This window comes from Lygodium microphyllum, chromosome 3 (genome assembly GCF_053477565.2).
Source record: "Lygodium microphyllum isolate KBCC chromosome 3, Lygodium_microphyllum_v1.1.10, whole genome shotgun sequence".
Lineage (NCBI taxonomy): Eukaryota > Viridiplantae > Streptophyta > Polypodiopsida > Schizaeales > Lygodiaceae > Lygodium > Lygodium microphyllum.
In genome coordinates, this window is record NC_141137.1 from 98,223,675 (window position 1) to 98,295,763 (window position 72,089).

The following is a 72,089-nucleotide window of genomic DNA, read 5'->3' on the forward strand; positions in this document are numbered from 1 at the left end:
AACGACAATGATTGGCACCTGCCACCTGCACCTGCACCGTATAGGTAAATGGGTATCACCTATAGTGTATAGGTGTGTGAGGGACTAGTGTAGTAGCACATGAGTGGCATAGTTCTCATCTTGTGCCTTTTCTTTTACCTCATCCATGAGAGATCTTTATGTCAATTTAGACTTCAAGTTTGTCTTCTTGACATAGAGATACACCATGTATGTTGTAAAAATCCTTGTGAATTCAATATGTTTCACCTTTTTTCTTTTTAATTACAATCAAGTATCAATCTCTCTTTCATTCTCTCTCTCTCTCTCTCTCTCTCTCTCTCTCTCTCTCTCTCTCTCTCTCTCTCTCTCTCTCTCTCTCTCTCTCTCTCTCTCTCTCTCTCTCTCTCTCAATGAATCTCTCTAATGTTCTTACAAGATGGTTAATCACACTAGACTATGTTTGGAAAATCACATTATGAATCACACAATGTAAATCTTATTTTAATTGCTAGAAATAAATGTTAACTATTCGTACATGTTTTAGAGTTACACTTATATACCTCTCCTAATCCCCAATATGAAGTATATAAGCAACTTCATGGGTAACATGTCCTGGTCTTGGCACAACAAAACCAAAATGTTGTGCTATGTGAGCCCAATATTGGAATTGTTGGATACACCCTTATTGGTTTAAGGGTTTTGATACATGAAGCATGAATGTATCTCTCACCTAGCCTACTCACACAAATGTAAATGACTCAATGCAATATAATAAATACACTTATTAACACTCACCATATTGTAGTCTTTCACATCAGCAAGCAATACTCAATTATATATGCACATCCTCACTCCCTTATCTTCTTGCTTCTAATGTTATCCACCCACTTGAGAGGAGTTGATGCCACAAACAAGAGGAGAGATTCATGTTGCACTTCTCTCACTCCCTCACAAACTGAGCACCACATACTCTAGCTCATGCAGACCTTGGCATTACTGATATGGTCCCTACATTGTATTCAGATTTCATGAGTGCTATTTAGTTGGCCAAGAATCCAGTCTTCCATGCAAAGATGAAGCACATTGAGATGTGTTACCACTTTATTCGTGAGAGGTCGTGAAGGACAAGCCCATTGAGCTTGTCAAGATATCAACTGAACAAAATAATGTAGATTTGCTTACTAAAAGCCTCTGAGCAGAGCGCTTTGCCTTCCTTAGGAAGTCGATGGGCGTTTAATGAGATGACATCTTTTCTCACCCTGTTGTACTTATGTACGTTTGTACTTTGTCACTTTTTTCTTATTCTCTCCTCACTAGGGGAACATTTGCCTTTAAGTGGGAGGTTGTTGTGGGTGAAGGCACCTATGCCTAGCCACCCATGTATTAGTTACATTGGCAGTACTTGTATACCCGCACACATGTACACTACAAGTGGCAGGCACCCATCATTGTCGCTTCATTCTTTATTCTTTCAGTGACATTTGAATAAGGGAAGGCCAGTCACACATTATGATAATTGGAGTTCCTACATCTTGTGTCTCTCTCTCTCTTGCTCTTGCTCCTTCCACCATAGCTCTTGCTCCTGCTTCCTTGCTTCCACTTCAAGGCGGCTCAACGGCTCACCCCCCTTCATATGACACATGAAGCATACAAGTATCTCTCATGTAGCCTACTCACATGCTCACACGAATATAAACAACTCGATGCAATATAATGAACACATTTAGTAGCACTCACCATATTGTAGTCATTCACATCAGCAAGCTATGCTCAATGATGTATGCACATACTCACTCTGTTATCTCCTTGCTTCTATTGTCATCCATTTGCTTGAGAGGGGTTGATGCCACAAACAAGAGGAGATGAAGAGATGGAGAAGAGCTTCATGCTACACTTCTCTCGCTCCCTCACAAACTCAACACCACATACTCTAGCTCATGCAATTAGCTCACCACAAAGAGATGAAGATGAAGAGGAAAGAAGAGAATGAACAAAGCTTCACTATCCACAAGTCCCTCACTCCACATACACTCACCTTCACTCTCACACACTTGGATAATAGAGGAGCAAGAGATATAAGAGCGTGCACTATTAGTTCTCATCCCTTTTATGCATGATGTTTAAGATTAAGGTTTTCTTGGGCATTTAGCCCTCTTTATGACCACATGACCAGTCATCCCTTATTACATGCTCCTTCTAAGGTGAAATAGAATAGAACTTCCTTATTTTTTCCCTAGGATTCTACTACTCAAAATGCAAATAGAATGGAATCAAAGCCCCCATCATTGAATCTACAAAACCAATAATGCAAGTAATACAACCAGTTTCTGATTTAAAAAACAATGGTGTTACTAATTTTTGCCCATTGCTAATCATGATCCTTGGATTGTCGTGGTGCAATGGCAAAACTATAATCCATTTCTAGTGTGCTTTTGCATGATTTAGCAACAATTGCTTTTGTGTGTTGCTTCTTGCAATTAATAGAGACTACCATTGAAGCAAGTTCCTTAAGTTGTGTTGGGAGGTGGATGTCTATGTGATAGGTGCAACACCCTTGACTATGTGGTGTGCAATTTGTGGTGGACGAGCTACCTTGATTGGCATTCCATCAACACCTCATAAATTCACACTAGCTTTGTACAACACATCTTGATTCCTCCAAATGTAGTATAACTAGCAATGTCGGGGAGCAAAGGAGATGGGGGGAAGAAGAGAGTGGAGAAAGTGAGGCCTAATAGGACAAGAAGGGGAAACAGAGGAAGAAGACAATAGAAGAGATGAGAGGAGATGCTCGAAAAGACACCCAAATATAATGAGAGATAGAGAGATTGTGTGTGTATGTGCACATAAGTTGAATGACCATGTGACAACACCCAAATATAATGAGAGAAAGTGAATGTGTGTGTATGTGCATGTGCGTGTGCGCATGTACGTGTGTGTGGGTTAAACGACCATTTGACGATGACATAGGTCGCCTTGTCAAGACCACAAGTGAAGTTCCACATGTCAGGCTTATAAGTGATCCTCTAGCTATGTGTGAGATTGTACAACTACAAGTGCTCAATGAGAGAAGGAAGAGGCTGAAGTGTGGCATAGAAGAAGGATAAGGATGAGAAGAAAAAAAAAAGGAGTAAAGAAGATAGTCAAGAAGAAAGGGAAGGTTGTACATTGGGGGTGCACTAAGGAGGAAGAAGGAGAGGTGACACGTTTAAAAAAAAATAAAGAGCACCCACCTCCTTGGACCCTCCTATAAAAAATAAAGAGCGCCCATCTCCCCATCAAAACACGTCAATTATAGAAAAATCAATAATGATAACATATATTATGTAAATTTGTATTTTAACTAGTTATTATATAATTAATTTATCATTCAAGTTAGTTATACCTACATTAATTTGTAATCCAAACTAGTTATAATTAATTAATTTATTGGTTTGGTTTACTTCATAGAGCAATCGCCATTTGTATTTTGAGTCAATGTAATTTCCACATTTCATCCATTGTCATGACCACAAGCTTGACTATAGTAAAGGTCATTGCAATTTTCATAAGGGCAATCTTTGCTAAGGTTAGAATATTATTTTAAACCTAGTTTTTTAACTACAACCTATGTTTGCAATATTTAACATAGTATGTCACATGCTTTTCTTTACAACCTATGTTTTTTAACTTCGACATCATTAGGGCCAAAAACGTTTCAAAAGCGGCACTTGTAAGAAAATGATTAAGTTACTAATTAGTTGAGGTTTTCAAATAATGAACCCTCCAAATTTCGCCATTCAGACATGATTAATGCGAGAATTTATTATTCATTTAAGAGGCCAGCCATTAAATGCCTAAGGACGTTAGCTCATGTCAGAGGTCACTTTTCGGCCATTATTCTTTCTTTTTGAAGATTCTACTATCACGTTTCCCACCAAAATCACGCTTCTTTTTTCGTCTGCATTCATTTGAATCATCGTTATCTCCTCTTCACTTTGTTTCTTAGTTCTTAAAGCAAATTTTACTCTGTCGTAAAATTTATCACGTATGGTTCTTACTAGAAGTCTGCATTGGTCTCCCTTTGTCTCCTTTCACAAAATCTTGAGAAGGTGATCAACAATCAAAAGAGTCTCTACACAGAGGAACAATACCACTTACTTGCCGATTAAGCTATAGAGATATAGTCCTCCATGGATCTGAGACGAGATCATCTCGTTAGTTTTTTAGCAGACCCAACTAGGTTGGGACATCCAAGCCGCATCTTTACTTCGACCCCTAAGACATCCATTCTGTAAGATTTTGTTTCAACTAAATCCAAGCTTTTTCTTCAATCTCTTCAATTTGATTAATAAGAAAATGGGTAAAAGAGTCCCATGGTATTGATACAAATTGGTAGGGATAGATATACTAAGGATAATCCTCAAGCTAATAGAATAGAAAGTGAAAATTTTCACCTTGATCTTGGCACTTGAAAATAGAGTATCTTCATTATACAGTGTTGTAATATCAACTTTTTAGCAAGCACTAATGGATAAGACAAGGATAATATATTATAATTAGAAGAAAGGAAGTACTTTGATTTCTGGGAGACAAAAATATTTACCTAGTAATAGATTAAAAATGTTTATTATTCAATTTTTAGTCTCTTAAAATATTAAACAAGTAATAGATAGAAGTATTAGTGATATTGTGTATCATATTAATTTTAGGACTAAGACGATTTTATGTGTGCAAGATGCTTCGAAGAATATGAAGGATACAACTTCTTACTTGATATTAGCTCTTGGGAGTCTTTTTCTCATCATACCCTCAACTATGATTAGCACTATGGGGTTTCAAGTTTCAATATCCTCAATTGCGATTCTTATTAGCACTATCAGATTTCAATACCTAAATGGTGGCTTGATGTCATGGGATGATACTACTCATGCTATCATATCCTAGCAAATCTCTTAAGATCTCTTCCCTTGATTTGTAAGAAGAAATAGAAAGGACTTGACTCTATTTCTTTCTCTTAGAACTCTGATTCTAATGCACATGCTATCATATCCTAGCAAATCTCTTGAGATCTCTTCCCTTGATTTGTAAGAAGAAATAGAAAAAATCTTTAAAAATTTTTGAATTTTTTTCAGAGCCTAATAACCTTATGGAATTTTTTTAAACTTTTTTTATAGGTCTAAGGTCTCACAAAAAATAAGTTATTACAGGGGGGTTGTACTTTGCACGTGCATGTTTACTCCTCCACGATACACAGTGAGGACTCCTTCTACGGAGATTTCGTTATGCCACTCTCCCGCCATATCAGGTCATCCACAATACAGAGCGAGAAGTATAGTACCAAACATTATGCTTTACCACGCTCGTGCCGTATCAGTTGCTCCACGATACGGTACGAATAGGACCCTGTGAAGATTTGGCTTTGCTACTCTCGCATCGTATCAACTTAGCCTCTCCATGTCGTATTGACCATACCAGCGAATAGTTTTTTATTACTCTTCCTGTCATTTTCTCAGGCAGTAGTAATTGACAAGGACAAAGCAGACAACTGCCAAGGTTCGAATCTCCCCTAGAGTACTTGATCAGCCAACAAATCAAGGATATTTCTAATAGCTTTTCAAGAATGTTGACTAAAACTGGCCTGCAAAAGAAATGGTAGCTTGCCTATAGAAGAAATGGTAGCTTGCAGCGATTCTTTCTCTTTAGGAGGTAGTTAAAGACTTTGTTATTGACTTTATGAATTATGCTTACATTGTTGCTGCTCATGCTCATAAGATCACCCTAATGAACAAAGATTTTAATATGATTAGCAAAATAAGGTACCGAGGATGATGTTTGCAAGAGAAAAATTGATGTACTTGGCCCTGTTAATTATAAGAGAATGGGTGAGGTGTATGGGCAAATGGTTATAAATGTTTCTTGCACTTCTGAGGAAGATGACTATCTTAGCATATCTCATGAGGACAAGTCCATGCTAGTTGTAAAAATGATATTTAATTGTTAAATTCCGTAGTTTTTTGTTAAAGACATTTTGACTCTCAAAAATTTTAGTATATAGAATGATTGTGCTATTGATTGCAAATAACACGCCTTTATTTTTGCTATTAGCTTTAGGGCATTGATTGCATCTCTTAGCCAATAAGTCTCTAAAATTATGTGTATTGTTGATCCACTGTTATCAATGGAATTGTTTTCGAGATTTGGTTCAAATATAGCAATGTCTTTCAAAGCTTTCGATTCCATCACAAACTACTATATTTTTTTTCATTACATCAAATACACTCACCAGAGAATTTATCCTCGTGAACTCTCTAAGTGGTATCCATGGGCAAGGAAGAATGTGGGTTGAATGGAATACTGCTTGCTTTTTGGCTAATTATTTATTTTATTTTATTATCTATTTTAGTTACATGTTTCCATTTGCAGTGCTGGCAGGCTCGTGACTACCTTCTTGGACACCACATATGAGGATATTGTTGATCCTAAAAAACCATATAACTCTCTCTAACAAGAAGTACCATCGCAAAATGATACATATACTTGTGGAAAGAGAGTGCTTTTCAAATGTTTGCAAGACAATAGATTCAAAGATACTCAAGATAGATGGAGTGAATGTAAGTCTCTTTCATATTGTTGGTTTTTTTAGGGACCCTTTTTTATGAATTTGGAGTAGATGGCTTCTAGGCTTAGGCTTAACTACTTTAGATTAAAGAACTCATTCATCTTCTGGGGGACTTGATATGTGAGTGGAAGATATCTCCCACGTACCGCATCCTTAATTGTGTCCCAAGTGATAGTGCCTTCGGGTGTTCTTTGGTCCTTGCACCATTGTTTCCACCAAAGACGGGCATTTCCTGTGAGTTTTAGTTTGGCGATCATGGCTTGATTTGATGGTGCAGTTCATGCAACAATGAAATAGTCTTCCATAGATTCTATCCATGTTTTTGCTTCAGTTGGAATGTCCCTTCCTTTACCATCAAACTCTGGTGGCTTGTATTGCTTGAGAATAAATTTCTTCTCTTTCGGCTTCCATAGTATTGAGATTCGGGGTGATGTTTTGAGAATTATACAAATTTATGATCAATTTTCGTTCCAACCATATTCAGAAAAAAAAAAAGATGTTTACTTGTTTACTCTACCTCAATAATTTAGAAAGGAAATTACGTACTACTTGTCTTTCCAATAATAATCAGGGTTTATACTTCAAAAGAGAGTTTTAATTTTTAATCAAGAAAAAACTCTATCTACTATTTTTTATTTATCAAGGAGACAAACGAATGGACAAAAATAATTCTTTATATCAATAGAAAGGGAATACATTATTTCAGTAGTTCGAAAGCTCATATTATTCTTGGAAAAGATTTTTCTACCACAATCTAGGTATGGCATTGCGATATATCAATTTCATAGTAATTAGGATTCTAAGAATAAATACCCAAAAATGTATATGTCAGAGGAAGATCAGGTAACCCATCTTTCTTGTAGTTGTGGCAAAATTGGAGCATCCTACATTTTTTCTCATAGTGCTAAGATTACCCTACCTCATATATGCGGTTGATAAGGGAGCAATGTATTGAGTTGATTTTGGATAGGGTAATCACACTAGTTGATTCTGACTCCCCTCCCCCACAAAGCCACGAAACATGCATAATAAAAGAACCCACAATTTGATCAACATAGATAATGTCTATGAACACCTTATGAATCGCATGGAAGGTTCCACTTAAGCTTTCCATAGGTTGCCATTCAGTATTTGTTGACAGAAATATATCTACAACCAAGAATTCATTATTAGTACTTGCTTAAATGAAAAAAAATTACATACGTTATCAACTTAAGTCTTACAATGTGTTTGCTGCGAAACACGCTCGTTTGGAGGCAAGTGCATATCCTTCGCCATGTAAACATGTTGCAGCTTGATAAACCACCCTTCATGCATAATTTTGAAAGAAATAATACGTCCCTTCCAATGATGTTTATTATCCTCTCATTTTTTTCTTTTCACCTTGTGAGAGTCCTTACAAGAGGGCAGCATGGCAACCTAATCGTTTATACTAAAGATCTTTGGCTCCCAATTTTCATCAACTCTGTGGCTATAGACAGTGCAAGAGTTTACTAAACAAGAAGAGTGCCTTTTGGATGCCATACTTAAATTAAATTCGCAGAGAAAGAAGCTCATCGAGAAAGATGAATGAACTAAAAAGTAGAAAAAGAAGCTCACCGAGAAAGGTGAATGAACTAAAAATGAATATTAAGAAGACTAATGAAAATATATTGGGCGCCAAAAAGTTCTCGACTTTCAAAAAAATCATCATTAACTTCACAACAACTTTATTATATCATTTGTCGGATTTTACAAGTAAATAAGGACTTCGAGGCTACCAAAACATGTCAAACTTTGGAGATTTTAGCTAAAAAGGAGGAGAGAATCACGAAGTGGACTACTATCTCCAAAAAAGAGGAGACAAGAATACCATATTCTTGCACACGTGGCACTCTCTTTGACCCTTTTTTTAATCCCGTGATTAACAAAAGTGCATTTTTTGAAGCGTTTTTAGCTCTAATGGCACGGCTTGTGGAGCATGTTCATATGCAGTTTTGTTTTATTACTTTGCTTTCTTAAGATTATAAGTTAGTTTTGAACCAAAAAATAGTGAAATGGCAAAGCCCTTACATCTTAGACTTCAACCAAGCAACTTCCTAGGTTTAGGGTTTATATTTTACAATGTGCTTATCATCAAGACAGCACATTAAGCTTTATGACAAGTTGTCAACCAAATTTGATATGCTTCAAAAACTTGCTAGACTTCTTGTTTATTTCATGTGTAATGTAAACTTGGACATGTATTGATTTTGTCTAGACATGCTTAAAAGCACAGTCAACTCAAGCAAGATTAATGTGAATCCATTTCCCAAACTTTAGGAAGGCATTTGAGAAAGAAATTGTATACATATAAAACCCATTTACTAGAGCTAACTGCATGTGTCTAACCAGTTTTGTAACGTGGTCACGTACATGGCATGGCGTATGAGATAGGCATTGCTCGCATAATACCAAGAACACCCCGCGAAGAGCTTCTGAGCAGTGACTCTGTAAGCGTTGAATGCGCACGTTGATGGCCATTGCATTAGGAGGCACCCAACAAATGGGGTGACCCACTCGTTCGTACTAGTTGCAAGTGAGGCCCCGCCCGATTTCTAATGAACCTCGTCATGGCCTTTGTAGAAAACCATCATCTCTAAAGTCTTGATAGATCACTAATCAACCGACATGTAACCTTTGCCCAATGTCCTAACTGCTTTGGGGTGGAACATCTTGGAATAACAAAAAAAATAAACAAAAAACGCCTAATTCTTATAACTCAGTTTTGGGCCTAAGAGAAGGTGTTGAGCTTTAAAAACATTTTTAGCTCAACAAAGTAGCCCAACTCTATCTAGAGCTCCACTATGACTATAAAACCTTGAGAATGAGGATGAAGACAGTCTAAACTTGAAGTTAGTGCAACAAAGAAAGCCTTCACCTCCTATTCATCAATAAGACCTAGTAAGGATAGCCTCCCAAGAAGTGAACATGGTGGTCTATTTGTGTCAATGAGTTTGAAGGCATACAACTGCATTGTACAGTATATCAATGTTTACTTTCAACTGACTTAAAAGCTTTCAAATTTTCAATTGAAAATATTGAGAAAGACAAGACTCCACAATTTTTTATTTAGTTGTAGCTTAGACTTCAAGAACGTGTGACACACTTCGAAACATAGAGCTGGATAGATAAGCCCATTCTTTTACACAATACAATAATAAGACTTGCATGAAGCAATATAAAGGACCAAGCTCGAAGCAAGCTAGCTAGACATCCCAACCTAAAATAGCAACAGAATTTGCAAAATAACAATTAAACCTTTGGTCTACATTTCCTCAAAGTCATCTTAATCACATGAACATGCTCAACAACTAATGTGTGGAAAATGGTTCGCCACAAACAAATCAAATAAATTCCCTGATGAAGGTAGCAAAACAACTACATGCATTTGAGAAAAAATAGCACTTCTGAACCAATAGTATAGCTAGTGTCCCATTCTTTTACACAATACAATAATAAGACTTGCATGAAGCAATATAAAAGACCAAGCTCGAAGCAAGCTAGCTAGACATCCCAACCTAAATAGCAACAGAATTTGCAAAATAACGATTATTAAACCTTCAGTCTACATTTCCTCCAAGTCATCTTAATCACATGCACATGCTCAACAACGAATGTGTGGAAAATGGTTCTCCACAAAGACAAATCAAATAAATTCCCTGATGAAGGTGGAAGCATTTCATGGCAAAACAACTAGATGCATTTGAGAAAAAATAGCTCTTCTGAACCAATAATATAGCTAGTGTTCTGCAACCATAATTAGAAAATCTACTGTCCCACAACCCCATATAGATAAAAGTAGGCAAATACCAGAATATAACAAGCTCCGCATACTGCTGGAATTGCAAGCCATGTGGAGTAGTATATACAAAGAAAGGTCGATTGAATTCAGACTTATCATTGACATAAAAGGTAGATTTAGGCCACAGCAACTGTCTGCATTGCCAACCATACTTCCCACATAGCAACTGCTTACCGGCTTCTCAACTCTGCTAGCCTTCTGCTCAGATCATCTTCTGAAACAGATGCCGTCTCTTCAGCAACAGCATGGCTGGCTGGCTGTGGGAGTCCCACAGAAACCTCCAAACCATAGTCATCTGCAACCTGTTGCATCAAAGAGTTGACATCATCTTCCGGTGTGGAAAGAGATGTGCTGCCTGCCATTGCAGACTCCACAAACTCAGACTGGACTTCCATGTTCACAAATGTCTTTTCAAATTGATCCATTGTCTGAGATATTTTCTGCATGTTCCCAAGAGCTAAAGCATTGTCTAGAGCTTTCACTATACTCGACATGGATTTATTGATGGTTTGCATGTTGCTTTGGGTGCTAAGACGAGCAACAACTGCATCGAGTCGTGATGCAAGTCGCAGATAATTAAGTTGCTCATTATGCTTCCGAATAGCATTCTCTGCATATATCCGCGCACCATCCATGTTTCCTTTCTCAATTGCTTTCTTCACTTTCAATTTCTCAGCTTTTTCATCCTTCTCACATTTCTTTGCCTGCCGGACTAAGCTCTTGGAGGTGAATTTCAGCTGAAAAATCTGATCAAGGAGCTTTTCCTGGCCATTTCTGCGCATCGTGGCAGGCTATGTTTCCTGCTGCCAAAAGTCTGTACTGCAGCTGTACAGACGAACTTTGTCCCGAAGATTTTCAGATTCTGCAAGAAAATAAATAAATCAGAAATTGTAGCACTTTATGATACAAGAGCACACATACATGCCTCTTGATGCGACACCAAAGGGCCATCGGGAAATAAATCCATAACAGAGTTGAAAAGTATTTTCCCACTGTATGTACATCCAAGCCAGCCTAGAAATCACTACAAGTGCATGATCCCCACGCAAGATGGTGCAGTAAACCATACAACAAAGCCAAAACAAAAGATAACCGAAACACATTTAACTATAGCTTGGAAATCTAGATCGTCTTTCCTTTGCAGCTACCCTTACATAAAATTATAGCGGACTGCCAGAGCTAAGCAAGAGAAGCTGTTCATCATTACTGCCAGATCTATTGCAATGCATAGGCCATGACTGTGGAAATCAGGTTGGGAATGTCTGTTTTTAACATGTTGAACCTTGACTGGCTGAATATTCCTACAGGATCGGTCTGAGACCCTAGAAAACTGTCAGAAACATGAGTTCCAGAGATTGGCTGGCTCAAATCTTCCTACACGATCAGTCTCAAACCCTAGAAAACTGACAGAAACGTGAGTTTGAAATGTGCTGGCTGATTCAAAACCATGAACCGATTGTAAGAATCTCTTACAAATATTCAGCTTGAGTTTACGAACAGAGACGGACGCGCGTGCGCGAGAGAGAGAGGGAACAGCACCTGCACCAGCCTGTGGTTGAACGATTTCTTCTTCAGCAGAGCAGACGAAGAAGAGAGCGGAGAGAAAAACACGCGCATACGCTGCCTTCGAACCGGGTCTTCGATGTGACCGGACCCTCAACAATCTGTCCGGAAGTCATGAGGGGAATTTTAACCCTCGCAACTTGGTTGGCAAGGATCTACCATTACAACTAGGGTGACACGTGCAGCTCAATAAAAGAGTTTAACATTCTATGTGCAGCTCTTGCATGTTTGTTATGTAGCAGTTTTACCGATGGTGTTTAGAGATACGTCGTGTTTCGAAGCGAAATACGTTTGTACATAAGTTTTTGTATTGTTTAAATACATGGAGGATGTCAAAAGGAGAATATGTATGCATATGTAGTTCGAGTCACTGATCGTGATTTTGAACATTCACATTTCTTTTGATCGTAGGTGCCATAGTCAAGTAAGAATAGAAACAGGCAACATAGCCAAGTGAGAATAAAAACAGAAACACTGCATTTTTCAAGGTGATATCTAGGTAGGGTGAGGTTCTTGCAGGCAAGTCGTCCGTCCTAAACGTCGTTGTTCTTTTAACAAGACGGTTATTATTCCATAATATGATGCATGTGAACTTGTGCTAATCGGCTTTTTGAAATGCTTATCATCAGCTTGGCTTGATTACATTTTTGAGCAAATTGTAACATCTTTCATTCTCGTGATCTGCTTGGAGCATTGGTCGAATGGAGAGCTTTCATGATGGAGCTCTATAATCCTTTCGATGGATTGCCTGTTGAGGATGCAAAGTCCTGTCCTTGGATGTGGATGTTCTGTTATAGCCATGTACTTTTGGATCAATGGATTATGTAGGATGTTGAAACCAAACACATATGCAATATCAGATGTAGTCAAGTCAATTCTAGTAGATGGCTGCGAAAGTGATCCATCATTCCAAGAGGCTAGAGAGCTATCAAGAATAGATCAACGGTCCAAGGTTTCGTTCGCAATCGCTCTTGTCATTTTGCAAACCGAGATGGATGCATCAATGATGCTCAATAGTTGAAGCTATAATGGCTTTGCATTGAGAATTCGTTTTGAGCAGTCTGGTAAGAGTGACACCACGTATTTGTTTCTCTCTTTCTTCGCAAGACATGGTCGACATTTAGTTATCATCATGTTGACCCTGTGTTGTTGGCTTGCAAGGATGAGAATAGTGCTTGACAAAGGGGTTGTAACTTGTATTTTTTCTGTAGATGGATCATTCTTTTGTGAGTTAACAGCATGATGTTGCATTATGACTATACCACAGGATGTGCACATTGTTAGTCTTCCAATGATGCTTTCACATTCTGTCGCTCAAGATGATTCGAATTTTTCTATGTCACACCAAGTTGCAGCAAACAATTTTAGTCATGTTTTTCTAAAGGCCATATTTTTCATTTTTCTAGAAGTCCTGAAGGATACCTTGTGACTTTGTTTCTTTGTAGCTTCCATTGATACTGATGAGAACAATATGTTTTTATAATAAAACTGCATTATACTTGTTCACGAAATAACATACTATACTTTATTTTTTTAAAAAATAAAGATAGTTAATTTTTTTGACGTGCAAGGATAATGATTTTTTAAATAGTAATTCTAATAAAATAAATAAATAAAATCAATAAACAATAAAAATACTTCAAAAACTTTAAAAAAACTAAATAAAATGAGAAAACATGCTATATAGCATGCCGAAGAGTTGGCACGAATCTCTTCACAATTAAATAATTATGAGAGAATGTACCATTTCTCTATGCATTCAAAATATCCGATTTGTTGAAGTTTTACGTTTTCATTTTTTTCAGTACGTTTGAAAGTTCATTACGCTTTCGTTTTTGCTACACATTCAAAATATCATTTTCTTTCATTTTTATTTCACTACTATTTACTAATCCTAAAAAGAACAAACGACGAAGATTTGAATCTAACCTTAATAAACTAAAAAGACGAAAGATAAAATAACCTTTTAGCTTGCAAACACGATGACAGAGGAACTGACGTATGCGTCTCCACACACTTATGTATGACCTTCCTCTCTCCTCAAATAAAAGAGAATTTTGTGATGAAGAGAATTGTACATACTACTTAACTCTTCCCCCTTTATATAGGCTTGAGACTTCCCAATGTTCAAATCTTTCCTTTAAGCTTTTTAAAGCTTTTGTAGTTTACAAACTTGAAAAGCCTAAAAGCTTTCAAACATTTAATCTTTTCTTGAAAAGCTTTTCTTCAATTTTGGGTGCATGCTTATGTTTTCCTTCCTTAACCCAAGGATCAGGTCTTATGAGGGGACTTCAATTCTTTGCCCCGATGCATAATTAGTTAAGGTTTTTGAGGCATTAGGGTGAGCAGGCCAGTATAGTGACATCTAGCTTGCTCGCTGTTGGAAAATTTATGTCAATGAAATCTGGGAAAATACTTTTGGCACATAGGGAAGAGCAGGCGAGGTGAGGAAATAGTTTTGGCACTATACTCCGCTTCTCTTGAAGAGATCAAGCTAACTTTGAAGTCTTGAAAAAAATCCCACCCACAAAATAGTTGCACACCTTCCCCAATTTAAGAACATGCTTCGTGGCAGTAGGTTATGGCTCAGCGTCCTCTATCTTCTAATCACATCCTTTGGTTTCTACAACTGCATTGGCTCTGAAGTGTCTCTTGAAAGGGGGGTTATGGTGTTAATGTACAAGGGGCCATTCTTTTACTGGCCAGCTTACCTTATGGGGTGTATGTGGCAAAGAAATTTGTTCATTTACCATTGCACATATGAGGCAAGGAGTTATCCTAGACTGTTAATGAGCGCATAACTAAACTTTTTTAAAATATGTGAAGGTATTTTGAACACAAGATAGTCTATTTTTGTAGAAGTTGGATTTGAATGCATGCATCCTTGCAATTGGTTAACATAAGAAGAATTGAACTTTTGCCTAAGTATCTAAACAAACTTGAACCTAGCCAATGGAGGCCTCTCCTAATGTTGAATGTAAGTTACAAATTCATTGACAAGGCCATGGCAATGAGAATCAAGCATATTTGCCCAAATTTCTTCATAATTTCCAATATGAATTCTTATATGGAAGGAGAATCCATAATATCGTGTTGAACTTGATGGTATCAATGGAATACTCTCCAAAAAATGGGGCCCAATTTCTCCTTCACAACATGGATCCGGAGTAAGCATATGACAAATCAAGGTGGGATTTTTTATCAGAAGTAATGGCAATGTTGGAATTTGGTATACAATTTTGTAGCATGGTCAAAGCATTGTTTGCCAATGCAAGTGCAAAAGTTAGAGTCAATGCTTGCACCTCCCATCCCTTCCAAGTTAATAGATCAATGTGTCTAAGTTGCCCCTTGGCCCCATTCCTTTTTGCCATTGTTGTTGATCCACTCCAAAAAATGATTGACTAGAGGCTGCAAAGATAATCAATTCATGGAGTTCTCTTATGAGATGGCTCCTAGATGTGTACATAGCTATTTGATTACAATAATTCAACATGCTAAAACCAAAATCCTATATATAAGCTTGGACGATCCACCTAATTGGATCTCACTATTTCGATTAAAGTGTTGCCTATGGGAGAGGTATTCAAATACCTTGGATTTCCACCATTGGGTCTAGGTATCTTAGTGAAACAAAAATCCCAATGCCTCCTAGAAAAATTTGAAAACAACAATAAGTCATTGCCATTGAGCATGGTTGGAAGAATTGTGTCCATAGATAAGATCCTATCTCCAATTACTATGAATGTCAAGGTAACTACTTCTTTTAGTAAAACTTGATCAACTAGATAGGAAAGAAGTGTTAAGAAAATTCCTAGGGAGGAATGGAGACATCACCCAATGGCACTCAATTGTTTGGAAAATCATAACATACATCAAAAGAATGGAGGACTGTGGCAATAGGGGCTAGAACTCAAAGTCCTAACACTTGATATTTAAGCTTCTTGTGAGGGTAAAATCTAGTGAATATTGGACCATCATCACAAAAACATGCCTATGCAAATATAAACTCCAAGGAAAGAGCTAGCAAAGTCAAATTTGGAAAGATGATTTGGTGGCTACTTCAGTAAAGTTCAAATTGAAGGGCAATATGCCTATCTAAGGACTAGTGAATGCTTAGTGAATTATCCTAAAAAGCTCCATTGGAAAGTCAATCCCAACTAAAATTTGATTAGGCTCTTTCTCTAAGAAATATGGATTTATATGTGTGTTTATAAGAATGGATTTTGCCTTGTAAAGGTCAAGCCCAAGCTTTCAAAGGCTATCTCAAACAAAAGTATTACACCAAATGAGATGGGCTATTGTCTTTGGGATCCACAAGCTTGGAAGGCTATCCATAGCCATGATGATATTTTCCATGAGAAAAATATGTATATGAGACCAAAGCACATGATTGAGATATACAAAGTGATTTTTCAAAAGAAGCATCATATAGCCAGAGCCAATGAGACAACCTACTACAATTGTTGATGATGTAGTGGCCTAGGATGCACATACTATGCAAGATCCTAATATTAGACAAAGAGGACAGGCCATTTAGGGCTAAAGCTTCACATCCTCTTGATTGCTATGCACCCTCTATGGATCATTTCATGGTGATAAACTCTATTTGAGCCACTTACCTATGAGGAGACTATGTGTAGAGGTGATTCTCATTCTTAGGAGAGGGCTATGTAGTCTGAGTTTGATTCATTGTAGAAAAACATTACATGGGACTTAGTTTCCTTCCCTAATGGAAAGTGTGCATTACCATGCAAGTGGGTGTATAAGTTGAAGAGTATCCTTGGTCGCCCTAAGCCAATATATAAGGCAGATTGGTTGCTAAGGGCTTTAAGCAAGAAAGGGAAGTTGATTTTGATAAGATATTCTCTCCTATGGTGAAGATGACGACTCTCCACATGGTCTTGGCATTGGTTGCTCAGTTGGATCTAGATCTTTATCAAATGAATGTTAAGACAGCTTTCTTACATGGGAAACTACATGTGGACATTTATACACAGCAACCTAAAGGCTTTTTGGAAAGAGGTAGGGAAGGTCTAGTATGCAAATTGAAGAAGAGTCTTTATAGAGTTAAGTAGGCACCTAGGGAGTGGTACCATAAGTTTGATACTTTCATGCATTCGCAGGGGTATTCTTATAATGATATGGATCAATGGTTATACATGAAGAAGGCCCATGATGATAGCCTTATTACTTGGTGTTTTATGTTGATGATATGCTTATAGTAGCTAGGAGTGCTCAAGCTAAGTTAGATGCTTTAAAGACTTAGCTACACAAAGTACTTGAGTGATTCCGTATGTAGGATGGTAAGTATATTGGCTATCCTCTACCTTCTAATGTGAAGGTTAGTCCTGTCTATCTTTTATCCACAGTCAGATGATGAGAGGGCCAAGATGGCCAAGGTTACGTTTGCATCCACAATGGGCACTTTGATGTATACCATGAAAGCCGCTCATCTGGACATAGCATTTGCAATGGGAGTTGTGGCACATTATATGGCTACACATGGCATGCAACATTAGGATGCTACAAAAGGTATCATGAGATACCTTAAAGGCATTATGGATATGTGCATTTGCTATGGTAGCCAAGATACATGAGTCATGGGCTACATTGATGCAGATTATGTACGGCACATAGACAGAAGAAAGTAGAAGGTATGTCTTTATCTATGCTGGAGGTGCTATCTCTTGGATGTCCAAGGTGCAAAAATGCATTGCCTTATCTACTACTAAGGCTTAGTACATTGCAGCTAGTGAGGCTTGCAAAGGAGGCTCTATGGTTAGGTTTTCTAGTTTTTGTAGATCTTGGTATGACAAATATACTGCATCCGAATTTGATAAGTGCCATTCCATTGGCCCGTAGTCTCATCTTTTATGCAAAGACAAAGCACATTGAGATGCACTATCACTTCATTAGAGATATGGTAGAGGATAAGTCCATTAAGCTTGTCAAGATCCCTATGGATACGACTCATGTAGATGGGCATAGAATGAGATGATGTCTTTCCTCATCCTGTTGTACTCTATATACATGTACTTTTCTCTTCTTCTTTTTTCTTTCACTCCTTACTAAGGCACATTCGCCTTTAAGTGGGAGGTTGTTGGGGGTTAAAGGTCACTTGTGCCTAGTTGCCTACATTTACTGTATACATACATGCAAACTTGTACATTGTAGGTGGTGGGCACCCATCACTGTCACTTTACTCTTTAATCTTTTAGTGACAAATAGAATAGGGAAATTAGGCCACACATTGTGACTATTAAAGTTTTGCTCCCCTTTCATAATTAACAATATAATAAGGGTCCTTCACCCTTATATGATCATTTCCAACCACTTATGATAAAAATGAGAAAGCTCTCAAAGCATAGGTTTTAAAAACTGAGTGGGAAAAACAAAACCCTGTTAAAGAGGTCTAGTCCTCTCCTTACAAATCCTTAGAATCCTATATATGAATCATATCAAAAGGGTAAGGGCAAAGCCCCAACATACATCTTTGTCCAACATCCAAAATAGATGTGTGATATATCCACTTCTCAATGCTAATCTCCTGATCTTGAACTTGGAGCAACAAACCCTAGTACAAGGTCAACAAAGGATAAAATTTTAACTTGTGACTCTAATGAATCCAAAAAATGAGAGCCTTAAGTCAATAACCCTACAAAAAAAATTAGAAGGCATCCTCTAATGATATTATAGAAGAACTACATGCCAAGGTCTCAATGGAGACAAAAACTACAATTGTATGATTCCATGACTTGCGATGGCATATCGACAAACATTGCAAGCTAGATTCCACTTCTAGATCCTAAAGGATGAAGTCAGCTTACCTAAGGCTACATTGATATTGCATAAGACGATAGAATCAAAAGAAAAAAAAGGTGCAAATGCACATATTGAGAAAAGTTTTCAACCCTAAGCTTAGAGATGATGATTTTTTTGCTTGCATAGGAATCACCCTTAAACATGTGATGGACTTTCAATCCCTTGTGTTGACTGATGAAGAATCAAAATGCAACCTTGTCGACATTACAATATGGAGACTTATGAAACCTTGCCTCTAACAACATCAATGCAAGATAGTGGTAATGCTCCTCATCACAAGTAAAATAAGAGATGTTGATAGTAAAAATTTGGAAGTTGTTAGTTCATGAAGCTCATCAACTCATGTGCTTAACTTTATCATTTTAGGAAAAAATGGGAAATTTCTTGACAATTGACATTATCGGCTTACTCATCCCATGTTGCTTGTGTCATGGCAAAGTCGATGTCCAACTAGTAAAAAAGTACATGGAAGACCAATCATTACAAGTGTGGTTTGTAGTTGGTCAGAAAACAAAAAATCTTAACTCCAAAACCCAAGGCATTTCATGCTTAGAGAAGGCATCAAATACTCACCCCAAATACTCAAAGCCTCAAACGTTAAAGACAACTCATAACAATAGATAGTATCATAGTCACGTGGGAACATGCAAGCACCAATGCAAGTCAACTTATCATAGGGTCAATTCAATGTGGTGGCCTAAAATCCTACTTGAGGCTAAATGATACTCAAGCCCAACTCTCTGAAGGAAACACACTTATGTATGTACTCTAAAAAGAGATCCTTACAACTATGAGACAATGCCTCTAAAAGTTCCACAACTAGAGGACCTAGATTATCATGGGGATATCCTCTTTCAAGAACTTATCAATTCCTTGTATTACCCACATTGGATAAATCACCACCTTAAAACTATCTTGGAGAGGAAACCATGCCTTAGTTGAAAAATGAAAGACAAGATCCTAGGCATCTGTCTATCCCACCTTAAAGAACAACAAGTACTTCGAGATATTTTCTAGATGAAGCCACAAAGCTTAGTAAGATCACTCCCAAGCTTTGCTATTGATAAAAGAGTGTTGTCCCCCATTCTAGTCCTAGTGGTCTCTACACTTAGGTTGAAAGATGCTAAGAAGGAAACAATAACACCTACATGGGTGTGACACATCCTATTGGTGCAAATCCTAGAGAGTTAAAGAAAATATTAAGCCCTAAAAGACCCATGTTATTGGGAGTTTAATACATTAATGGACTAGGTTGAGAATCAAAGAAGCTACAAATAGAATTTGAATCTTGTTTAGAACAACATAAACTAGGGCAAATTGTAAAGACAAGAATAATGTGTAGGAAAAAACAACAAAAAAGGAAAGTAGTGAAAGAATATAAATGAATATCAATGCAAAGAGTAGTGAATTAGAATGATATGCCTCTCAATAACCCTTTCATCAAGCTTTGACCACTCATTGTCCAAAATGTTCCTTCATTACCTTCATCCATGTTTCACTCACTATTTTCCTTATAACATCATTAAAGTAGAAATATTTAGGACATTTCATCCCCAAAATTTCATTCTATTCCAACAACTAATATTCCACCCCAGTCGACCTTCATGAGAGTGCCAAGGACCAACACTCAAACAATAAGAGGGGAAATTTTAAGTTTTAGAAAGGTAACATGAAGGCATTAACAGAGATCTACAAATAAGAGCATCACAAGTCATTTGAACATCATGCCCACCATCCAACTATGGTGAGTGGAGTGGATCAAGTTACCTTTAGGTCCTTCTATGTCTATCCTTTATATTTTATAAATAAAACAAACATATGTAAGTGGCCAAAAGCCTTAATTCTACTTTATTTATTGTCACATGGGACCATTGTACAAAGTTTAGAAGAAAGGGCACAAACAACTATGCATGTGAGGCTTTAGAGGTGTGCTTATAAATACATAAATTTCATTGTATAATGGACTTTTTGCCACTATGTGTAATGCATCTTCTCTTCTTCTTTCCTCTTGTAAGCTAGAGCTTCTCTTTCCCTTGTCTCCACAATTCATTTTCTTGAATAGTCAACATTGATGTCTTCCTCTTTCCTCACACACTTAGCATCTCAATCCAATCCTTTAGTATAGTTGACTCATGCTCCCCCCATCCCCCCACCCCCCCAAACAATGAACCCAACTATGGATTATAGATGAATGAACACGAGTAGAGCTCAAAGCATAACCAATTGAAATCCCTAAGATGAAGGCCCTTAGAAAGGAGGGAAAATGGGCAATTTATCAAGTTGGCAAAGTCATCATAGAGAAGTTTAGAAAGCCTAAGTACTAGTTACTTTTGGGTCATGATGTATTTAGTATCTTTTATAGCTTTAGTAGTTGATTTTCTTTTTGTGCTAATAATGACATGGTGACGGGTTTCTTTTTGTGCTAGTTACTTATGGTCATGATGAATTTAGTAAGTTTCATAGCTCTAACAATTCAATTACTTTTTGTGCTAATGGCACCCAATGAATTTAGTAACTTTTATAGCTTTAGCAATTGTTTTACTTTGTATCCCAATGGCACCCCAAATTCTGATAATCAAGATGTGTGTCTCTTTGTCTTATACGCCTTTGAGACATCTAAAAGCATGTTAATTCTCTCACTCACTCACTCACTCACACACACACACACACACTCTCTCTCTCTCTCTCTCTCTCTCTCTCTCTCTCTCTCTCTCTATCTATATATATATATATATATATATATATATATATATATATATATATATATATATATATATATATATATATATGCTCACAAGTCATTCAACAATCCACCTCTTAGCTCACACTACCTCTCAACTTGCAGTTATTCGAATCGTGTTAGCCAGTCCAAGACAATTCGAATAACTAGCACAACCTTCTCACTTCACAATCACAGCTCATCCCCTTTATAGCACTAGTGAGTTTCTCAAAACACAGCTCAATCTCACAAAGTTCCCTCTCTTTTTTTTCGCAATCATGTTGCTCCCTAGTAGTAAGTCACTTGCTTTATTAACCGACTCACCTAGATTCAAATCTTCCTTTTTATATTCCTATATGAAACGACTACACAAATGTAGAAATTGAACTCCATACCATATGGTCACCACGCGTTCAACTTAACCAACTGAGCTATATATATTTCTTCAAGTCTCTCTCTCTCTCTCTCTCTCTCTCTCTCTCTCTCTCTCTCTCTCTCTCTCTCTCTCTCTCTCTCTCTCTCTCTCTCTCTCTCTCTCTCTCTCTCTCTCTCTCTCTCTCTCTCTCTCTACACAACACAACATAAGAGTTTGCTCACGTGCATACTCAAGGAGATCTTTTAATCATTTCATCACCTCCCCCTACGATGCAAGGGTAGCACCTCAAGGAGGGACAAACTTGGATTCTTACCATAACTGTAGGACGCACCCAAAGACTTTCTCTGCTATCCTAGCCACACCACCCAAGAGCCAAGAGCCAAGCCCATGGGACCTACGTCAACGAGTTTATAACTTCGAAGCAAAAAATGTGGCTTTGAAGGATTCACTTTCCAAGGTGTGTACACCCTTAGATCAATTAGAGGAGAAGTTGGCGATGGAGGTTACCCTAACTAATAAGAAGATTGAAGCTTAAGTCAAGGACATGACAATAAGAGTGCAAGAGGAGGTATAGAAGGAAATTAAAACAAATGGAAGAAGATAGACAAGCTATGATAGACACCATTTTTTATATAGTTAATGAAGCCACATTGTAAAAACAATGAGAATCTCATGCACAACTAGAAGGCCTTCCTCGTCGATGGCACAATGTAGCATAAGAGGAACTAGAGGATGAAGATAGCAAGAATGTTTGGAGTCATAGAAGTTAGAAACCAAACTAAAGCTAACATTGGAAAATCAAGGGTTCAAGTGGGTGACACCATGGTGCATCACCAAACAAGGGAATAACGGAGCAACTTTGGAGTTTAAAGACACACAAGATAAAGTTGAGGGACTAAAGCAATTAAAATGTTTCAAGAGAACTAAAATGTGAATTACAGATAAGCTCATACAAAAAAAACTCAAAGAACGACTAGGTGAGATCACTAAGATCAAAGCGACTAAAAAAGAGGAAAATGGGCAATCTATCGAGGTGGCAAAGCCATCATAGAAGAGTTCAAAAAGCCTAAGTATTAGGCTACTTTAAGGTCATTAACTTATCTACTACTTCTTGCAACCTTAGTCGTTCATCTTCATTCATACGAAATGACAACTCCAAGTGGACTATATCTAAAATCTTGAGTTATGTCATTTTGTTAGATGCATCTTTGAGGTGTCTCAGATGACATTAATCTCACACACACTCTCTCAAATAGTCAGAGGCTTGGTGAGGGCAAGGCGAGTACTACTTACCTATGTGTTATTCAATTGCCCCTCGAGAATGCTGCCCCTCCCCTCCCCCAAAAAATAAAATAAAATAAAAATCCAACAACACATGGAAGGGCATATGTTGGTGATAGACCCTCCGAGAAATCCCCAATGGTACCACAAATTTGATGTATCCATGCAATCATAGGGCTACAGCCTAGTACTACGGATCTGTGCTTGTATACAAAGAAAGCCCGTGATGATTCCTTATTACTGATTTTGCCACTCTATGTGGATGGCACGCTTTTAGCAAGGAAAGCTCATGATGAGCTAGATGCTCTTAAGACTCAACAAAAGAACAACTTTGAGATGAAAGATCTAGGACTTGCCTCTCATATACTTGGTATGCGCATTACGCATGACAAGTCTCAGGGACTACCCTTTCTACTATAGAGGCCGAGTATATTGCCACCACTGAGGTTGCAAGGAGGCCATTTGGTCGGGTTATTTGGTTGATAACCTTGGTATTGTAGATGTTATCCCTACATTGCATTTGGATTCTATGAGTATTATCTAGTTAGCTAAGAATCTCATCTTCCATGCAAAGACGAAATACTGACTATCAAACTTTACAGTAGCCTTCACTACCCTGTGAAAGTCATATGGGATCTAATGATCCAATTGCTTTCAAAATAAGAGAATGCCCAATTCAAGCAACAAACATAGAAAGTTACCACTTAGCAATCATAAAACAAACTAGCCACAAATGGAATAATTGTCAAGAATGCAATCAAGGCATTGGAATAGTAAATTTAGAAAGAAGCATCTTCTTTGGTGACACCAAATTCCATGATGCAATTCATTGAGAAACATGAGCTTAAAAAACAAATGGAGTTGCATGTCCAAGTTGGAGACCTTCCTAAAGAATGGTATAAAGAAACTCAAGAGAAGCTTGAAAATACAAAGCACAAAGAGGAATACATTGAAACTTCTCACCTCAACACCAAGGCAAACAATGTTTTTGAAAAGTATAGCTTCTAGTGCATCCCAAAGCCATGGAACAACCATTACGATCGAAGCATCAAGCTACCCTTGGTTTTGGTGGGCTCAATATTTTTGGGACAAGATAATACAATCAAGGGCACAAAGTTGTGGGTTGCAGATGAGCTCACAACAAATGAGCTCGAGAAGTCAAAAAGATCTCCAAGACTAAGGCAACCCAAAAAGAAGGAAAGTAGGCACTATTTCATGTACTCATTTGTGAGTTTCAAGGACTCCTCAAGAGTAGTATCACTTATGCTAGGGTATGATTGTTTAATAGTAATACTTTTTCATTCATTCTATGCTTTTAGCACTCTTCAATGTGGATTATATCTAGATATATCGTGTTGGTCTCATGCATACAAGGCATCTTAAACGATATTTATAAAGTTTTCTTTCTTCTTTCTTTCTATTCAATGGCTTTACTTGCTCAACTTGGAAGCAAGGAGGCTATCCAAAAGGGGAAAGCGAGATTAAACTCTAAACATGTCATGAGCTGAGCGAAAGGCCCTTTTACTAGCTCTTTGTCAAGATATAAGAGGGATACTTTTCAAGTAATTAGATCAAAGGACCTCCAAAAGCTTAAGGTTTCAAGCTCACAATTTCATAATGGGAGGCTTAAGCAGAGTACCAAGGGGCAACAACCCAAGGGATGCCATGTCTAACATGCCTGCTAGAGGGGATGCCAAAATGGCGGATGTCCCCTATCCCATTCTCAAGATTGCACCTCCTACCTTTGTGAGGGACAGCTAACAATGGATTATGTTTATTTTAGGTTGTTAAAACTTTAACATCTTTCTTCAACATGTCTCATGTCAATATCTTTCTTTCTTTTCCTTTTCTAACATTTAAAAAATTGGCAAACTCTCATACCAAAATCATCCCACATTATCCACACATCCTTTTGTATGTGCACGGATGTACACACATGTTCTACCCACCACATCACATGTTTACATCCAGTGAATATGAAATTTAAAATGTTAATTATGTGTGTCATACCACCCACATCCCCCTAACATACTTTTGGTCGCCCCCATCCAATTCCCCTTCCCTGTTCCGATTCCCCATCCCATGTTATCATGGACTTAGAATCAGTAGTAGCCCCACAAGGTGGCACACTTAAGTTTAGCAATAAGCAATAAGCAAATACTAACCGAGTCCCAAGGGAGGGTGCATGGTGATTGAGACTGCAGGCTGCACAGAGGATACAATTTTGCCAAACAGGCTCTTAGACTTTTAACAGCTTTCTTTTGTCTTATCAAGAATAGAGCACTTAAAGAACCTCTCATAGATCAAAGAACATTCACAGTTCTACACATCTCACAGAAATACATTTGGATTGTAGCGCATATGAGTAATCATGCTTGTAGTCATCAAGTACAATTTGGCTATGATCAGAAATCCTGCTCAGAGTTTCTCCTTCACCAACCAATCTTATCATCTTCCAATGACTAATCATGCACTAAAAGAAACATGCTCAAGTAAAACATATCAAAGTCACTGAGCAAAAGGCACTGTCAGTATATCACTATGTTGTTGACATATATGTACATGAAGGTTCATTTCCTACAAAAGCTTTTGTTTCATGTGAGCAAGTAACAAAATCTTTTCTGTAATTAAACCTAAAGAATCAATGGCTTGCTTGGATGAAAGAATGATCTTCAGGAAGAATCGATGGCTTGCATTGATGCAGTAGGATCTTCAACAGTGCTATTATTTTCATCAGAAGTAAAACATCCAGTGGCAGTTTCATTGATACCAAAAAATCCCACTAAAACAGCTACTCCTCCGACATACTCCCACATACTAAGCTTGATCCCTCTAACAGAATCAACAACAGCAGCAATTGGAACTTGTATAGTGAGTCCTGCAGTTGCTGCCGTAGTTGAAGTCAGCAGTACAGCTTTGGCCCATAGATAATCGCTCAAAACATTATCGAGTAGTCCTGTATAAAAGCAAGCAGACACAGCATTCCATAATGCTGAATATTACCTACTACTATCTGAAAATTTTCTATTGAAAAATGAGAGAATAAATATTTGCATGCAAAAGCACAGACAGATATTTACATCAAAATTTTGCAGTGTCATGGCCTTAATAACATACTGTTTCTCCCTAAAATTCAGAAGAGAGATGAAGTCAAAGACATTAGTGACAGTAGTGAGTCTGAGCTCCTGTACTTCATACTCACTACTCCTTCAATCCAGCGTTAGCGCTTTGTTTCTGCCTTCCAGATTAACAATAGCTATATTCGCAGTAATGTTCTTCCTCAGGGCAGCAGATCAGATAAAAAATTTCTTGCAACAGAGAGAGGTTGAAAATTATGACGACCAGAATGGGACTCGATTGCATGGAGTCATGATGAGTTAAAAAATCCAACCAAAGCACCAAGCTACCAAATTCACCATCATTCTACCAAAGCAGATTACTGCCCATCGACAACAACAGCAATCAGTGTAGAGGACCCTCCACATGTGACTAACATGATCAGAGGACACACCTACCAAGATTGCTACCAGCACATGGTTGATGAAGCAAGGGGGGTCCTACCATGTGTTGGCAGTTATTGTTTGGGCATATCATATGTGGTCATTTATGTTCCACTTGTCTGCTACTTTATGGTAGTGTACCTCACTATACTGTGCAGTGGAGGTTGGGGTATGGGAACATGGCACAGTTCATTGTACGACCTCTTTACCTATGAGGGAGAGGAAATTGTTGAACATAATTCATATCTTACCATGAATCAGTTGTACCTCATTGATCATTGTTAGTGGATTCCTTACCTTGGTTCATTCCATCTCTTTGTGTTCTTGCTTTTGACTATTTTAAAATGTACATTAAGAAAATTTTAACTAAAAAATGGGCCCTTAAAAATAATATAGGTTAAGATGTGGGCCTTTTGGATTATTTTACTTACTCCGTGAGGTGGAGTCAGTTTGAGGTCGCATTTGCAGCAGTTTGTGATTAGTTCTCAGATCAGAAAATTATCAGTTTATGATTACATTATGCTCAATTTTCAATGGTTTACACTGGTCCCATGGATAGCAACATATTAGTAAATGCCATTGACAATTTCAGCCATGGTTTATTCTAAGAATATGCTTTATTAGGGTTGTAAAGTCAGAACAGCTGAGAAGCATAAGTTATGGATGCATCCAATGGGTTTCTAGCAATAGTTCTGGACTTTTTCTCTATATTATTTGATATTTATGTAGCCTGGAAATTTTCAATATGCTTTGAGACATATAGCATGGTTAGACAACAAAGGCCAATGTTGTGACTATGATGCCTTATGGAAATTCCAGTGCAGTATGCTTATCTTTTGGAACAATGTGGTGCAATCAAGGACGATTACATGGATTTCACAGGGGAGATCTATCACACGGACATGACATTTTAAGATGCTTTGATCTTGCGGAAAATATTTGATTAAGTTATTAATCAAATGTGCAAGGTTGTTTAGCACATATGATGCACATGGCATTTATTTCATGATAACACGCCAAGAACCCCGAGGATGCAATGGGTGTCAAAGGCAAAAGTTGTGATAAGTTATGCTAGTTGGGCTTTGGGGGTCAGTTGGTGTCAATTTTGACCCTAGGATAATTATTTAGCCAATAAGTATCAGTGGTGACACTAGGGACTAGCATTGTATAATTAATTAATGCCAGTCTAAGGGTCAATAGAGATTGGGGACCACTCCAAGTTGCAAATGGCCTAGTTAATTTAATTATAAATGGGCACATTTAATTTTGGGGACGATCAAAAGAGCCGAAATTAATTTTCAATGTTATTTAATTTTAAAAATCAATTAAATAGCTGGATAATGCTAATTAATAGGTTTAGAAGGCTGCCACTTGGCCAAAATACCCATGCAAACTCAGAAAACGTTTTTGGGAACTAGGTCTCAATCATTCAATTAGTTTACAGCTTGGAAGAGGGAGAGAGGGAGCTACTAGTCCATTTTCTAATCAAAGAACAGCAATTTGCTCCAAAAGACAGCCATCTGAGGACCTCAACAGGCAGGGGACAACACGGAGACACCTTCTAAGGGCTGGCAATAGCATTGTTGATCAGGTGACAGCATTTTGGAGGTGCCTAGCAGTAGGTGACACCCTTTTGGAGGTGCCTAGTAGTAGGTGATTGCATTTAGTGCAGGCTAGAGCATGCAATAGGCAAATTTTAGGGTTTTCTTGCGAAGAGAATCTGATTTCTCTCTCATCTTGGCTTTCTCTCACCTTCTCCAATAATTTCTCAAAAGATCTCAGCCATTTGGAACAGATCTCAGCCATATTTGATAGACAAGAAGAGAATTTCTACTGTAAGCCCTAAATTTCTGCAAAAATTAGGGTTTGATAGCCACCTATAGACCCGTGCCAATAGGAGAAGGCATCGTACACTGATTTCAGCACTTGAAATTTATGTAATTGTTAGGGAATTCAGATGCCAGACTGTTCATTGTAAATTGGGGCAGCATTCGGCCAGTTTGTGATTCCAATAGTGCAAGTCTTGGGTGAAAAGTCAAGGGGAAAATGGTCTAAATTACTTTTAGATTGTTATTACAAAAAGGGGCTTTTGAAACAGCAAATGAGATTGTGGAATCTCAGCTTGTACTCATTCCATTAGCAATCAAAGTTAAAGAAATACCAAACGGGGGGCCAATTTTGGGGCCAACAAGGTGTCCAATGTTTAAGATTGTTAAGGTAAATTGTGCATTTCAATTTATGTTTATTTGTTGATTGTTGTAATTAAGTGCTTAATTAGGAAATTACCACCCTCTCCAAGAAGGAAGGCTGGTTTCACCATACTATCCCAATGTACAAATGCATCAACCAAAGGGGCAAAAGTCCAAGAGTCGTGATCACACAATGAATGTGCACAATAGGACCTTCAGTCCTATAAATAAGACTTGGCTCCTAACCCCAAAGTGTCCTTAGTGCATTCACACTAAGTCACTTCATAGCCATCGTGACCAATGCTACTAATATCCATCCAGATGTCCGAAGATGTAGCACTTCCCCCCTTATGAATGATTACTATCCTCAACAATATCCTGAGGGACGAAGTGAGGAAAACGACTCTTCAATGAATGTATCATCTCCCAAGTAGCCTCCACCTCTAGGCGGTTTTTCAACTTGACCAAATACTCACTTCCTCAATCGGAACGATCAGTTCACCTTGTCCCAATCATTCTTTCAAACAACTCACATGGAACATAGGGTGAACTCCAATGTTTGAGGGTAAATCTAGCTCATAGGATATGCTACTTATCTTCTTGGTAAGTTGGAAAGCACCACAATGCAATCAAAAGTGGTGCAACAATGAAAGCATGGACAAGTACTGAAATAAACTCTTGAACACAAGACAGAAGAGAGAAAACAAAAGAACACTGCAAAGACGAAAACTCAAAAGAATGCTTGGGAAATGGAATCCATATACTAAACACGAGACAATCACGTACAACAGTGAGTCATTGGTTGTGTGGGCATTGGCATCAGCTCCTCTCTCCAACAGGAAATCCACCTAAAGAATGATGATAACTATATATCTAAGGAGGAGGAGGAGAAGCCCAATAAATAGGCCATAACCAACAGCTAGTCTACTAGCCAACTAGCACAAAATGCCAAAAGCCATATGAAATAAACACTATAAAATGCCTAAAAACCATACAAATGTGCCCGACATATCAGGCATGCACAAACTCATACATGAGCTGACAATCTTACTAACACCCTCTCTTAGATCATGGGTGATCTGATACAATATAATGATACAATGATAATCTCATATCATAGTCTATACAACATAGAACCATGGATACCCAAGTAGTAAGTAATCAAGCCACCATTGAGGTGCCTTGGAGAGAACTCGATGTCAATGTCGATCGTACTAGCTCCTAAAAATACAAAAGAGCCATAACATGTTTCTATGTCCATCATCAATGTCTCACAATAGCATACAAGACCATCCTATCAAAAATACCTTTAAACATATGTGGCCATGGATTCTAATTTCTCTGCCTTTGGCTAGACTACCAAAGTGTCCCCTCATGTGAGTACAAGACTAGGAGCCAATCCTGGTCTCTATCAAAGAACAGCCCATCATGAACCTAGATGTCAATCCCAACTCCAGGGTTTGAACATGCCAAACTTACATTCAATGCGTCAAGGACGTCCCTCTCTAGAACCCTTGCACTTGTATACCTATATAGATGAGGCTCAATTTTCCCATCTCACCACCCTCTCACACTCCCTCTTAGGCACTAGAGAGTCGTGAGGGATGACCGCATCACCTGGACTAGAAAGCATGAGAGAAAGGGGCAATCAAGCCCTTCCCTCGATCTAAAGAAGTGGATCCCTACTACGCCTTGGACTTCTCCTTGGTCGGAGAATCGGGGTCAAAGTCTAAGGATGAGGATGACATGTCAGAAGAGTCCACATCCCACTTCTTCCTCTTCTTCTTCTCCTCCCATGAGGACGCTCCTTGCAGTCCTTCTACAAGTGGCCCTTCTTACCACAGTGATAACACTGGACCTTCGACTACTTCTCCTATCACCCCTCTCTAGAGCTATAAAGTCCTCGTTGGAACCTCCATAATGAGATGGAAACCTCCCTTGTAAACGAAAAGATACCTCATGCTTACGTAGCATCAAGGATATATGTGTAAAGCTCACAAGTGTAGATTATGTTTGTACCCTCAAAGCATTCGCTGCTCCATTAAACCTTAGGGGAAGCTTGTAGAGTACCGTTCCCACGAGATATGCCTTTGGAAGGGCAAACTGCATCAAACTTCATCAGTTGTCCATGGAGAGTCATAGTACGCATAGTGGACGGTGCATCGTACAACACCTAAAGCTTCAACCATACTTCGAGAGATGTCCTACAAGAGGTAACTACCAGTAGAACTTCTTTAGAAATACATTGAAGAAGAGTAGAATAGGTACGCACATCATTTGAATCCCATGTAAGCACAACTTCCCCATGGTTGTCCTCATTAAAATCTTTGAGAAGAGCAAAGGACGTTGAGGACAGGGAATAGCTCCACAAACAAAACTACCAAATCTACTTCTGCACAAACCATGCTTTCATCACATCACTCCATGTAAGAGAGTCAGGCCCATGTAACTTATCATCTATAGAAGTACAAAGAGGAGCCATCTGGAGAGGATAATAAAAGAATATGAAAGATAGACAAAGAGAGAAGACAGCCAACCAAACAGAACACACTGTACAACAAAAAAGTTTACACGTAGTATTCACAAGCTGATCACAAATAATCAATTGCAAAAATTTGAAAACAACCAACAAATACTGTCAGTTAAGAGCAAATGTTGTCGCCTATTGGCCCAAGCATGCAGCAATTGTGCAATTAATTTAATGAAAAAAGAATGAGAATAAAAGAATTAATCAATGCAAAACAATACTCGACCAGGAATGAGAAAGTGTATTAATGAGTAAGAAAGTGTACAACACTCAACGCGATCACACTAATAATGCCACACTTATGCAAATGAGGCACAAAGTGTCTTTAAATAAAATCAATATCAAACAATCTGCTACCATCATCAGAAGTGAATCTCAAACCAGGCTCCAAGGGAGTAGACACGGGCTTGCAATCCTCAAATTGAAAAAGCTGTCCAATATACGTGGATTGTGTCATAATGATGCCACCTCAATGGTGGCAAATTAGATACCCAAATAATAGTGAAGTAGACCAAGATCTATCATGGCCAGTGTAAATCAGCTTTAAATGCTACAATTTGACCAGCACTCGTGTCCCAACGATAAGCATGTCATCAACATAAAGCACAAGAATAATAAAATCAGATCCTTGATGTTGAATGTAAAAAGTAGCCTCGATAAGGCTATTCTGAAATCCAAGATGCAATAGATAAAAGTGTATGTGAGCATACCAAGTCCATGGAGCTTGCTTTAAACCATACAAAGCCTTCTTGAGGCGACAAACTTTGTGCTCAAAGCCTTTGACTACAAATCCTAAAGGCTAAGAAACATATATCTCTTTAGTGAGATATCCATGGAGAAATGCTGTATTGATGTCTAGTTGATGCACCTCCCAATGAAAGTGGGCAGCAAGGGCAACAATACTCCTGATGGTAGTAATGCGAGAGGCAGGGCCAAAAGTCTCCTCCAAGTCAATTCTTTGATGTTGGGCATAGCCCTTGGCAACAAGGCGGGATTTGTACCTGTCAATAGAACCATCTGATTTTCTTTTAATTTTATAAACCCATTTGATACTTATTGCACACTTGCCGTGAGGCAAGTCACATAGCTCCCAAGTGTCATTCTGATGGATGGAATCTATCTCTACCTTCATTACTTCCACCCAACGATCATCCGAAAAAGCATCTTTATAACATAAAGATTATTCATTGCATGATGTAGCCACCAATGCACATACAAGAAAATTACCTTGATCCTTACGAGCAAAGGCTTGTGTGCGGGCAGCCAAAGGAAGAGAAGGTTTGCTATCCCTAAGAGTGTCTTGAAACCAGCCTTCCTTCTTGGAATGGGTGGTGATAACCTGATTTAAGTTGGCCCCAAAATTGGCGCCCCTTGCGGTATTTCTTTAGCTTTCATTCAATTGGAAGGAGTACAACTTGAGATTCTTCAATCTCCTCCTGCTAACCAATTGCTCTTGTTGTCATAAATGACCAGCAAGCCTTTTGGGTCATTTGCCCCTTGATTCACCCAAGACTTCTTCTCCAATTTGACCCTTGCTGGCCAAGTGCTGCCCCAAATCAATTTGGGATGGGTTGGCTCCTGAAATCCCTTGATAATCTTCAATTATCAGCTGCCGATTTCAGTCCCTTGAGCCTTCAATCTCTGGCACGGATCCCAAGGTGGCTGCTAAACCCTAATTTCTACCGTAAATTAGGGTTTACTGCAGAAATTACAGATCAGCCTACCAAAAATGGCTGAGATCTCCTCCGAATGGCTGAAAATTGCTGAGAATGGCTGAGCATAGGCTGAAGGAGATGAGAGAATGCTGTAAAGAGAGAAAATTCTGAGATTTGTCGCGAAGAACTGATCAAAATAAGCTGCTGCCCTGCTGTACCAGCCCCAAACGGATGCACCAACAACAATAGGAGCATCAGAAACTGTGATCTTCAGGAGAAAGTGCATCAGCAGCAATTGACATCTTCCCAAGGTCAAGAATATGCAATCTCCATCACCAAAATGGTCTCCAATGGCTGGGAAATGGCCCCAAAAGCTGGCAGCAACAGTCCAACACCTCTTCCCAACAGCTCCAAAATGAAAAAACGAGATTTCCCTCTCCCTTCAGCCCTATTGAACTTTTCCCCCACTTGCATGGGAAAGTTTTGCCAAGTGGCAACTTTCTTGATCCATTTTCGGCAATTTCCAGCCATTTAATTAATTTTCAGAATAAATTAATTCTGAAAATTAATTCAGCCCTTAATCCATGCCCAGAAAATTGACCTTGCCCATCCAAAAATTAATTGGCTAGGCCATTTGCAACCCAAAGTGGTCCCATGCATTAACTGACCCTTGGACAAGCATTGATCCATTAATTAATGCCTAGTCCCTAGTGTCACCACTGACACTTAATGGCCAATTAATGGTACTAGGGGTAAATTGACACCAAAATTCACCTAGAATCTAACTAGTGTAACTTGTTGTAACAACTTTTGCCTTTGACACCCATCTTTTTCACAGGGTCCTTCGGCCTTCAACTGTAAAAAAGTAGCTTGCACCTCACATGTGCAACACATGTGCATCTTTTAATTGCACATTTGATTAATCCTTTAATCAAAAGTCAATTAAACATAAGCAAAGCATCAAATTTTCACGTTTGTGTGACAGTCTAGCAGCCAACAAGAGACTCTTTAAAGCTGCTGAATTTCAGCACTTGTATGCTCTAATTGATCAAAAATAGGAGACTTCTCTTCAAACAATTAGGATGCTATTGTAGCTATAAATCAGGCTGAATAGACTGTTGTGATGTATCTATAGATTGGTGGAAATGAAGGCTAAGAAGAAGGATCTGTCATGGAACCATTATGGAAAAGCGCTAGTAGGCTATCAAAGATGTCTGGAGTATCAATGTTTGAAGCATTAACACTAGGCTGTTTTTGAAAGCATTTTCAGCAAAGGTAACATCTCTACTAACAATAAACCATATCCAATATATTGCAGTGAATAGCCTTATCATCTAGCTTATGCCTTTTCTAAGAAGGCACATGAGCATATGCCAATGATCTGAAAATCCTCATATAAGAGAGAGAGCCAATCCATGCCTCATAAGGAGTGATGGTGTGTAAAGCTCTTGTGGAACACCTATTCAAAACATAAGCGGCACATACAATAGCATCAAACCAAAAAGAATTAGATAAAGTCTTACTCTTCAACATGCATCTTGCCATCTCTATAAGTGGCCTATTCTTCTATTCCACTGCTCCATTTTGTTGTGGGGAGTAAGGAACGGTACATTGATGATGAATACCTCGAGATGCAAGATACTTTGAAAACTGTTTGGAAAGATATCCACCCCCCTTGTCGGTGCAAAGGGTCCAAATGCAAAAGCCACTTTGGTTTCTGCCATGGCAATAAAAGTCTTGAAGCAAGAAAAGACTTCAAACTTAGATTCAAGCATGTATACCTAAGTGAATTGGAATATGTCATTAATGAATGTGACAAAATATAGAAATCCGCCAATGGATTTGGTCTGCATAGGACCACAAACATCACTGTGAAGGAGATGCAAAATAGATGGCAAACGAACATGAGAATCCTTAGGAAAGGAAAATTGATGCATCTTACCAAGTAAATAACCTTCACAAATGTGATTTGATAGCAAGTGAATTTTTGGAAGTTCTTTGACCATATCCTCTAACTGGAGCTTCATCAATACTCCATAGTTAATGTGACCAAGCCTCTAATGCCATAAATGTGTATCATGAAAAGATTCCTTTGTTAATAAGGCATTATCAATAGGATTTTCAGCAAGTTGTTGATAAAAAGTGTCAAGACAATAGAAACCTTTAGTGAGGGTGCCTATCAAGACAATGGAAGAAGAAACTTGATCATTGTATACTGCACATCAAGAGCCATTAAAAATGACATGAAACCCTAAAGTTGCAATGGCTGAAATGAAAACAAGATTCTTCTTGATGCCAAGCACATAGAGAACATTATGCAATGTCAAAGGAGTGCACAAGATGGAGACAACCTACACATGTCCAATGCCTTTGACTGTATAAGACCTATTGTTAGCACACATAACTATATCCCCCTTAGGTACATCAGAGAGAAGCAAATAATGCTCGACAAGAGGTGATGTGCTTAGATACACCACTGTCAAAATACCAAGTAGAAGCCGCATTAGTAATAGAAAAACAAGCATCATGAATAGAAGGATTATACTGACACTAAATGAAAAAGTATATCCTTGAATTGAGAACAGTTCGCAATCTCATATGTGAGAGCAAGACAGAACTTCTTCTTCTTTGCTGATGCAATGCGCTTACGACATTCAATGATGTCGTACCTTGTCTTTTGGTAATAATTACACCTCTTGGGTTTGGTAGATATACCCTTGGAAGGATTGGGAGAGGATGGGACCAGCATGGAAGGGTATCTTCGATGTAGAAGGGGTAGAAGAAAAAGAAGGACGACCAACATGAAAGTGTGTTGATTTTTTACTAGTAGCCTTGTTTTTTACCTTCGGTTCAGGTTTTCCACAATGGTGGGTGGAAAAGGAATGTTTGGTCGCCATGGTAGCGCCGGCTTTGTGGTTCTTGCAACAAAAGAGACACAAGCTAGTCAAAATTGTAACTTGGCTACCCATAGTTACCAACTGCAAGGTGGTAGCAAAACCTTGATATGACTCTAGTAGACCATTAAGAGTGATGGAAACAAGCTAATTATCAAGAATTTCTTCATCAATATTTAATAATTACTCAATAAGATCTTTGATGCCAGTGAGATAGGCATCCATATCACCTCCTTCCATAAAAACGTCTTCCAATTGCTGCGTAGGTAAGCAACACCAGCTTCATTGCACACTTGATATAATGATGCAAGCTTATCCCATACTTCCTTGGATGTCTTGCATGATTGGATGTATGGAATAATGGCTCTATTCACGAATAAAGCAATTAGGGCATGAGCTTGGGCATCATGGCCATCCCATCAAATCTGATCTTGAGTGGGAGGCATTGTTGAAGAAGAAGATGATTCGCTATCATGAGAGCCACCTCGCGATGTGGAGATGGAAGGTAGTGCCGGTGTTGGAGAGGCCGATCTTTGCTCAGTGCCGTTCGCAATATACCATAGATTCTTCGCGATAAAAACATGTCACATCATGTAAGCCCACATTGGGTAATTGGTGCCATTGAGCTTGTCGTTGGCGCCTAGAATACCCAATAAATCATTATTGTTGCCGGTCATAAGTGATGATCAGCAATAAAATAACAATTTCCAAGTGAAAAGAGAGAATAAATCAGACTAATAGAAGAGATGCTGCCCGCCTCAATGAAATTGAACAATATGAAGAATAATAATTTTTTTCTTGCTGTTTTCTTGCTGAGGAGAGAGAAAAATATGCAAAAAATCATTATTTTCAAGAGTACTCATAAACATGCCAAGATCCTTTGCGAGTCTGCTCAACCATATAGCTTCCTTAGAAGCTTCAATAGCTGATATGTATTTAGCTTCAGTAGTACTCAGTGCCATAATGTTCTGCAACTTGGAGCACCAAGAAACGGCCCCACCAGCAAACTGTAAAGACATACCCACTAGTGAACCTGCGAGTGTCCAAGCCACTTACCATATCTGCATCACAATAACCTTGCAGACTAAGTGCACCCTACCCATAGCAAATACTTCTTTGTGTACCCTTTAGATATCGAAGAATACACTTCACAACCTCCCAATGTGGTTTGCCACGATTTGACACAAACCTGCTGACAACTCCCACTGCATGAGTAATGTCTAGACGAGTAGTGACCATAGCATAAGCGGCTCCCTTCATACCATTGGCTTCCATGTCATCTTTTGAGCTGTTGGCTTTACTAAGCTTAAGATATGGAGGTAAAGGCACCCCAAGAGGCTTAGCTTCAGCCATGTTAAATCTATCCAATACCTTTTCAATGTACTTCTCTGGAGATAAGAACAGCAATTTCTGCATTCTATCCCTGCGAATCCTCATGCCCAATATATGCTTTACATTTCCCAAATCTTTCATGGAGAAAGTTGATTTCAGCTAATCTTTGAGAGCATCCAAACTAGTCTTTCTTTTCCCAGCTAGCACCATATCATCCATATACAAAACAAGTATGATGGGGTTGTCGTCTGTATCCTTTTTCATGTACAAACAATGATCTACATGGTTGTGTGTAAACCCATGAGAGAGCATAAAAGTGTCAAACTTTTTATACCACTATTGTGGTGCTTGCTTCAGCTCTTACAAGCTGCGTTTTAGTTTACACACTAACTACTCTTTTCCAAGAACTACAAAGCCCTCAAGCTGTTTCATGTAGATTTCCTCATCAATGCCACCATGCAAAAAAGTTGTTTTCACATCCATTTGGTATAGCTCTAAATCCAATACAGCACTGAGAGCAAAAAACACACATAGATGGTCATCTTCATAACAGGTGAAAAGACCTCTTGCAAGTCAATCCCTTCCTTTTGTGCATACCCTTTGGCAACCAATCTTGCCTTGTACTTGGATTTCCCGTCAACTGTCTTTACTTTGTAAACCCATTTGTTTGGAAGAGGCTTTCTTCCTTTGGGCAACAACACAAGATCCCAAGTATCATTAGTATACAAAGATTTAATATCTTCCTACATAGCTAGCTCCCACTTACTGCTGAATTTGCATGACTTTCTCTTTATTTGTAAGAGGCTCACCCTCATCTGTAAGCATCACATAGTGCAAAGAGGGGTCATACCTATGTGGTTGCCTTCTTAAGCATGTAGACGTGCATACCCAACGATCTACATTCTCAAGAATCAGGTCTACATCAGGAGGTATGCTATTTTCAAGATTTATTGGCTGCTGTAAGCCATTTTCAGTATGCTATTCATGCTGTACAACACATTCATTTTCATTACCAACACCCGCATTTTCATAATCAGCAAGTCTATCTTGCTATCCATGACATCCTTGTGCTTCTATTTACTGTCCATCATCATCTGGCTCAAAAATAACCAGCTGATCATCAGTTTCAGCCTATGGTACAACATCATGAGGCTCATCATTTGAAGTAATAGGTGGCTACAAATTCTGAAATTTGACCTTTTTTATGTCTTAATCAGAGGCTAAAGTACTTTTCAGTAACTTGCCTCATTAAACACAACATTACAACTACGAACAATTTTCTTGGACTGTGGTAACCACACTCTATAGCCAAATTCACCCTCATCACCATAGCCCATGAAAATGCCTTTGGTGGATTTCGGGTCAAGTTTACTCCTCAGCTCATCTCTAACATACACAAAGGCATCACAACCGAATATCCATAAATGGTCATATGAGGCTGATTTACCAAACCAACCCTCCTTAGGGATGCCATTATTTAAGAACCTATTTGGAGAGCAATTGCAAATGTGAACAGCGCTTTTAAGTGCCTCTCCCCAAAATTCATGAGGGAGATTAGCAGTGGACAGCATGCACCACACTCTTTCACATAAAGTCCTATTGTATCCTTCAGCCACCCCATTTGAAGAAGGACTGTAAGGAGTTGTAAGCTCCCTCTTAATTCCATGCAAATCACAAAAGGACTTGAATTCAATAGATGTGAGCTCACCCTCATTATCAATTCTCAAGCATTTCAGCTTTCTACTTGTTTGAGTAGTCACAAATGCATGAAAAGTTTTAAAAACAGCAAACACTTCACTTTTCTTTTTCAACAAATAAACCCAAATCTTCTTGGAACAATCATCAATAAAGAGACAAAATATGCAGCACCACCTAACAATTTCACGAGCATACTACATACATCAAAATGCACTAAGTCCAAGACATTGGACTTACGGGAGACACCAAAGTAAAAGGAATTTTTCATTTTCTTTCCAAACTGACAGTCATTACAAAAATCGAGTTTAGAGCTCTTTCCATCAACCCTCTTCAAAAAGGTAAAGACATCAAGTCCTTTTTGGTTCAGATGGCCTAATCTCTTGTGCCATAACTCCAAAATGACAACCAATTTCAGCAACTACAAGAAACTTGCCATTCAAAGCTTTACAGTGCAGACAATATAAAGTGCCCTTCTTGGTTCCTTTTGCAATCAGCATGGAACCCTTTTTCAATTTCCACAAACCACCACCAAAAAGTGTAGTGTAACCATGCAAGTCAAGTTGACCAACAGATAGTAAACTCTTCTTGATACCAAGCACATATCTGATGTCTTTCAACACAAGCTCTTGCCCATTATCCAAAGACAAGTGTACAATGCCTATCCCATCAATGCTGCAAGCATTGGTTATTTCCAAGATATACTTTTCCATAACTGCCTACATTGAACATAGCAAAACACTCCAAGCAAGGAGTTACATGGAAAGAGGCACCAGAGTCTATAATCCAAGTCTGAGTGACACCATCATCAACTAACAAAAGTGCATCAATCACATCAGCCTTGGTAAGCTACATATCTTTTGCATGTGACATAAAAGGGCATCATAATCTACTGCACATAGTACATCAACCTCTACATTCGAGAGCTCCTCTATGACTACACTTGAAGCCACATTGGCATTTTCCTTGCCTTTGGCTACCTCAGATACATCTGTCTTATCCTCTTTCTTCTTTTTATCTCCTGCATTCTTCTTTCTCTCTTGTTCCTTCTTGTAGTACCTGCAATCAGGTTTCTTGTGGCCCTTCCGACCACATTGATAGCAAGTAACATCGCTCTTTTCCTTTTCTTTGCTCTTGCTTTTGCTTCTCTATCCAGCATTTGCATTTTTCTTTTTAGCCCTACCTCTAACATTGTAAGCTGAGTTGTTGCCTTCTCCACTAGACTTACATCTAATTTCTTCATTTAGGATTGAACCCCTCACACCATCATATGAGAGATTTGGGTTATTACTGAGAGAAACTACCAAGGTCTCGCAAGAATTAGGCAGTGTCATGATCAGAAAGATCGCCCTCAACTTATCATCAAAATCCAAATTAGCATCATTGAGCTAATTTAAAATACGAGTAAATGCACTCAGGTGCTCAGCTGCAAGCTTGGACTCATCTAGTCGCATATTCACTAACTTGCACATTAAATGCACCTGATTAACAAGTGTGGTGATCTCATAGGTAGTTTTCAACTTCTCCCATATTGCATGACTAGTATCTAAGCCCTTAATGTCTGTCAAAATGTCATCAGTGACACCCATCTTTATATAAGCCACAACCTTTTTGTTGACTCTGGCCCAATCTGCACAGGCATTTGTGTGGGTTATCTTCCTGCAAAGCATCCTCACAATCCTTTAAGAAAATATGCCTAGCATATGGTCTTTCCAAAGGTCAAAACCCTAACCATCAAACCACTTGATTTCCATCAAACTCTTAATGTCAAAACTGGAGGAAGTTGCAGCCATTTTTATCACAAACACAAGTGTAAATGCACTGAACTGCAAAGAACAAGCTGAACCAACAAATACATTGTTGTTCTTGCCCAACCAGCAATAAACCTCTGCTGTTTTTACATAAACCAGCCACCACACAGGCAAATACTGCAGAAATTTGCCAAAATCTGCACAAAATCCCAAATTTCCAGGTTCAATAGTGCGTAAATGTCAGCCAATCTGATCCAACTGAGCAAAATATCATCAATACATGAAAAACCCAATTTTTCCAGGTCCAATGTCAAGAAATTTTACTCAGATGAGCAAAATTCCAACAAATTTGGCAAAATTTCCAATTTAACTGAGGTCAAAATGTACAATGTCTACAATTTCTGACACAAATGTCACTGTCAAGCATAAACCGCCCATGCCCCGTCACGTCGCATTCGTGCAGCCTGCTGCTAGCGCCACGCTGGACCCCGTCGCTACGCAACGGCCTCCACAGTGGTCCCCGCGTGCGCCTGCAGCCCACGTCTTCTGTCGCCTGGTTCCCCCATCGACCTGCCGCTGGTTGCCGGCTGGTCTTCTACACAACGCCCGCGCTGGTCTTGCGCACACGACTTCTTCCTGCGATTCTTCCTGCGATTGTAGCCTATCAGTTGCCAGCTATGTCACCGGTCCCGTCAGGTCACACCTGACTTGTCAAGCAGGACTGCACATTGGTAGCTGGTCTAATCTCGCAAAACGTGCACAACGTGTGCTCTAATACTAGTTGTTGTGAGTGGTACTAAGGGAAGCGCGAAAATTTGTAGTAGAAGTGTGCAAGTGAGTGAGAGTGACAGAGAGAGTGCGCTCTAATTTGGGTGTCTCAACAATGTGTTGGTACACAAAGAATAAAATGTATTTATACCTAGGCCACGTAAGGGTGCATTCACATGTACAATATAATAATACACATGTATAATACACAGAGGTGAATAAAGGACCTTTACATCCCAACACTAAAATCAATAACCATCATAGGAAACCCTAAAATAAACCCTAATCCTAGTCCTAAAGCAAAAATTTGCATTTAATGACAATTTAAATGCCTAAGGAGATCATGGATCAAAGGGCATCGACACATAAACCATGAGATGGCCTACATCGCCAGCCTCCATAAGCAAGATTGGCAAAAAACAAAGCAGTTGCTAATGAAAATGCAAAGTAACCAGCATTAAATGCAAGTGACTTGCAATAAATGTAGCAAACAAGGAAAACACAGATAGCTGGAGAAAAAACGCAGCCTTCAGAGGATAAGAGTCAAGGCGATGGTAGTAGGCAGTAGTCGCTAAATCAACAAGAGTGTAGATGGCCTATAATCAGCAGAGAAACACACAGCAAGAGCCTAGATTCTGCAATCTGATACCATATCAGAAGTGGTGCAGCAATTGAAGCATAACAAGTGCTGAAATAAACTGCTAAACACAAGACAAAAGAGGAAGAAAAAAGAAAAACACTATAAAGAAGATAACTCGAAAGAATGCTCAAGAAATGGAATCTATATACCAGACACGAGAGAGTCACATACAATGGTGAGTCACTAACTACATGGGCACTGGCACCAGCTCCTCTCTCCAATAGGAAGTCCACCTAAAGAATGATGATGACTATATATCTGAGGAGGAGGAGAAGCCCAATAAATAGACCCAAAATAGGCCATAACCAACAACTAGTCAGCCAACATTAAATGTTAGTCGACTAGCATAAAATGCCAAAAGCCATATGAAATGAACACTATAAAATGCCTAAAAACCATACAAATGTGCCCAGCCCATCAGGCATGCACAGACTCACACATGAGCTAATAATCCTGCTAAAAAATACCTCAAATAAAATTTATAGCACTTGCCAATAGTCATTGAATTGGAATCCTTTCGGACTATAAGATAAACCGACATGCCCTCTTGGAGCTCTCGAGAAGTACCATGTTGGGGTTAGCATAAAGTGTGGCAAGATCCTGGGCCATTTTAATGCTTTCCCTACTAGCAATCATTAGCATCTCCTACATATCATGCAGAAAGTCATGGACTGCATTTTCACCTCCCTCTGAGCTTTGTGACAATCAGTGGTTTCAACTCATAACCACACATAAGCATAAACGGGCTATAACCAGTAGCCAAATGCTTAGCACTATTATAAGCAAACTCAATTCGAGAAAGAAAATGCTCCCAATCAGATTGCCTACAAGAGACATATACCTGCAACATATTCTCCATAGTTTGACTTGTCCTTTCGGTCTATCCATCAATTTCATGATGTTTTGAGGACGACATGGACAATCGAGTTTTCAATTTTTGAAAAACTGTTTACTAGAAATGGCCAATGAACTTAGGATTCTAATCACTAACTATTTCATCATGCAAACCAAAAAGTCTATAAGATGTTCGACAAAGAGACCAGCCAACTCATGGCTTTTCATGGTTGCCTTTGTAGGAATGAATTGAGCCATTCTTGTCAATCGATCAACCACAACCCAAATTGCATCATGATCTCAATTGTGCAGGGTAATTGTACTACAAAATCCACGGAAATGCTCCACTTCCTATCAAGAATTTGTAGAGAATGCAACATCTCTGCTTGTTTAGGCCAATCAACTTTATTAAGTTGACACTACGAGCACCAATGCCCATAAGACTCTACCATAGTCTTAATATGTGGCCAATAAAAGTACCAAAGTAACCAAGGCCAAAGTCTAGTGTATGTGAGGGTGTCCACTACTCAAAGCATCGTGACATATAAAATTTTCTTGTCGATAACTTGATCATGAGGCACACACACTTACCTTGTTAAGCAATCCATTACAAATGGAATACTTTTCCACCATCTTTCTCTCAGTAGCCACCTTTCGGACGTCTAGAATGCCAAAGCTTTCCGGGCTACTAAATTTCTCTTGAACTAGTTGCCAAATCTTACCAAAGTGAACATCATTTTAGCAATGCCCTTTGAGAGAGAAAAAGAAATCAATCAAGATTTCGAAGAAGAATAAGGCCTTAACTTTAGGAATTCGACTAAGAGCATCAGCAACCATATTAGTTATGCCCTTCCAATAGCAAATTTCGATGTCAAACTCTTGCATAAGCTCTACCCATCTAGCTTTGCGGCCACGAAGATCGAGCTAATCACAAAAGTATTTTAATGAATGGTGGTCCGTCCAAATAATAAATCATGCATTGTACAAATAACGACACCATACTTTAAGCACATGGATGACCATCAATAATTCCTTCTCTTGGGTGATATAGCATGTTTGAGCATCAATGAGATTACAGCTCACAAGTACGATAGATTGGTCATCCTAATAAAGAACAGCACCTAAAGCATAATCACTCGCATTCATATGAACCTCAAAATATTTATTCGGATCAATAATTTACAATATCAATGCGGTAGTAATCAATCATTTCAATGTTTGAAAACACTCATCAAGCTCACTAGCCTGAACAACCAGGACTAACATGCTTCTTTTTTGTTTGAATATCCTTAAGCAAGCATATCAAGGTTCAACAATATAAGCAAGGGCACATTATATATAAATTTTTTAAAACTCCTTTACGAACTTTCGAAAAAACCTAGTAAAACCTAGAAAAGATTTTACTTGCCTTATGGTCCCCAGAATAGACTATTTAAAGAACCTTTTGAGATCAATCCGAATGCTATCAATCAAGATAACATGACCAAGATATAACAACTCCATGCAAGGAAATTCGCACTTGGATAGTTTCGCAAACAATTTCTTTGGTCTTGGAAGGCATAAGACGGTGCACAAATGTTTTGCATACTCCTCCAACAACTTACTATAAATAAGGATATTGTTGAGAAAAACGACTATCCACTTTCCAAGATACAAATGAAATAAGTCATTCATCATATGTTAGAAAGTTGTGAGAGCATCGGTCAATCCAAAAGGTAGAACTAAAAATGGACAATGTCCATACAGCATTCGAGACACAGTTTTCAAAACACCCTCTGAAGATATCCATATCTTATGGTAATTAGACCCAAGATCGATTTTGGTGAAATATCATACTACCACAAAGCTGATCTATCATACCATCCATCTTAGATAACATATACGTATTCTTAACTGTCACCTTATTGAGGCCTTTGTAATCGACGCAGAAGCATATTGTGATTCGTGCTATCCTTTTTTTTAGCAAGGACTGATGTATCCCATGGGGATTTACTGGGCTCAATAAAACGCTTAGCCAACTAGTCTTGAAGCTACCTAGCTATCTCATCTTCCTCTTTCAGAAGAAGATGGTGGAGGGACTTCCCAATTTTCCTCCTATTCACACTTCATACCCTAGTTGTTTGAGGGGTAAGCAACATAGACAGCTACACCCCCACGTTACCACCCAAAGAGTTTCTACTCTGCTTGACTTGGTTCATACCGACCTTTATGAACCTATGGGCACGGCCTCCCTTAGGAAGGCCAAGTATTTGATGCTGATTATAGATGACTTCAATCGTTATCTCAATATTCCACCTGCAAGGTGACCTGTAGTGAAGAACAATAGACATGATGAGTTGAAAGTACCCAAAACTCAACCTCATGAGAGAAGCCACAAGCTCCATTACTCCATCCTGGAAGGCATACGAAGGCCTAGCCACCAAGCCATGGCTAAAACATTTAAAGCCCTAAACTAGGAAGAAGCTATAGATCATGGGTATGAATGGGAATCAATGTGTGAGATGGCATGGAGATGTCAACCACACCAAGAAGGTAAAAGGTTATCAACAAGGTGGGTGAAGAACTGCAAGACGAGGAGGGACCCTCTTTGAAGCGGAAGAAATGGGATCCCCCTCCAAAGTAGAAAAAAGATGAGCCCCTCTAAATCCCCCTCAATAAGAGATTAAGGATCACAATGTGTCCAATAATCAAGGAAGTGTCAGTGGATGTGCAGAAGAAGGTATCTAGGACTCCAATGGAACAAAAGCTAGACAACTCCCAAAGGTGGCCTCTTGAACCTAAGTAGATGAGGAAGTACATAAAGGAGTATCACACAGAATCTCCTTGACATCCGCATCAAATATGGTATCTGTGGAACAATACAAGGAAGATGATGTAATAGATAGCCCCTGTGAAGCCATGGGTGGAAAACAGCCACTTGTCTCTCAATGGAGCGAAATGCGGAGCCAAAGGAATGGTAGGAGTCAAGCAACCTATCTCTCTCGAAAGAGCAGACTAGCAAGATGGTACCCAATAACCATTCTCTCTCAATGAAGCAAACAGTAAGAGAAGAAAAAACTCAAAGAAAACATAGGAGAAGATGATAATGAATTATGAATCATTGAATCAACTAAGTGCTAAGTGAATCAAGCAAATACAGCGGAGCCGAAGCTCTGAAGATGACTGCACTATCCTATCCGATCAAGCCATAGCACCTGTAGGGAATCTACACAATGAAGGAAGCGAAACACAGTCCTCCAGCAATAGGATATCAAAGTAATGTTGAATGGTGAAGGAAAGGATAGCCAGCTTTAGAGGGAGCAAAACGCAATCCTAAAGAGCTGTTAGAGATTAAGGATATGCTGAAATATCTCTAAGATAATGGGTACTATCAAGGTAACTGCTGGGCAGCCAACTAGAGATAAAAATGCAAGAATATCTTATGAAGATCTCTTTATGTAAGTGGCTACACACAAGTGACTACTAGGCAGCCCTTTAGGAGTGAAGAAAACGCAAAAACGCAGGTATTTGATTAGGGCTGATAAGAGGGTGTAACTTACTGTAGATGACCTGAAATTGCTGCAAACGCAAGCTTGATGATGACGCCAAGTAAGGTGGCTGATGCTAGATGATATAGGCTGCAAAATGCCAAGTGGAGATGGATGCAGAAGCCATGAACCATAGTGTCCTCCTCCTGGAGAAGGAAAGAAGAATATGGAAGAGAGTGACAAAGTGTCAGAAGGGAAATGTGTGGGATGAAGAGTGACGAAAGTTAGTGCCATATTTATAGTATAGAGTCTCAACAAGTAGCACCCCAACTCTCTCAAGTGGCACTCGCTAAAGTCTCTCAAGCGGGGCCCTAGCTCTTTCGAGTGGCACCCAAACACTGAATAATGATCCAAATAAAGCCTTTTTTGGGGCTGTAAATGGAAACCAAAATAGGAATGGAGGAGAAGAAACGTACAAAATGACTTGGTTTCTTAACAAGGAGATGCAAAGAGATTTAACTTTCATCTCTCTCTTTCCATGCAATCTACCTCTTTCTCTCTCCACAACTACACATGTCTCTTTTCACACAGTTTGCCTCTTTCTCTCTCCACAAGGGCAAACCTCTCTCTTTCCACATAGTCTACCTCTCTCTCTCTCCACGAATTGATTCTTTCTCTCTCCACACCATATCACCATACCTTGACAGTAGTGTTTGCACTAACAATAAACATAATGTTAGCATTAAAATCAATGGTAACACTAACACAAGTATTAAGACTATGAATAGCATTTAATGTTGCATTAACAAAAAGGGGAATCATAGCATTAACATTAAATATTAAATGGACCAAAATGATTGTCAATCAAAATTTGGATGCTTATTTGGGCTACAAGGTTTCAGCTTCCAATGATGGTTTGCCATAGCCTCAAAGTGGTAGTTCCCGAGCTCCAATCGTTAGAACCACTTCAAAAATTCAGCAACAATTAGATGTGAACAATCATGGTCCTATGAGCAAAAGTAGTTTTATGCATGTCATCAAATCTCACATCCAATTGCAAATTGACGCTCTAATACCAATGAAATGTCCCCCTAGGATCGAATTTGCACACAAGACATGACACAAGCCATATTAACAGTAAAAGGGACCGGACGTCAAACTCGCCTTCCAGCCATAGAGCCAAATGGGCTTACCCCAAGCCTAGGAGCTAGTAGCACTGAGGTCACGACTACATCCCAAGGGTTGGCGTCCCATACCACTAGCCCACACCTTCTCGGTGTATGGATGCATCAACCAAAGGGCCAAGAGTCCAACACTGGTGATCACACAATGAACATGCACAATAAGGCCTTGAGTCCTATAAATAAGACTCGGCTGCCCTAATCCCAAAGTGTCTTTAGTGCATTCACACTAAGTCACATCGTAACTACCATGACCAATGCTACTAGTAGCTATCCAAATCTATCAATGGAGTGGACTAGGAAGTAGACAGTCGTGGTAGCCAATAAACCCAAAAAAATTTAGAAGAATCCTCTGCAACTCATTGCAGCAATCTCCAAGAGGGCTTATTTATGACAAGTCTACACCCCTCATTGAGCCCCAATTTTTGGGCCTTTCCATTTTCTTGCTAACCCACCCAATTAGATCATTTATTGGTCGACCACCTCCAGTAACAATATGGTTGTCCCTAAATGCATGGTCTCTTGGTAGACCCAAAGCAAATGCAATGTGTCATCTCCGAATTGAGACTTATTCAACCAGAACTTTAAGCAAATATCGGAATCCCTTCCACAATGTAATCTTCTTGTATGAAGTAACATCAGCTCCAATATCAACATATGCTTCCTCTAAGATTTCTTGATTGCATTTACTATACATTTACTATCCATGCAATGGCTAGTCAACAAAGATGCAAAACACAATAAATGTTATTGGTGTCTACATGGCTACCATGTGAACACCAACTACATTGGTTTGAATATTGAGACCACAAGCACTGCATTCCTTACCTAGTATGACAGGCTTTATTTCAACCGACTCCTCTAGTGTAGGGGGTAACAAACTCATCAAACTGTACTAACTCTAGCTCCTTCACATGGTAGGAATAGGACCATACTGCTCTAGGGGATTATTGACATGAAACACTAGATAATCCTCCCATTAGCAAGCAACTCCAATTCCTAGATCATGTCTTTTAGCTTCTCAATAATGCCTAAAGGAGACGATTTTGGTGAGACGTTCTCGAACTGCTCCAGTAGCTGCTTTTGCATTTTAGTTATGGCTATTGACCTTTGGAGAAGATTAAATCACTTCTATGCTTGTCAACTTTGGCTCTAAAAGCCATGATATGCCTTTTTCCAGTTTAAAGCTGCACCAATATAATCTTCTCAGGCCTCAAACGTGAATTCAAAAGTTTTTCAGAATCTTCGATAATCAGCCAAATTGCTGCAGTTTACAGAAATCATTGATCTTCCTTTCAGCCCTCTTGAACTTAAGCATTGTTCTTGGTTTAGATCATGCAATGAAGCTGCAATTCTGGCAAACATCTTAAGACATTGTGATCACTAAGACAGAAACATCTGATAGTACCAACAGCATTATTCTGCCAATTCCATTTATCTATAACAATAGCTGAGACCTCAAAACTTAAAATCCTAAAAGATATCTGTGTATAGAACTAGGCTCTAGCTCAAAAGAGCAGAAAACTGAATGAAAAGTATCGAGTGAGTACCTTTTCCGACAATAAGACCAAACTGTCTGAGAGTGAGACGGTGAAATGGCTCCACACCAGTAAAATGCAGGAGGAGTGCGACTGGGAATAAAACAAGCCCATTGAACAATCCAAGGAAACCAAAAAATAACGCTGTACTTGCTTTCTCTTCTCCACTTGTTTCGTCGGGAAGCTTCTTCCAGATCAGTGTTGTGTATACTGCATAGAAAACAGCTGATATAAGGCAGAGTAAGTCGCCCCATGCTGGATTAGTAGCTGTGCTGCTACCTGCCTCTGAATCTGACAGGCTCACAACTATTGTCCCTGCCATACAAAGAAGCACACTCCATAGCTTTACCCATGTAAACTTCTCTTGCAGAAATTTCAGGGACATGAGGAACGTGAACAGACTGGAAGTTGAACTTAAGATCGTGTTGGACTGCATGCAACAAAAAAAGGTGTAAGCCAATACTGAATTGGGATAAGTCTTTTCAAATATGTCGGATAGAAGTGCCCCCCTGGAATTCCACCATTACATGCAAGCTCATAAAACTGAAAAAGTGCATGTGTAACAAGGTAGGAGAAAATTGACTCACGGTTACTGTTGTGTACTTGAGAGATAAATTGAATGTGAACTGTGCAAGGAACCAAAAAGGGCATATAAACAGGCTAGCGCAGGCGGTTTCTTTCCTTGTCCACAATCGTGGGGATGCATACGGCTGTGAGGCCTCTTCTGTGACAGTCAATTTTTCGTAACCAGCATCAGCATGTTCTGCCATGCATACCATATTATCAGCTGAACCGGATTTCTCAGCATCCTCATCTTTTGCCCTTGTTTCAACATCTTGCTGTTTTACAATCCCATCCCCCAGAAGGTTGTCGGTTTCCGATTCCGCACCTTCCACTGTACCGACTGGCATGCTTGGATCTGCGTAATGCTTTTGCCATAGCCGAGCAAACAGCGGCTGCAAGATTCGGCCTGCTTCGACGATAGGTAAGTATACAAGAAAGAGCGTGTTGCAGATGTAGGTGACCAGAAACGGAGAGACTCCGCTGTCGACGACTGACTGGACAACGAAGCTAGCCGCAATCCAGATGACGGCGACGGCGATCACATAGAGCATGCCCAGGATCCATTGCCATGTCTTCTGCAGCATCGTCAATTCGGCCGCTCTAGTCTGCCATCAGCGGCTTGCGGTCCTGCCAACGAAGGCACATTAATGTGAGATTAGGCAAATTCTACAGGAACCAGCGGAAAGCCGCCAATCAGGAGCTATGAATTTATTCGTCGGCTGCTGTTATCGAGCAGTTGCCAGTTAGTGAAGTATTCGGCTGGTTACACACCAAGTGATGGTCGGTCTAACCCGTGGAGAGTGCGTACATGGGCGTCATACCTTTACATACCAAATGGATACAGTTTGTAAAAAAGCAAAAAATAGTAAACTTATAATTTTTTGATTGGTTGTAAATATAAAAAGTGTACCCTTGTCCGTCCATTTACAAAGTGGGCAAGAGAGACTCCCCGTCCAAAAGTAGGCAGGAGTTCACCTATCGTCTAGCAGGTAAACAACAGGTCATGTCCTCTCTAGTGTGTAAAGGACTGCGACGCCCAACCCTTAAATAAGTATTTTGATTGGTTAAAGCTTACAAAGTGGACGTCCATCATTTGGTGTGTAACCAGTCTTAACTAAGAGTCGTGACACGCCTAGGTCTAGGCTTCCACCAAGCTCAAGAAAATGAGCGCGGTTGAAGTGTCTGGAAGTGCAACTTGACTTCCGAATGCTTTTGGCCCATTAATCAGTCCCTTTCTCGCAACTTTGCCCATTCGATGTACGTCAACTTCTTGAAGTGAATCAGACATGGCTCCAAATGATTGGAGTTTGCAACATCTCTCTCCTCTAACAATACATCGTTTTGTTCTCTCTCCTCACTATCGTCGTGACAAAGGCTTTTTAGTGTAAACTTAGCACTTAGGTGCACTTGCCACCCCACTCAAATCAATCAACTTGAGTGGGGCGTGAGCTTTAGATAACACAAGTACTTATAAGATAAGTCATTCCAATTGGAACAAATTCCTAGTTAATCCAAAAGAATCATAAAAATGTGAATTCTAGTATGGGTACTATATATATTCTTATGAGACAAACTAAATGCATTGTAGATTCTAATAAAATAGGATCAAATTACTCCATAAGAAGAATAAAATAAACTTACGAAATCATATTGATTTATCAATGTGGTTTTACATAAGTTGGTTTAGTTAACTAAATAAGCTTGAGAATAGGCATATTACATCCTCTTCCATCTTGAGAGAACATGGGGTTATTATTGCTAGGTTATAAGACCTATGCGTTAAGACCCACTATGACAAGTACTTAAGAGATAGTCATCCCAACTAGAGCAAGTACTTGAAGATTAACCAATATAACATCCCAAATTGAAACAAGAGTGCATATGAGCATTGCCTTTTCAAGATTTTGGTAGTCTTTTTTTGGGTGGAGGGGGCAAGCATTCATTTGTGTAGCTTAGATTGAAATGGTGCTTCTTCGCTCACAATATAGGATTGCTTGCATTGCTTATATCAATCACCAAATGATGGCATCATTTAGTATTGTAGGGTGTTATCTTTAGTGACTACTCTATGGTTGTCAATTAAAGTGATGAAAATGTTTTTATGTGCGAAGCCTATGTCACCCCTAAGTCAACTAATAGCAACAACAACCATATTATTACTATGGTTGACTGACAATGATGCTAGGCCGCTTCATGGCAGCTTTGTGCCTCGAAGCGGCAAGCGAAAGTTGCAATAATCCATTTCTCATCTTTCTCTCTCCTTTTTTCCCTCTGTTTTTACATTTTTATTTACTCTCTCTCTCTTCCCAAATTTCCTATGTCTAATTCTCTTTCTCTCTCTCTCTCTCTCTCCTCTCTTTTCCTTCTCTCTCCCTCTCCTCTTTTTTCCTTTTTTTTTCTTCTTCTTCTTCTCTCTCTCTTCATTCTCTTTTTATTTTTTATCTTCTCTCTCTTACCTTTTCTTCTCTCTCTCTCTCTCTCTCTCTCTCTCTCTCTCTCTCTCTCTCTCTCTCTCTCCTCTATTTTTTATTCTATCTATCTCTTTTTAAAATTTATATTTCCTCTCTATAATTCTCTCTACATGTTCCCCCTCCTCTCTCTCTCTCTCTCTCTCTCTCTCTCTCTCTCTCTCTCTCTCTCTCTCTCTCTCTCTCTCTCCTTTTACTCTCTCCTCTCTTTTCCTTCTCTCTCCCTCTCCTCTTTTTTCCTTTTTTCTTCTTCTTCTTCTTCTTCTTCTCTCTCTCTCCATTCTCTTTTTATTTTTTATCTTCTCTCTCTCACCTTTTCTTCTCTCTATGCTCTCTCTCTCTCTTCCTTCTCTCTTTCTCCTTTATTTTTTATTCTATATCTTTCTTTTTAAAAATTATATTTCCTCTCTATAATTCTCTTTTATTCTATCTCTCCCTTTTTAAAATTTATATTTCCTCTCTATAATTCTCTCTACATTTTCCTCTCTCTCTCTCTCTCTCTCTCTCTCTCTCTCTCTCTCTCTCCCCCAATCTTTCTTAAAGTATGTAAATTTTATCTTTTCCCTATATATAACTCTCTCCCTTTATGTTTATATTCTCCCTCTTTTTCTCCTCTCTCTCTCTCTCTCTCTCTCTCTCTCTCTCTCTCCGCTTTTCTTCTCTCCCCCTCTCCTCTATTTTTCTTCTCTCTCCTTATTATTATTATTATTATTATTTCTCTTTCTTTTTAATTTTATCTTTCCTCTCTCTATAATTCTCTCTTTGTGTTCAAATTCTCTCTTTTCTTCTTTTCTCTCTCATTTTTCCTCTCTGTCTCTCTCCCCTCTTTCTCCTCTCTTTTCCTTCTCTCTCTCTCTCTCTCCCTCTCTCTCTCTCTCTCTCTTAAATTGTATATTTCCTCTCTTTACAATTCTCTTTCTCTCTCTGTTCCCCCTCTCTCTCCCTCCTTCTCCTCTTCTTTCTTTTTTGCTCTTTGTGTGTGTGTGTGTGTGTGTGTGTGTGTGTGTGTGTGTGTGTGTGTGTGTGTCTCCTTATTTTTCTTTTACTCTCTCTTTCTCTTTCAAGTTTTTTTCAGTTGCTCTCTTTTCTCTCTATATATTTTTTCTTCTCTCTCTATTTTTCTCTTTTCTCTCTTTCCCTTTCTCTCCCCCTATTTTCTCTCTCTTTCAATTTATATATTTCCTCTCCATCTCCCTCTCTAAGTCAAAAACTATATTAAAAAGGTTTCATTTGAAAAAGACTATTCTCTTTTCTCTTTCCCCCCTCTTTCCATCTTTTTCTCTTTCTTCTTCTTCTTCTTTTTAATCCTTCTCCTTCTTTTAATTATCTATCTCCCTCTCAAAGTGCGTGAAAATTATATCCAAAAATATTTAAATTAAAAAACTCTTAAAAATATTTAATTAAAAATATTTAAATTAAAAAGATTAATCTAACTGTGAGAGAGAGAAAGAGAGAGAAAACCTAGGCCCTACACATGAGAGAGAGAGGGGGAGAGGGGGAGAAGAAAAATGTTTAATGAAAAAAAATATTCTCTTTGCTCTTTCCCCCACATCTCTCCTTCTTCTTCTTCTTCTTCTTCTTCTTCTTCTTCTTCTCTCTCTCTCAAAGTGTGTAAAAAACTATGTTCGAAAAACTTTAAATTAAAACAAGCTTTTAAAAACGTTTAATTAAAAAAGTTTAATCTAACTAAAAGAGAGAGAGAACTTAGGCCCTACAAATAAGAGAGAGAGGGAAGAGGAGGGAGGAATTTAATTGAAAAGAGGATGGGGGAAAGAAAGAGAGAGATTATAAGTGAGACAGAGGGGAGGGGGACCGGGGTTTTAATGTAAAAAAGGGAGGTGAGGGGGGGGCTTTAATGAAAAAAGGGAGGGGAAAGAGAAAAGGAGAGATTACACGTGAGAAAGACGGGAGGAGAGGGGGTTTTGATTGAAAAAGGGAGGTTTGGAAAAGGGGGTAGGTTCGGGAAGCCCTCTGGAGGTTTGGGGCTTTCTGAACCTATAGTGAAAATAATATAGTGGTAAGATGTCATGTTGTGTTTGAAACTATCAAATTGGCTTTTGTCAAGATAATGCTACTTCACTCACCTTTAAATCTATAACCATCTAGCCATCTAGCCTTCCATAAATCTCTACTTATAGTGTGCATCGATTATTGAGTGAGCATCATCTCAATCTACAAACAATCAACATAAACAAAAAGATTGTCTTTACCTATGAGGATAACTTGCCAAAACCTCCTCACCTATTAATAGGTTGTTGCAGGGCAATGATTTAGAGGTCTTTTCCTAGCCATGATAACAATTGGTACATCACATACTCGTCTTGCTTTACTTCATGCCAAGATACCCATGGTAGTCACTTGTTTTCATGTATCATATAACATAAGTGTTATTGTGGCATACATGCATATAGTGAATGCATTTATCTTATATTGAGGGGGTTGGTTAAATCCTAAAAGAGATAAGAAGAAGATGCAGATTAAGGGAGAAAGTTGTAGTAAAAGGTGAAAATAAAATTTTGATGGTCACTCTAGCCCTAAAACATAGACAATGCAAAGGTCCCTCCTTGTGTAATTTCATAGATTGTAGCTAACAATCTAGGAACATTATGGCAGTGGGGTCATTGTTAACTTAAGCATCACATTTATGCTATCTTTAGAATCTATTGCAACTTACCTTTAGGTCACAATGGAATATGCTAGAATTGCAAGTGGAGTATTTTCATGTAACATTTTTTGTACTCATTGTAGTTGGAAAGGTGGTTTTGCAAGCTTTGACAAAGCAATCCCATATTTGCTCTTAGTCACATTGCACGCATCTAAACTTTGTAACAATCATTTGCAAGAGTGCACTACTAATTGATGAATTAACAATGTGTGTTGAGAAAAAGTTGCCTCGTATTATTTATAGTAGGGAGATTGTTCATGCACAATACCAAGCTTGCAATAACAAAAATGAAATAGAGATAAAGGCTTTTAAGATTGCTTTAATAACAATTATTGAGCTAATTTAGGTCGGTAAGAACAATAAGTTTGTTCACAATGCGTGCATCATCATAGTGAGAAAATAACAACAATGTTGCTTTGTTGAGGAAATATAAGTCTAATGTGGCCCATCCACTACCAATAGCAAAAGGACTTTACAAGGAAAGAGTAAGTAAATAAGAAGAGAGAAGAAGTATGGTAAGAAGTTGAACAAGAAGTGAAGATTATCATAAGGAGGAGCTATTGCCTCATTCAAGTAGTTTGTCACCCATTTTCTCATCACATCCACATTGTTAGGGAGCTTGTAATATAAAATGAAAAAGAATATAATAAGTTTTTTAAGAGTGACAAACCCTTAAGGTTAAGCCTAAGGGCTAGATCACTAATGGTTATCCCTCAAGGAGCTTGCAATATAAAAAGAAAAGGAATATGATAAGTTTTTAAAGAGTGACAAACCTTAAGGGTTAACCCTAAGGGCTAGATCCTTAAGGGTCAACCCTTAAGAGTTACCCTTAAGGATGTAAGGTGGAGCAAGAGTGCAAGCACAAGCAAAAGCAACAGAGAAGGAAGAGCTATGGAGGTTCAATCAAGAGCGAGCAAGACGATGTGTGGGAACTCCAATATTCCTAATGTGTGACCTACCTTCCCTTATTCTATTGTCACATAAACAATAAAGAATAAAGTGACAGTGATAGGCAACCACCACCTATAGTGTAGGTGTGCAGGCAGTAAGTACAAGGAAATATAGATGGTTAGGCATAGATAGCCTTTAACCCCCAACAATCTCCTACTTAAAGGCAAATGTGCATGAGTGTGGAGAAAACAAGAAGATGTGACAAAGTACAATGTGTAAATATAAGTACAATAAGACGAGCAATAGATGTCATCTCGTTCTACACCCATCATCTTTCTAAGAAAGGCATAACATTCCACTAGGAAACTTTTAGTGAGTTGATTTATAGGTTCTTGTCGATCGAGATCTTCACAAGCTCTATCTAGTTTTCCTTAACCACCTCTCTAATAAAGTGATAATGAACCTTAATGTGCTTGGTCTTTGCATGAAAGATTGAATTACGAGTTAATTAAATGGCACATATAGAGTCCAAATGCAATGTAGGAGTCACGGTTATACCAAGAAGGTCTGCCACCATACATCCTAACCATAGAACCTCCTTGCAAGCCTTGGTGGCTATAATGTACTTAGTCTCGATAGTGGACAAGGCCCTACAATTGTGCATCCTAGACATCCAAGAGATAGCACCTCCAACAAAAGTGAAGGCATAGCCAGAGGTGGACTTCTTACTATTTGCATGTCTTGCATAATTGGACTTTGTGTAGCCCACGACTCTAATATCCTAGCCACCATAACAAATGCATATTTTTGTAATGTCCTTAAATTATCTCATGATACCCTTCATGGCATCCTAGAGTTACATACCAAGTGTCACCATACAATGAGCCACAACTCCCACTGCTAATACTGTATCGAGTCTAGTGGCAATCGTGCATACATCAAGTAGCCCATCGCACATGCATATGGGATCTTGGCCATCTTGGCCTTCTCATCATCTGACTGGGAACAATTTGCTTGACTAACCTTCACATGAGAAAATAATAGACAGATAAAAGGCTTATTGCCCTACATATAGAACCACTCAAAGACTTTATAAACGCACTCCTTCTTGACAAGTAGAGGAGTCTCTTAGAGCAATTACGTATAATACACATATCAAATATATGAGAGGCATGCCCTATATCCTTCATCTCAAAGCTCTTCTTGAGTTGAGTCTTCAAAGCATCTAGCTCATCAATGAGGACTCCTAGTAATCAACATGCCATCAACATGTAGCTCCAAAACGATAATGCTATCACCATGGGCCTTCTACATGTAAAGACACAAATTCATATAATACCATTCCCTAGGTGTCTGCTTAAGTCCATAAAGACACTTCCTTAACTTGCACACTAAGTGTTCCCTGTCATTTTTCTCAAAGTCCTTAAGTTGTTGTATATAAATATTCTCATGCAAGTCCCCATGAAGCAAAGCCATTTTTGCATCCATCTAGTAAGAATCCAAATCCATTTGTGAAAGCAAGGCCAATATCAAGTGAAGGGCAATCATCTTGACCATAGGAGACAATATCTCATCCAAAAAGTGAGAGGCTCAGTAGCATTTGTCACCATGACATAATGAATGGAGAGTTCAAAATGACTAGGAGGACATGAGGCTCTATTGGAGCATCTGTAACATGCACAACCAAGAAGTCCTCAGTGAAAAGATTACATGGCCCATTAGGAGATATTCCTAAGTGACACCACCTAGCACTCCTTAGAATGACATGGGGTTTATCGCCTAGGTTTGCTTGAGTCCACATCACAATGGGAAGTGTTGACCAACTTGCTCACCTATCAACTTGCTAGTGTCAATCTTCCAGTTCTCACTAGGTTCAAAGAGAGTGAGTTAGAAATGAGGAGGAGTGCAACACGTTGAACTTTGCATGGGCCTATGTCTTCATCCTTTTCAGCTTCTCAGTGAGCTCATCTTTGAGGTTCTTTAGTTGTTCAAGGTGCTCTTCCATGTCCTTTTGCCCCTATATGAGGCTTGAAAAGTCCATTTCTAGTCCCTTTTCTCCCTCTACCTTCTCCACTTGGAGTTCCTTTGCATTCTCTTCATTCTTCTCCACCTCCAAATCTTTCCTGGTTATCTGCTTTGTCTTCTCTGGTTGGTAGACAGCGAACACATACTTCTCAATCTCTAACTCTGCCATAGTAGCCTTCATGTCTTTCTTCATCTTTTTGAGTTGGCCTAGGAGCTCCTTCACATATTCGTCGTAGTTGTTGTTGTCGGTATGGCTAATGGCATGAATGTTGCCAATGCTTTGACCTTGGACTTCTTTGGGTCTTTTCTAGATTCTATGTCCATAACAGCAAGTCTTCTTATCCCTATCACTAGGGCTTTGCCACTTGGCACTAGGCCAAGTTGCTTTACCAAGTTTAGTAGGCATTGCACCCATGCCACCATGTTGCTTTGGTTCACTCCCACTTTTGAGGTCTCCTGTGGTGGTGGTGGTAGGCATGGCAATCAGGGCTAGTGGTGGTAGGTACATGGGGGCCTTTCCTTTGTCTGACACAATGGGCCCTTGAGCTCTTTCCTCTACTGCTGCGCTAGTGGAGCCTGGTTCATCACTTGGGCTTCTTCTTGTCAACTCTTCCAGGCGGGAGGCTTGCTGTACTGACAACCTCAAACCTAGGTCCATTTGCTCGCCATCTTCTCTTTCTAGCCTTTCCCCGTCCTCTATTTACTTTATTTTTTGCTCATCACTTGGGCTTCTTCTTGTCAACTCTTCCAGGCGGGAGGCTTGCTCTACTGACAACCTCAAACCTAGGGCCATTTGCTCGCCATCTTCTCTTTCTAGCCTTTCCCCGTTCTCTATTTACTTCATTTTTTGCTCATCTTCTAGCTCTTTCAACTCCTTCTACGCGACTTCTAATTCTTTGTCTCCTTCTTTTGACGTCATTTTATTCTTCTTCTATGGGATGTTCAACTTGATTTTTCATTTTTCTCCTTGGTTCAATGGGACTGAGCCCTCCTTCCCTTCCCCACTAACAATTGTCTCACTCGAAGCCTCTTGTTGCTGTTGGGCTTGGAGTAGAGCATTCTTCTTTTTTACGACTTGCTCTATTTATTCCTTCTGCACTTTCGCGGCCTCTTCATCCCCCCAAGTTTCTAGTGGAGAAAGAGATTGGGGTGCTCATCATTATGGGTGCACATGCGATTCGTGTGTCGGTGAGTGCTGAAAGGTTTCTTCCACCACTTCTTGTCTTTCTAAGTCTCCAATGGCCTCCTGGATGATGGTGGTGAGCAAACCTCCAAACCCTATGTTGGAGGCCTTGGTTACTAGCTTCTTCCTTGCCATCTTTGTTGTGGAAGCTGGGGACTCTCCATGTGCTACTCTAGCTCCTCTAGCTAACGCTTTTGCTAAAGATTCAATTGTCTTATGCACATAGCCATTCCAATTGATTTTATCTAGAGACTTAGCCGTGAGGCCCTCGAGCAATGGCGCTTCAATCCTGCTCATCAAGGCATTGTACCTTTGACTGGAGAATAGAGCATGGACTTTCTTTGCCTGCAGCCTGATGTCGAGATCAAGGATGTTGGCTAAGTTGACTCCAACATTTGTGTATACTTGGGCCTTGTCCATCCCTAGCATGCCATAAATATCTCCCTTGGGCCATCTCTCGAGTTTGTTGACCAACCCTAGAGGTATTTCCACCATTTTGAGACTCAACTCAACTTCTACTCTACAAGTCTCTTCTCCTTTCCTCACTATCACGATGCCACGATTCTTGTTAGCATCGAAAGTTCGTAGGAACTCCGTGCACTTGCTGTAGTTAATGGCATGGCTGAATTTATCCATATATTTACTAAGATTACATTGGTCAACAATCTCTTTTACTACTTGATTTTCCATTGCCATGTCTTCTAAGTTATGGATGCTTTTGAACTTAAGTTGATTAAAGGCTCTTGTTTCTGTCATTAAGCTGTATTTGGCCTCCTCTTCTTTTGTGAATGGAAGTTTGTTGCCTTTGTTGTGCCCTGCCATCTAGGGTTCCTGACATGATGCAACAACTCACTATTAGTTCACTTGAAACGAATTTTTGCACAAAGACAAGGGGATCATGAATATATGCTATAGAAAGATTAAATTCTCAACTATTGAGTGAAATTTTTTGCTTCAAGCAATCTACACGGTCCAAATAAGAATTTCATGAAAATTTTCTTAAGAACAAATTGACTTTTATTCGTCCTTTTCACATTGTCTTCTTTTCCACCTTTACCCCTCCCCCCCTGGAGTGATGAAAGTCCTTCCTAGGATTGGAGGATGAAGGGTTAAGGGCATTAAGTGCATGCTTTCTATGCTTTACTTCGTGGAAGTTTGGGTTATACTCCAAGTGGGCATGACCATCCATGTCATGAGGTCTAATGCCTACGTGTGTAATGTAGGTCAAGACATTAGTTATGAAGTCGTCAGAGTTCATCCTACTAGAGATATGTAGTTCTTCCACGGTTAAGATTTGATCAAAATAGGGGTAGGCTATAATGTGTTCCTCTAATGGTCGATTGTGAATGATGGCCAATACTCTGAACGAGGTAGGAGCCACATAGGTTGGATCGTACTTAGAGGTTTTGACTGCCTGTCTCTTCTCCACATTGGTCATAATTTGGCAGCCCTCTTGTTCCCATTAGAGACGAAGAGCGTACCATTTATGCAGAAAAGAAGAGTCAGAGTCGACTAGCTTTTTCAGCTCTTTTAGCTCCTAGCTTGTTGCAGAGACTTTGCTCATGCTATAGGATGTGATCAGTCGTTGTTTCCAAGCTTGCTCTCGAGAGATCTCATTGGTGATCAATTCCTCGCCTACCATGGGAATCTTGACAAACATGAATTTAGATTCTTCCCAGGTGCATGGCAAGGAGCATACATCTGCTACAAACAGCTCGTCTAGGAGGCCTATGTCTCCTAGCAAGTATGGTGAAGGTGGTGTCCAATCATCTAATGCAAGTGATTAAGTCATCCCTCATATTCGTGGCTAGGTCGTAGGCTAGGGAAATGATAGATCTATGCTCATAGGAGGGTTTGAGGCCAATGGGAGATTGGGGGACTGAATAACTTAGGACTTGATGTCTGCTTCATGGATTGGTCAATAGGGTGTCTAATGACCACTTGTGCGATGGGTTGGTCTTGGGACTCATGTGATGCACTGCTTTCTACTTGTGGAGCAGTTGGGACACTAGGAGTGTTAGGTTGAGTTGATCGAGGGGTAGTTGGTGGTGGGTTTGGTTGATAGACTCGTTGAGGTTCTATGGGTTTGGCACTTTTTGAGTCAATTGGTTTCTCATTCTTGGCTGCCTTACCATTTTGTGGAGATGGGCTTGAGGGCCAAGATTGAAAGACACACGTGCTGCTTGTAGTCTTGGGCAACCAAATCTAGTTGTTGCCTTCATAGTAGCCTTGAGCACGCAATAGATCTTTGGGCACCCTTCGTGGGGCTTGACCATTCATTTGCTTGTGTAGCGCCAACTTTGTCTCCTAGGCCTAGGGCATGAGGTTCTATGGTTACAGGTTCGTGCGGTTTGGCTTCTAGGGGGTTGCGGTTGTCGTTTGGTCACCCATTTGAGTTGATGCTCAGTGGCCTTGGGTGTATCTCCTTTGGGTTGCGGCTGGTTTATCTTGGCGGGGTGGGGCAAGTCACGACCCCTCTCCTTAGACCTTGCACTTGGTTCATATATTAGTGGCACTGCAAGCTTCGATGGAGTCGCATTGCCCTTACTAAAAGCCATCACTATTAGAACATTACAATGGTGAGGAGAATGTATTGTGAGTCATAGTTGACATTGCAGTGTGCTTCTTTCTTGAATCAACGATTCCTTACCACTGGCCTTAGTGTTAGGCAACACATAGAAGATCATAGGTGGGCTTTTAGTCTCGATAAAGACCACTTTTTTGCACTTTCTAGTAGTGAGTAGGACTCTCTCCCAAATGGGTTGAGTTTAGGATTAGTAGGTTGCATTTGGGGCTGACTAATGAGGGTCCAATGATCATTGTGTTGGGAGTAAAGGCACCTCTGCCTAGCCGCCCGTGTATTACTACACTTTACTACACTGACAGTACCCGCCACTGCACACTGCAGGTGACGAGCACCCGTCATAGTCACTTATTCTTTATTCTTTTAGTGACAGTTTGAATAAAGGAAGGCCCGACCACACATTGTGGTTGTTGGAGTTCCCACTTTGAGTTTTACTCTCTCTCTCTTGCTCTTGCTCTCCATTCGCCATAGCTCCCACTACCAAGCTTCTTCTTCCTAGGTTCCACTTCCCTTTTAACTGGTATCAAAGCAAAGGCATTGGAGCTTGCTCGGCATTCTCTTCAGCCCGAATTTGAAGATCTTCAACCTGAGCTTCAATGGTAGCCATGGCGCCTTCATTTGGAAGTATGTTTTGATCTCCCACCTCCTCCCCAAGCTTTCGACCTTCCCATGGCACCTTGCAGGGTTGCATCGGAGCCCCCTCAACATTGCCAAGTGCTCCAAAGCATTGTTGAAGACCCCCCCAGTCCCCAGGAGCAGCCACTGCAAAATGTGGTGCATTTTTAGGGGGTTGGGCTGATCTCTTCCTGGCATTTCTAGCTCCTTCCCCGGCTTCCTGGTACTATTGGCAACCTTCTCGATCATTGTTGGACTCCCCGTCATTATTTCTTGGGTCCCAGTGATCGATTCGAGTGCTTCCACCTTTAGTCATTGCTGTATACACAGTCCCAGGACTGTCAAAATAGGGGAGCACTTGACATTTATTGTTTGATGCTTCTTGGCATTGCCCGTTTGATGCCTATTGATGCTCGAATGTTATGGGATGCTATATCTATGCTTTGGGACTAATTTAGAGCAGATTTGGGCACCAATTGAGCTTCATTTGATAGTAAATATGTTGTTGTAATATAGTGGGCTGAAGCTCATTTAATTGGTGTATGCATTGGTTCTTAGATACGAGGTGCTTACTGAAGGTTTGAATGATCATACAGATGTATTTAGAGATTGTCAAATGCTTCCCTTTTGGTTCTAGAATGCTTAATGCTTTTGAGCTTGGATTAGGCTCTGCCTTGGTTATCATTCACTAGCAGTTGGCACGCTTTGGACCGGTTTATGCCTATTGTCACTGCTTGACATTTAGGCTTCTTGCATATATGCCATGGTCAGATATGGGTGCCATTTGGTTTGCCCATGCTTGACAGCCACTTGGAGCTTTGTCTTTAGATGTATTTGAGCATTTTGGACCTGCTGGGCATTACATTTGGTTGTGAGTTACATGATATTTGACTCCTTTCAGGCTTATGCTTTACGGATCTGAAATAGCTTGGGATTTATGCTCCAAATGTACCCTACTGGGATTTGGCATGTCTGATGCTATGTATTTGAGCGTTGCTTGCTCTATTTGCATCTGACTTTACTTCCAGTGGGAGTCTCTTGGCAGATTTGGATGTACACAGAGTTTTACTCATACTTGAGCTTGAGCTTGTGGGACAGTTACATGCATTTACTCTCTTGAGAGCTTTATGTCTGGAGTTAGTCTGTAGTGGGATGATTTGATATGCCTCTTGGGGCAGGCACCTATCTCTGTCACAGGTTTGTCAGTTTTGTATGCATCTTGGATAGTTATGAATTGAGCTACTTGCTCTATCAGTTGTGCTTGTGCTTGGTCTCTTCTCTTACCCCAAGACCCATTACATACATGCCTTCTAGACCTATGAGATATCTCTTGCCTAACAGGTTATTGGTTTGATAGTTCTTGGTACCTTCTTGCCCCTTGACACTCACTACTGGATGTATCTTGCTACTTGGCAGTTGCAGTGACATATGTATCAGTGATTGCTTCACTTTGGGACAATTTTACATATTCCTGTCATTTATTCCAACAAGCTGGAATCTGCAGATTTCGAGCACTTCTATAAGGGTAATGCTTACTATTTCATATTATCTTGGTCATATTTGGTGGACAGGTGCTTCTCTTGGTGATATCCACTCTTACAGCCAGCTTTAGTAGTGGTTTCAGTGCATTTTCTGCTAGTTACATCAACCTACAATTTTTCTTTTTTGCTTTGATTTGGGACAGTATGGCTGGTCATCTAAAAGACACATCTCTCTTTAACATTGCCAAGTTGTATGGTACCAACTATAGGTATTGAAAGTCCCAGATATGGCAGATTTTGGTGCAGAAGTTGCAGATTAAACCCTTGTGTTTCAAGGGTGTTAAACTCGAGGATATGGATGATGATGTTTGGATGGAAGTTGATGAGCTACGCAAGTCTGCCATTATCTTGTTAGACTCAGAAGAGGTCCATCATAATGTTGTTGAAGATGAGAAGTGCATGGGACTTATGGGAGAAGATTCATGAGCTTTATGTGCAGTAGAGTCCTGTGTCATAGATGTATTGGCTGAAGCAGTTAATGGACCTTCACATGAAGGAGGGGACATCCCTATCATCTCGTTTTAGTCAATTTCATGCTATCATGAAGAATCTGTTGTCACAAGGTATTGAGTTCACAGACAAATTGCACCCGTTGTTTCTACTTGGCACCTTGCCTGAATCATGGGATGTCTTTCGTACTGCCATATGCACGAACAAGCTTGATGGGCTGAAAATCAAAGATATTGAGAGTGCTTTATTGACTGAGGAAATCAACAAGAGAAACAATGATGCTTCTCGCTCTTCACATGCATTGACCGTTAGAGGTGGCAGACATGGCATGCATGATAATGATCATAAGGTCAGGGACTCTCAAAAGTCCAGGTCCAAATCACATAGTTGCAATAAGTCCCGTGGATGGAAGTCTAATCTTACATGTCATTATTGTGGGAAAGCAGGACATATTAGGCCATAGTGCCATAAGATGCGCGATGATAAGCGTAAGGAAAGGGAAAAGAGAAAGTGCAAAAAAAGTCTTATGAGCGCAATATTGTACCTGCAAAGTCCAGTGTGAAGATATAAGAGATTAATGTCATGCAAGCCACTGATTTAGATGAAGATTATATACTTACAACTTCTTCATGTGATGTCTTACAGGCTTCTGAGATATATTCTATGTATGCGCAGTGCTGATTTTTGAATTCGAGTGTGTCAATTCATGTGACACCCTGTAAAGATTCGTTTCATACCTATCGTACCATCTCTGGTTCTATGCGTCTTGGTGATGACATGTCTCTTGACATTGTGGGCATTGGAGATGTTAGGCTGCAATTTCCTTATGGCAGTTCTTTTGTTTTGCATGATGTACACCATGTACCTACATTGACTCACAGCCTTATGTTAGCTAGACAACTTGATGATGCAGGGTATTTTGTGTCTTTTGGAGACTCTACATGGAGGATTACTCGTGGCAGGCTTGTGCCTGCAAGAGGTGCCAAGTTTGGAAGCCTCTATCCCTTACTCATATCTGGAGCTACCTTGGATCATGTTTTGTCTGTGGGTTCTATCCCTTATGTATCCCTTTGGCATGCTCGTTTGGGGCATATGTCCCTTAAAGGAATGAAAATGCTCCGTACTTTGTAGTATCTTCTGCCTATTGACTCTTCGAATTTTGATTCTTGTAATCATTGTTTGTATGGCAGGTAGACTAGAAATACCCATAAAAAGTCTGGTAAGAAACACATGGGTGAGCCCCTTGGCTCTTGTGCACTCAGATGTATGTAGGCCCATGCCCTGTCAACCACTCGGTGGGGCAAAGTATTTTGTTACTTTCATAGATGATTACTCACGTAAGGTTTGGGCTTATTTCATAAAGAGAAAATCCGATGTCTTAGACACATTTCAGGGTTGGCTTGTATTAAAAGAGAACTAGTCTGGGAAAAGGCTAAAATGCCTAAGGTCAGATAATGGGGGTGAGTATGTATCATGCACTTTTGAGTAGTTTTGTGATGAGTGGGGTATTAAGTGTCAGTTGACTACCCCACCCCTCCCTAGAATGGTATGACTGAGCGCATGAATAGGACTATTCAGGAAAGGCTCCATAGCATGCTTAGCTAGGCTAGCTTACCGTAGCACTTTTGAGCTAAGGCAGTTACTACTGCAGTGCATCTCATTAATAGGTTACCTAGCAGTGGCATTGACTTTCAGGTTGCAGAGGAGGTATGGGCAGGTAAGCCCCCCTCTTATGATCATTTGCGTGTCTTTGGATGTGAGGCATTCTGCCATGTGCCCAAGGATAAACCCAATAAGCTGAATCCTAAAAGTGTCAAATGCATTTTCATTGGCTATGGAGATGTAGGAGAGATGGGTTACCATCTATGGGATCCGCAGGTGCGGAAAGTGATCCGCAGCCATGATGTTATCTTTCATGAGGACAAAATGCATATGCAGCCTGAGAAAGTGATTGAGGTACGCAGAGTTAGCTTTCAGGAGGAGACACCTGCTCATGTTCAGCCTGCTCCACGCCCAGCTAGACAACGTGCAACATCACCTAATGCTCATGGTCCAGATGTCAGACATGCTGTCGACAGGATGTCAGTCAGGCAGCAGAGCTTGGGTTGAGGCATTTTACTAGAGATAGACAACCTCCTAACTGTTTTGCATCCTCTACGGATTATGTATTAGTTATAGATGCAGGAGAGCCTCTCACTTATGATGAGGCTATGCACATGGGTGATTGTCACTCTTGGGAGAGGGCTATGAAGTTTGAGCTTGACTCATTGCATAAGAATCAGACTTGGGATTTGGTTTCCTTACCTCAGGGTAAGAAGGCTTTGCCATGCAAGTGGGTGTATAAGCTCAAAAGTACCCCTGGACACCCCAAGCCGGCATACAAGGCTCGATTGGTTGCTAAGGGATTTAAGCAGGAGCATGGTGTTGACTTTGATGAAATCTTTTCTCCTGTGGTCAAGATGACCACCCTACGCTTAGTCTTGGACTTGGTTGTATAGCTTGACATGGACTTGTACTAGATGGATGTCAAGATGGCTTTTTTACATGGGGACTTGCATGATGAGATTTACATGGAGTAGCCTAAGGGCTTTGCAGACCCTGGTAGGGAACACCTAGTGTACAAGCTAAAGAAGAGTCTATATGGCTTGAAGAAATCACCTAGGGAATGGTGCCATAAGTTTGATGCATTCATGCAGTCATAGGGCTATAGCCGCAGTGCTATGGATCCGTGCTTGTACACAAAGAAAGCCCGTAACGGTTCTTTACTAATTTTGGTATTTTATGTGGATGACATGCTTTTAGCAAGGACAACTCATGAGGAGCTAGATGCTCGTAAGGCTCAGCTCAAGAAGAAAGTTGAGATGAAAGATCTGGGGTAGGCCTCTCACATACTTGGTATGTGCATTATGCACGATAGACCTAGGGACTCCTCTATTTATCATAGAGGGAGTATATTCATAAAGTCCTTGAGTGCTTTAGTATGCAGGATATTAAGCCTATTGGCTACCCATTACCTCCTCATGTGAAGATTTCACACGCCGATTGTCCGTAGATAGATGAGCAGAGGGCCGAGATGGCCAAAATTCTCTATGCATCAGCGGTGGGCAGTCTTATGTATGCCATGATAGCCACCTATCTAGATATTGCTTTTGCAGTTGGGGTTGTGGCACGTTATATGGCTACACTTGGCAAGAAACATTGGGATGCCGTGAAGGGTATCATGAGGTACTTGAAGGGTACAACAGATATGTGTCTTTGCTATGGAAGCCAAGATATAGGAGTCGTGGGGTACACTAACTCTGATTATGCAGGGCATGCATGTAGTAGGAAGTCCACTTCTGGGTATGTGTTCACTTATGCTAGAGGGGCTATCTCTTGGATGTCCAGGGCGCAGAAGTGTACGGACCTTTCTACTATAGAGGCCGAGTATATTGCAGCCACAGAGGCTATTTGGTTAGGCCGTTTGATTGCAGACCTTGGTATGACAGATGCTATGCCTACACTGCATTCGGATTCTATGAGTGCCATTCAGTTGGCCAAGAATCTGGTCTTCCATGCGAAGACGAAACATATTGAGATGAGGTATCACTTCATTCGTGAGGTCGTTGAGGTCAGGTCTGTTGACCTTGTCAAGATTCCAACTAAGCAGAATCCTGCAGACTTGCTCACGAAGAGCCTCACTACAGAGTGCTTTGCCTTCCTCAGGAGATTGATGGATGTTGGATGTGATGACATCTTTTTCCTCATCCTATTGTACATGTGTACATGTTGTACCGTCTTTCCTTTTTCTCTCTCACTGGGTCAGATTCGCCTTTAAGTGGAAGGTTGTTGGAGGTAAAGGCGCCTCCGCCTAGTCGCCCGTGTATTACTACACTTTACTACACTGACAATACCCGCCACTGCATACTGCAGGTGGCGGGCGCCCGTCACAGTCACTTATTCTTTATTCTTTTAGTGATAGTTTGAATAAAGGAAGGCCCGGCCACACCTTGTGGTTGTTGGAGTTCCCACTTTGAGTTTTACTCTCTCTCTTGCTCTTGCTCTCCATCTGCCATAGCTCTCACCGCCGAGCTTCTTCCTCCTAGGTTCCACTTCCCTTTCAGTGTGTAAGGATATTAAAGTCTGCTCCCTCGTCAATAATGAGTGCATCAAAGGCATGTATCTTTTGGGCAGTTTACCGATATCTGTAGGTAGGCAAGTTCTCATCCTCATCCTCTATCTTGGTGATGGTGGCTGCTTTTACGTTTATAGGGGATTTTAGCATTGGAGGCTCATGAAGTGGATGTATTGGAGGGTAATATTTCTTGATATGATTGCCATTGAAGAAGCCTACATCCTCTCCCTCTAGGGTCTTAAGCTTATGACCCTAATCCTTTGAACTTCATCTTCTGCTTATGGCCCTTTATTACAAAGTACAGTAGCACTAAGTCACCTTGCTCAAAGTCACATTGTTTGACATGTTTGTCAAAGAAGCTCTTGCGTCTTGCCTTTTTGTAGATTAGCACATGGATAGCTAATGGTCGGCGGGTCTTAAATGCCTTTCTAGCTCTATCAGGTGTTCTATCCATGCCTCCTTTCCATCCCATCTCTCTTGCATTCTCACTCTCAAGCTTGGAATGAAAAACTCCACTAGTAGGATTGCTTCGGTCCTATAGGTCCGCTTGAATGGTGTTTGCCCTATGGTCATCTTGTAGGCTGTCCAGTAGGCCCATAGCACTACCATGAGTTTATTGTCCTAATCACTATGCAAGGAAAAGACTACCTTAGTAAGGATGCTCATTAGTAACTTATTCGTGGATTTCACCTAACAACATTTGAGGGTAGTATGGTGATGATTTTCTATGGATGATCAAGAATGTGGATAGTAAATGGGCAATCACTTCATTAATGAAGTGTGTGCATTGATCACTAACTAGCTCAATGGGATAGCCGACGAATCACGAGATCACTTGCTCCCAAAGGAACTTAGCCATGGTCCTAGTGTCATTCTTCCTAGTGGCCCGAGCTTTGATCCATTTCGTGAGATAACCCATCTCTACAATGATGTACTTTGCTTGTGAGTACTACGTTGTAGAGTTGATTGGTCCAATAAAGTCAATCTCCCACTTTTCAAAGGGTTGTCGTGCTATTACCGGGGTCAACTCCATCTTGTCCTTACGGGTGGCTACTTTGGCCCTTTGACATATGTCATAATGCTTCACAAACTTAGTAGCATCTCGAAATAGGGTGGGTCACCACAATTGAGATTGCAGCACATTGCATGCCATAATGTCTCCGTTGAAGTGTCCTTCGGCAATTCCACCATGTGCTTCAGTACACATCATGTATTTTGTGCTCACATACGTATCTTCACAATAACACATCATGTCCTAGTCTCTATAAAGCTGGCCAGCAATTAATGAATATGGCTGAATCTTAAGGATAAGGCACTTTAGCCTATCCTTCTCTATAGGTCTCTCAAGAAATCCATGCTCTAGGACTTGGACTATGTCATCTACCTAATATGACATTAGATTGGCCCTAAATATGTCTCTCTTATTGGACATGCTAAATAGGTGCACATCTCAGGCAAGTTGTCTATGATACCTTGTTCAACAACTTCTCCAATGGGTATGTGGGACATATGGTTTGCTATGTAATGTTGCTTACCCTTGCTTACAACCACAAAGAAGTTAAATTCTAGAAGCAGAAGTAACCATCCAGCAATGTGTCCTGTAGCACAAGGTTTGTTTACTAGATAAAGCAAAGCTTGAGGGTCAACGAAGAAGGTAAAGGGCCTAGACAAAAGATAATGATGAAACTTCTTTACAACAAATACCATGGCTAGGCCTTTCCTCTTTGTTGTGGAGTATTTCATCTCCATATTTATGAGTTTTCTGCTAGCAAAGCTCAGAAGATAATCAAGATTATGTTTACTAGGTTGGCACAAAACAGCTCCCACAATGAATTTCGAGGTATTAATGTGCACGTGAAATGTTGCATTCCAATCTAGGGCTCATAGGACCATGTAGTTGTGAGAGTCTTTTTTAGTTTCTCATAGGGTGCGTTGGCATTCCTCAATCCACTCGAATACGATCAATAATTTGTAAAGGTATCTAGTGATCAATGCATAGTTCAAAATGAATGGCCGATAGTACCTTGTGTGTCCCAAGAAGCACTGAACTCCCTTATAGTTTAATTCAATAGTAACTTTGACTTTGGAGAAGTCGGTGGCAATGCCATTCTTAGACACCACATGGCCTAGGATAAATCTGTGTTTTACCCAAAACTAGCACTTCCAGGGGTTCAAGAAGAGATTATACAGCCCACACCACACTCAAGATTGCGCGAAGTTTATCTAGGTATTCCCTCCAACTAGAATGAGTACATAGATAGTCGACAAAAACACCTCCAATTCATTAGATCGAATGGCATGACTATGTAGGCAAACATGCCCCATTTTGTTGCAGACATTGTCTTATGCCTATTATGGGGGTGTGTCTATAGCTGTTATAAATTGAGAATCTATCCAAGAAGCTGTAGGCCTATTTATCCACTACTCTTTCGAGCATGTGCTCTGTGTAGTAGAGTAGTGAATAGTTATCTCTCGTTGTTGTAGCATTGATTTTGTATAGTTTATGCACACTTGAATTTTTTTGTTCTTCTTCAGGACAATCACTATGGGCAATACCTAGTCCATGTGCTCAATTTAGTAGATGAATCCAACCTTCAATAGCTTATGCTCCTCCTTGATGGTGTGTGCATACTTTAGATTCATCATATATGGCCATTATTTAATTGATGTTGCATTAGGAGTCATCAGGATGTTATGGGTCACGACCCTCGGATTGACTCCTTTGAGTTCATCTAAGAACCAAGTGAATACATCTATGTACTCTCGTAGGAGAGTGATGAGATTAGCCTCCTCTTGCTCAGTGATGTTGTCAATTATGAATACGGGTCAAGGCATTTTCCCTTCCCCTGCCAAGTTGAATTCCTTGACCTTAGTAGACCCTTTTATTGGTTTGTTTGCTTGTCCTTGCCTCTTAGCTCCTAACAAGATCACTATCCTATCACCCTTTTTGAGCTTCGTGAAGTGCTTAGGTAGGTCTTGGGGCTTCCATTGTTCTTCAGCTTCCGACCCCTTTGGCTGTTTTCTCTTTTCCTCCTTCAACCACCTATGCCTTAGGTGGAATGGCAAGTTCCCTTTGGTGCATTTGGTCTTAGGTGGTCGGTGTTTCTAGGTCACTCTCAGAGCTCACGTCTAACTTAGAGTTAATCTCACAACCTTTGTTCGAAGGAGTTTCCCTTGGTGATTGCAACTTTGAGGCCGATTCTGTTCTAAGAAGTGGTGATGTACTTGGTTGAACTAATCCATCTTGCTCATAGTCCATCACTCCTAGGTGGTCCAACTAATTACTATTGCATTCCGTTCTGAAGTCTCCTCTTTTGATCCTAAAGACATTGGCTTTCCATGTCTCGAATTCTACCCGTATCCATTCAATCACTCAGCAGTCCATGTCATACTCTATTGTCTCAACCTCTTTCTCACTTTCCTCATTTGTAGAGTAGCAGTCTTTATACTCATCATCCGAATCGTTACCTTCTATAACTATTCATCGTCTCCTAGGTTTCTATTCTCAGCCCTCTTCTCATATGTGATGAGTGCCCAATTGTACATTAAGTTCAAGTCATACACTTTGGTTCATTGCCACTTTGGCTCGTCAATGAGATCCTCGAGGGGTTTGAGATGGGCAGTTGGGTTACATGTTAGTTCTCTTATCAAGTACTCAAGGATCCCCTGGAGCTTGAGTTTGTTAGACAAAATGTGAAAAGGGACAAGTGTTGGTTGTCTACTAGAGCTCCTGGCCATCATGCAAAGTGGTACCGATGGCATGGTCTTACCCTTACGGTGATAGCTGAGATGTTGTGGCTTTATGGGACTAAATGGCTATCCTTGTAGCTTGCTTATAATCCTCTTCTTCATAT

The 72,089-nt window shown here is 39.7% G+C and overlaps 2 protein-coding genes across 4 annotated transcripts; both read right to left on the bottom strand.

The window, feature by feature from the left end:
* Window positions 1-10,373: 10,373 nt before the first annotated feature.
* On the bottom strand, window positions 10,374-12,101 carry LOC148038654 (ESCRT-related protein CHMP1B-like). 2 transcript variants are annotated; one of them, XM_087674082.1, is made up of 2 exons: window positions 11,943-12,101; window positions 10,374-11,265 (listed from the first exon to the last, which is right to left on the bottom strand). In XM_087674082.1, the coding sequence occupies exon 2, from the start codon at window positions 11,183-11,185 to the stop codon at window positions 10,574-10,576; it is 612 nt and encodes a 203-aa protein (XP_087530208.1). In that variant the 5' UTR covers window positions 11,186-11,265; window positions 11,943-12,101; the 3' UTR covers window positions 10,374-10,573. The 2 variants fall into 2 exon arrangements, with proteins under 2 accessions (XP_087530208.1, XP_087530216.1); XM_087674090.1 differs by having other exon boundaries at window positions 11,877-12,057.
* A 13,338-nt stretch (window positions 12,102-25,439) lies between these two features.
* LOC148038655 (EamA-like transporter family) lies at window positions 25,440-50,448 on the bottom strand. Of its 2 annotated transcripts, none has more exons than XM_087674102.1 (3): window positions 49,723-50,445; window positions 49,148-49,565; window positions 25,440-26,120 (listed from the first exon to the last, which is right to left on the bottom strand). In XM_087674102.1, the coding sequence occupies exons 1-3, from the start codon at window positions 50,281-50,283 to the stop codon at window positions 25,837-25,839; spliced, it is 1,263 nt and encodes a 420-aa protein (XP_087530228.1). In that variant the 5' UTR covers window positions 50,284-50,445; the 3' UTR covers window positions 25,440-25,836. The 2 variants fall into 2 exon arrangements, with proteins under 2 accessions (XP_087530228.1, XP_087530234.1); XM_087674108.1 differs by lacking the exon at window positions 25,440-26,120 and adding an exon at window positions 34,582-34,752 and having other exon boundaries at window positions 49,723-50,448.
* Between the last annotated feature and the right edge of the window lie 21,641 nt (window positions 50,449-72,089).

What these genes read in the sequence shown, in the direction of transcription:
- LOC148038654 (XM_087674082.1), bottom strand. Translation starts at nt 11,185, where the DNA reads ATGCGCAGAAATGGCCAGGAAAAGCTCCTTGATCAGATTTTTCAGCTG.
- LOC148038655 (XM_087674102.1), bottom strand. Translation starts at nt 50,283, where the DNA reads ATGCTGCAGAAGACATGGCAATGGATCCTGGGCATGCTCTATGTGATC. An exon ending in TCAAGTACACAACAGTAACC is followed by an intron (nt 49,566 to 49,722) that starts GTGAGTCAATTT and finishes TGTTGCATGCAG; the next exon opens with TCCAACACGATCTTAAGTTC. An exon ending in TGGTCTTATTGTCGGAAAAG is followed by an intron (nt 26,121 to 49,147) that starts GTACTCACTCGA and finishes GCTTTTATACAG; the next exon opens with GACTACTCGATAATGTTTTG.